Source organism: Brachypodium distachyon, chromosome 4 (genome assembly GCF_000005505.3).
Source record: "Brachypodium distachyon strain Bd21 chromosome 4, Brachypodium_distachyon_v3.0, whole genome shotgun sequence".
Classification (NCBI taxonomy): domain Eukaryota; kingdom Viridiplantae; phylum Streptophyta; class Magnoliopsida; order Poales; family Poaceae; genus Brachypodium; species Brachypodium distachyon.
Window position 1 is genome coordinate 12,397,099 of NC_016134.3, and position 70,774 is coordinate 12,467,872.

The following is a 70,774-nucleotide window of genomic DNA, read 5'->3' on the forward strand; positions in this document are numbered from 1 at the left end:
CGTGTATTTCTTATGTGATGTGATACCGGCCGTCGTGCCGATGTGGGTGGTTTTCATGTGGGTGGGGGTAATTTGTTTTGATGCATGCATTGAATTTCGTAGTGCAAAATGCTATTCTTTAACAAAGGTCATGCCGAAAATTTCCATTTTTGTCGATCAAGCTGATTCGTTTTTTTTAATTGTGTTGTAGCTCGATGGGCCATGCTTGGATGTACGAGGACATGTTACGTGTTGAGTGGATAGAGAGGCTGAAGAGTTTTGTCGATGCCGACGTGGAAGATATGCATAGGAAAGGGGGTGATAAGATGAGTCGTCCCTGTGTGAGATGTCGGAACAGCAAGCTGTACGAGCCAGAGGATGTCGAGATGCACTTGCTCATGCGGGGATTTGTGCTTGGTTATTCACGGTGGACTTCTCATGAGGAGGATGGCATTGAAGTCGATTACAGTATTGAGATGGAAAACATGGAGTCTGACGACCAGCCTGGTGAAGAAGCATACCGTGGCAAGGATCCACAGGACGTTTCAACCGGTAGGATGGTTGAAATGCTGGACGATCAGCATCTGCAGAATCAATTGGATGACCTCGAGGATGAGAGGGTGTCCCGTAAGTTCGAGAAGCTGAGGGAGGATGCCGAGACACCGTTATATGAAAATGCCGGCGTGGATAACAGTGTGCTAGAAGTAACGCTCGAGCTTTTGTGTATAACACAAAATACAACATCGTGAACTCGGGACTCACGGAGATTCTGAGTTACCTATGTACGATACTTCCTCCGGGCAACAAGTTGCCTAAGAGCACGTACGAGGCGAAGAAAGTTACATGCCCCCTCAGGTTAGAGGTTATCAGATACCATGCTTGTCCGCTGAACTGCATCATATATAAGGGCGACTACAAAGACATGCACAACTGTCCAGTATGCAAAACATCCCGATATAGGAAGAAAGACCCCAATCCTGACGGTGGCGAGGAGGAAGTGAAGCGTGGTCCGGCGGCAAAGACGGTCAGGTATCTCCCGTGTGGCACCAGGCTGGAGCATTGGTTCCAGAACGAGAAGGAGGCCAGGTGATTCCTCTACCATGACGCAACTTAAGCGGATATCGATCCCGAGGACGTGTACCGCAACGATGATGGAGTCCTCAGACACCCCGCAGATGCGGCTCAATGGAGGACTCTGGACAACAAATTCCCCGAGTTCGGCGCAGAGCCCAGGAACATCAGGTTCGGGATGAGTACGGACGGGATCAATCCGTTCGGAAACTTGAGCAGCAAACACAGCACATGGCCGGTGATCCTGTTCATATACAACCTCCCCCCGTGGCTTGTCATGAAGAGGAAGTACATCCACCTATCAATGCTCATACAAGGCCCTAAGCAGCCTGGAGCTGATCTGAACGTGTATCTGGAGCTGCTGAAGGATGAGCTCAAGGAGCTTTGGGAGAAGGGTCAAAAGGTTTGGGTCGCTCATAAGAAGGAGGAGTTCACCCTTCGAGCAGCTCTCCTGACATGTGTGCATGACTACCCGGCGAACGGGAACTCATCCTTCCAGTCAACACATGGGTACAAAGCGTGTACAAAGTGCAGGGACGAGACAGAAGGGTTGTTCCTGCCAGAATCAAAAAAGATTGTGTACATGACACCGTAAGTGGCTGGAAATGAAGGACCCGTGAAGGGATGATAAGAAAAACTTCAACGGGAGGGCATAGAGGCGGCACAAACCGAGGGAACTGACTGGACACGAAGTATACGAAATTGTCAGAGACCTCGAAGTCGTGGCCGGGAAAGCACAGCCGGCTGCTGGTCCAGATGGCGGCCTTACGTACAAGAGGACGTCCGTGTTCTGGGACCTGCCTTACTGGAGGTTCATACATGCCGTCACACCATAGACGTCATGCATGTCGAGAAAAACGTGTGCGACAGCCTATTGGGTTTGATGATGCACCACGCGGACAAGTCAAAAGATGGACCAAAGGCACGGAAGGATCTGAAGTGGATGGGGATAAGGGAGAAGGTGTGGTCGATAGAGGAAGAGGTGCCGCAGGAAAGCAAGAATGGTGAACGCATGATATATACGCGATGCAAACCTGCATGTTACAGTCTGAGCAAAGCCGAGCTGCATAGAATGTGCGAGTGTCTCCATGGCATCAAAGTTCCATCGAACTACTCATCTAGCATCAAGAAACTCGTTGACATGAAGAGCCACAAGCTGGTTGGCATGAAGTCTCATGACTGCCACGTGATTCTCACGCAGTTAGTTCCGGTTGCAATAAGAGGCTGCATGGAGCCATGGGTGAGAGAGACGGTCATGAAGCTCTGTGACTTCGTCGACACGATCAGCCAGAAGTCGATCACGGTGGACCGTTGCCTGCAACTGAGGGACGCAATGATACAGATATTGTGCGAATGTGAGATGTTCTTTCCCCCAACGTTCTTCGATATTATGGTCCATCTGATGGTCCATGTCGCTGATGAGATCTTGTTGTTAGGGCCATCGTTCCTGCACAACATGTTTGGGCCTGAACAATACAACTTGGTGCTGAAGCGATATGTTCGTAACAGAGGATGTCCCGGAAGAAGCATCATGGAAGGCTATCATGCAGAAGAGTGCGTTGAGTTCTGCACTGATTGGTTGGCGGACCGCAAACCCATAGGGGTCCCCGAATCATGATATAAGGGGAAGCTAGAAGGTGAAGGTGGGCTTGGCCAGAAGGATCTTGATGTGCATGCCCGCTAAAGAGTGGACGACTTTATAAGAGCACACAGAATGGTGCTGCAACTCACGCCAGAGGTCAAGCCATTCATCGACATGCACATCGAAGAACTTCGAAACCTCAACCCTAACAGGAATGATGATTGAATCCAGCGAAAACACAATTATACATTCGCCATGTGGCTCAAGGATCTTTGGTATCCGAGGGCTGCGGCGAATGAAGATGAGAAGATTGTCCAAAAGTTGTCACAGCTTCCCGACCGCAATGTCATGACCATCAGTCGTACGCAATGAATGGGTATACGTACTACACCAAGGCTCAAGACCATAAGAGTACGTACCAAAACAGCGGTATAGTGCTCGTTGCTGAGACGGCGACCGACAGCGAAGGCTAGACTGAAGCGTACTATGGCGGGGTCGAAGAGATGTGGGAGCTTGACTACACCTTCACCACCATCGCCATGTTTCGCATCAGATGGGCACGCGATGTCAGGCATGAAGATCATAGGTAGGTTCACAACAATGATTCTACGAAAAGAGATTCCCCGTCATCATGTGAACGTCAAAAGAATTTCGGGCACTGCTTGAACCATGGCAGTTTGCTTCCAAATGCAAACAAGTCTTCTTCATAGAAAACCCAATAGCGAAAAACCACGTAGTCGTGAGGAGAGGCAAAAGGAGCATTGTTGGGGTCGATAGAGTAACTTCACAACAAGACTATGAAGGTTTCCCCGATCCCACGACCAAACAAGAAGAAGAGGTGGCAAGACGGACGATCCAGACAAGAAAGAAGTCAAAATTACCCACACAAGACGGGGCCTATGACAGAAGCAGCCACGATGAGGTCCAAACATATAAGAGGAAAGAGAAGACAACAAAGAAAAAAGACAAAATTGTCCAATTGTAACATCCCAATTTTCAAAACCCTTCATATGGATTGCATATCATAAGCATCATGTCACTCTACATTTAACCACATTTGGAAAACCCTAAAATTTGCCCAGAAAACCCTTGTGCAAAAATACTTTTATTTGATTTTGGGCTTTGATCTTCCTTTTGAGTATTTGCATTTTAACCCATGAGGGTATTGTGGTAAGAAGGGATTTAATGCATATATAAAGCTATCCCATAGATTCGCTTTTGAAATTATTTTGAAAAATAATTTGTTGCGATAGCCTAAGGACCCTAAAAGCCATTTTATAGGCAAATGTATTTTTAAATATTTTATTTTGAGAAAATTCTTGTTCAAAGAGTTAGATCATATGAAAATATGATTTTACAAATTTTGTTGCATTTTATTTGGAGTGATTTGGAGCTTCGAATCAATTTTGAGGTTCAAAAACAGAAAATAGATAAAAGAAAAGGAAAGACCTAAGAAAACCGGTCAAACCGGACCGAACCGGTCGAACCAGACCGGCCCAGCCCGAACCGCCTGGTCCCTCTCACTGACCGGTGGGCATTGCATTCAAACTCTTTCATATGCATTGCATTCATGAGCATCATGCCACAATTACATGTTTGAATCAAAATTTGAATTACAAAAGGTTTTGAAAAGGTTTTTATTTCATATTAAAACCCTAGGTTTTCACCCTTTTGAGCTTTGGATCTTTAAAACCAATATGGTTTACTTATAAATGGGGTTTATTGCATAAATGAGCTATCTCATAATTTTTAATATTTAATATGGAGTTGAAAAACTATTTATCTCAAATAGTTATAAAGCCCTAATGACATTTATATAAGCAAAAGTATTTTTACTTATTTTATTTTGGAAGGATTCAAGTCCCAAAAGCTCACACTTTGGAGGATTTGAATTTTACAAATTTTCTGGAATTTATTTGGATCAATTTGGAGTTCAAAATCAAAAGTGATAAAGAAAAAAGGAAAAAGAAAAAAAAAGGGAGCAAACGGACCGGCCCGGCCGTTTTGGGCCGAACAGGCCCGCTTACCGCACGCGCCGCCGCCCAGCAACCGGCCCAGCACCCGCGCCCGAGCAGCTGACGAGCGGGACCCACCCGTCAGGGGGCTTCTTCCCCAACGGGTAGGCGCCCAGATCTCGCCGTGACGCCCGCGCGCCTGCCAAGTTCGCCGCCGCACCATCCCCTCCGTAAACCCCTCGCCCCGTCCTTTATTCGGAGCCCCGAGCGCGTCCTTTAAAAGCCCATGGCCCCCTCTCTCCATTCCCCCTAACCTCCCTCTCCACCACGCCCCCAGGCTGCCGGATTTCCCCGCGGAAGAACGTCGCTACCGCCGCCTTCATTTTGCTTGCCGCCGACGAACCTTGAGATTAAGGCCGCTCCCGCTTACCTCTCTCTCCTATTCTCGACTTTGCGCACTTTTTGACGCGATTGGTTTTGCGTTTAGTGCCTCGTAGCCGCCGGACGCCGCTCGCCGACCTCGCCGGAGCCCCGAACCGCGCCGCCGGAGCTCTTCGTCGTCCTAGGTGACGGCACAGACCTCGCCTCGCCGCGCCGACCGCATCACCGGACTCGTCACGCCGCGCCGCCCTCGCCACCTCCTCCCTGACGATCGGCGACCACCGGAACTCCGTCCACCGTCCCGCCCGCACCGCGCCGCCGCCGGAGCTCCACTGCCGGAACCCTAGGGTCCCCGGAGGTGAGCCCGACCCCCCGTGCCCGTTGGATCTCGGCCAACGGCCGAGATTAGATCTTGCTTTATGTTTTAAGTGAACCGGTACCGACCAATCAGAGAGCGACACGTGGATCGAAAATGTAATTTTTATTCCCGGATTGAATTAAATGGTAAATTTGCAGAAAAGCCCCTGAAACTTCAAACGTTCATATCTTTTAAGCCGTTTGGCCAAATTTGATGATCCGCACCTTTCTGGAATCCTTAGGACCTATAGAATCTTTTTGCACTGCCCAAGTTCAAATTTGAATAACTTAACCACAGTTAATTTACAGAAATGCCTTTAATGCTATTTAAATCATATCTTTTAATTTAGAAATCCTTTTTAATTGAAACCAGTGCCCAAATTTTGTTTTAGCATTCTCTGTCCATTGGGACAGAGAAATAAAATTTTTGAATCAAATTAATTGGCTGATGCAAATAAAACCTTAATTTAGGGTTTTAATCATTTGTTTTTGTATTTTGTTTTTAACCTGGTGCATTAATTTTAATTGCTAATACTTTGGACCAAGTTTACGATCTGGTTGATCATCCAAATAAAATCAACCCTATCATGTCACATGTTTTGCATTGCATCATGGCATATATTTCTTTTTGATTGTATTGTATGTTTATGTATGCATTGTTTGCTTCGTTTAGTTTTCTCGGAGATCGAATTGTGTGATTGCGAAGAGTGCCTGAATTCCAACTGCTATCACGGCGAGTTCACTTTGACCATCATCCTATTATTTTATTATGCACTAGATTTTATTAGTTGCATTGTTAGGATTATTATCGTACCTATAGCTATGATTTCTCCTAGTAGTATAGGATACCCTTGCCATGTCCTCACCACCAATTGCCATCGTAAGTAGTCCAATGCCATGCTATGATAGTATACGAGGGTGGTATTATTACAATGTGATGTTATTGAATTGAAGTATGGTTTTCCTAGTGTATGGCAAAACAAGTAATTCAATGAATCGTCCTGGGTGGGCTGCTTTGAGTATTTGAGATGTATGTGATGTCAGGTCCATTTCTATGGGTCCATTTCTATGAGTCGTCTCGCCATTTCTATGGGAGCGCCTGCGTCGCAAATGTGGGATGCCACCCGGGGTAACCAGAGAGTGGACTAGTTTCCTATTTAGTAGCTTCCAGTACAACCACATGGTAATATGGGCTCTGCCAGGATGGATGTAAGAAATATGAACCCGGATCCGAGGTGACATCGGTATGTAGCAGTGTAGGTGGGGATGCGTCCCTCAGGTGGTCTGGGGGATTATGTTCTGAAAATTCCTGTAGTCGATGCCGTTGCTACTCTACTCTGAGGACAGCAAGGGATTAACACGTCGATTTCTTGTGGGTAAAGTGTACCACCTCTCGAGAGTGTCAAACTAAGTACTTTGCTGTGTCCCCGGTTACGGACAATTATGAGCAACTAGATTTGGGAGCTGTAAGGAAAGTCTCACTCATTCCAATTTCTTAATAAAATGAATGGATTGAACTGGGTAGGAGCATTGATGTGTCTACTCAATGTGCTCTAGGTTAATAGGAGCATGGGTGTTTCTACCCCGTGTCCAATAGAAATAAAACTATTTGGTTAAAAGTGATAGGATGAACAATTATGCCTTTATGCAAATAGCCAAACCCCACATAGCCAAAATCTGCATGTACTTGGTAGGTTCTTTTATAACTCCGGTGAACTTGCCAATACATTCAATGTATTGACCACGTAGTGGCTGCAATTAACAATGCAGGTGGATCCGACGATGAGTGAGGTTCATCGTTGACTTGTGGGTCATGTGCTTACATTCCAACATGCTCTCACCTTGGAGTAGTTGTGGCCCTTTCCGCTGCAGATTTTGAAACAATGTTCTTTGGTTTTTGAAACTCTATTTGTTATGCTGACCCAAGGGGTCATGCGAGGTTGTAAGTACTATTAAATTCTGGATGATGCGATGTAATAAAGTACTTTGACCTTTGTATCTTGATATTTCATCCTGAAACTGTGTGTGCTAGTGAGTCGATCCAGGGACTAGCACAGTACGCACAGAGATCGAACCCTGTACGGGGGCGGTCGCTTCCGATGGTATCAGAGCAATGTGCTGCCTGTAGGAACATGACCCTAGCTTGGATTAGGATAAGACCAAACCTTATGATTAATCCTTATCCCTATGTGATCTATATATATACTTTATTCCTTATCTCTACTCATCTAAATCATTGCATGTACATCTTACATATGCATGACATGTTTGTCGATTCACTTTACATATACACCAAATACTATGCCTTGTACCACAGATGCATATTTTATTTCATTATACCATCCACCACTATAATCATGTTGTCATGTCATATCCATATTATCATACATCCAATTTTATTTTTGCAATTCCACCTTTAATTATAATTCTTGTCATTTTACCCACTCTTCTACCATTATCTTTTATTTTACATGCATTCGACCTTTTGATCATGTCACTGATACTTCCCTACCTTTCCTTCTTTGTTTTCTATAGATGGAGAGCCCACCACCACCCTTTGGCAACGTGCCGCCATTCACCCGCCTCTACTACCCCTCCACGGACGACGAGCAGTTGTTCAGTGCCCCTTTGGCGGCACTGTGTGCGTTCCTCGACCTGCCACCTCCCAGGTTCAGAGGCCAAGTCGAGCCCGCCGTGCCAGAAGGATGGCAGCCTCGGTGGGAGATTGAGGTGAAGATCCGCAGGCATGAGATCACGCCTGCTACTCCGGATATCACTTTCATCGCCCGCTACCCCACCTTCGAGCAAGGCCTTCAGTTCGCCATGCAGTGCGCCTTCACACAGGTGTGCCGGGACTATCGGCACGAGTTTCTCGAGGACTCCCCCTTCCTTCTCTTTGGAAGGTGGAACCATGCATGCTCGGCCGTGGCAACAACCAATGACGAGGATGCGACCCCGGTGACGACCCACTTCAAGAACATGGAGGCAAACACAGTGGACTTAGAGTCTTGCCACGAGCACGAGATGACCAGGGCCGACCTAGCCGAGGAGCAGGCCGGCAAACTATTGGGGGAGAATGCCCAGCTGCAGGAGGACAAGACTGTGTTGGAGAACACTGTCCTCAACATGGGAGGCGCCATAGAGCAGCTGCAGTATGAGAGGGACTAGGCCCGCTACTACTGTGAGCAGTTCCAGGCGTTCATCACAGCCGCCACCGCAGCCGCGACAGCTACTACACCGGCGCCAGACCAGGCCCCACCTTCGCCACAAGATCAGGAGGTAGAACCTCAGGAGGGAGTGCCGATTGAGGAGGAGGAGCCCCAGGAGGTTCACGAGATGGACACCCCTGCCTCCAACACCCGCTCCAAGAGGAAGAGAGCGAACGGGGCCGCGACATCAACCACACCGCCCTAGTCCTAATTGATGCCTGCCAGACTTTATCATTTTCTTTACGTTATTAGTTTTGTGAGTTAGTCATTGACCATACAAGATATGTGTATGGTAATGTAGATCGATTGCTTTTTCCCGTACTCTTTTCTTATGGGCAGTACCCCATCGTGAACTGGTTGTGATTTGAGTTTCCAAAATCTTTTAGGAATGTTTCATTGTGTGATTGAAATATGTTTGAGTTAATGTTTTGTGGGGGCTTAGATATCCTAAGATCTATTCTATCTATTTCCTCGTCTATGCTACCCTAAATAGATGCCTCCGAGACGCCAGAACCCCGCCAACAACGCTGAGGCCGGCAATGCCGAGGTGGACGGAAATGCTGCCACCATGCAGCAATTTCTGGCCGCAAAGACCCGGTTTCTGCAGCTGATTACTCCGCAGATGGCCAACAATAATCAGCAGAACAACAACAACAACAACAACAACCAGCAGCACCACCCATCTCAAGTGGATATGCTAACTAGATTTCTGCGGTTGCACCCACTGATCTTCTCCAGCTCCACTGAGCCCATTATGGCTGACGACTGGCTTCGTTCAGTCAACAAGAATTTGGTCACCATCAACTGCAATGATGAAGAAAAAGTGAGGTTTGCAGCTCACTTGCTTGAAGGACCCGCAGCATCCTGGCGGGAGAATTTCCAGATCACCACCCCCATCGAGAACGTCACCTGGGACATGTTCCAGGAAGCCTTCCGCACCGCCCACATCTCTGCGGGGGTGCTAAGCCTAAAAAAGAAGAAATTTCACAGGCTGCGACAGGGAGGCCGCTCTGTGTCGGAGTATATAGAAGTCTTCAACATGCTGTCCCGCTACGCGCCGGACGATGTGAACACCGATGCCAAGCGCAGGGAGAAGTTCTTGGACGGTCTGAACGACGAGCTGTCGGTTCAACTTGCTGTTGCTTACACCCCCACTTACTAATCCTTGATTGACAAGGCCATCATCCTGGAGAGCAAGCTCACCCAAATGGAGAGCTGCAAGAAGAGACTCCACCAAGAAGGCTCTCACACTGGCCCGCACCAGAAGCAGCGAACCTCCTATGATGGTAGTGGCAGTTCCTCCTTGAGCAGGGACGGGAACCATAACAGCCAGCGCAGTGGAGGTAATGGTCACCACCACCGCCAGGGAAGCCAAGGACACCACCACTAGGGTGGCAATGGGAACCGGCACCATCAGCAGCACCAGCATCAGCATCAGTCCGCTCGCCCAAGGCCCACCAATGGCAACGGCAATGGCAGGAACAACAGCAATAGCCAGAGCAACAATGGTCCCTCTGGTCAGAACCACAACGCAAACAAGGACCTGAGCAAGGTGGAGTGCTTCAAGTGTCACAAGCTGAGACACTATGCCACCAATTGCCTGGAGAACCATGATGGCACTGGGAACAAGCCCAATCTGTTCCAAAAGGGCCACATGAATCACGTGGACGTGGAAGAAATCACCGAGGAACCAGGTATCATACTTGGCACCTTCCATATTAATGCTTTTGAAGTACTAGTTCTATTTGACACTGGTGCATCGCATTCATTCATTTCAAGAGTATTGGTAGAAAGAGGCAAAGTACCCTCTAAGACCATGGCTATACCCATGAAAGTGAACTCACCGGGTGGAACAATGCTAGCAACCCGACACTGCCACCAGCTACCCCTAAGTATTGGGAGACACACTTTTCCCTCTGATCTCATAGTGATAGACTCCCGAGGACTGGACTTAATCCTAGGAATGGACTGGTTGACCCTGTATGAAGGACTAGTAGACTGTGCCCAGAGGACCGTCTCACTTACGTATCCGGATTGAGACTAAGAGTCATCCGGATCAGTGTCAAAACTAGCATCAACGTAACCCTTTACGACGAGCTCTTCGTCACCTCCATAAACGAGAAACATTTCCTTAGTCCTCTTTAGATACTTAAGGATATTCTTAACCGCTGTCCAGTGCTCCATTCCTGGATCACTTTGGTACCTGCTAGTCAAACTAACAACATGAGACATGTCCGGTCTAGTACACAGCATAGCATACATAATAGAGCCTATGGCTGAAGCATAGGGGATACTATTCATCTTTTCTCTATCTTCTGCCGTAGCTGGACACTGAGTCTTACTCAATATCTTACCTTGTAACATGGGCAAGAACCCTTTCTTTGCTTGATCCATTTTGAACTTTTTTAAAACTTTGTCAAGGTATGTACTTTGTGTAAGCCCTATCAGGCGTCTTGTTCTATCTCTATAAATCTTGCTGCCTAATATATAAGGTGCCTCACCAAGGTCTTTCATTGAAAAACTTTTATTCAAATAGCCTTTAACACTTTTAAGAAGTTCTATATCATTTCTGATCAACAATATGTCATCCACATACAGTATCAGAAATGCTACAGAGCTCCCACTCACTTTATTGTAAATACAAGATTCTCCATGAGTTTGGACAAATCCAAAACCTTTGATCACCTCATCAAAACGGAGATTCCAACTCCGAGATGCTTGCTTCAGCCCATAAATGGAACGCTGAAGTTTGCATACCTTATTAGCATCCTTAGGATCGACAAAACCTTTGGGTTGCACCATGTACAACTCTTCCTCAATGTGATCATTAAGGAACGCGGTTTTGACATCCATCTACCAGATTTCATAATCGAAAAATGCAGCCATTGCTAACCTAATCCAAACAGACTTTAGCATCGCTACGGGTGAGAAAGTCTCATGGTAGTCAACTCCTTGAATTTGCCGAAAACCTTTTGCGACAAGTCGAGCTTTCTAGACGGTAATATTACCATCAGCTCAGTTTTCTTCTTAAAAATCCATTTGTTCTCAACGGCCTTTCGGTCATTGGGTAAGTCTACCAAAGTCCATACTTGGTTTTCGTACATGGATCCCATTTCGGATTTCATGACGGCTAACCATTTTTCAGAGTCTAGGCACATCATCGCTTCCTCATAATTCGTAGGTTCATCGTTGTCTAACAACATGACATTCATGACATGATCATTGTGCCACTCAGGAGTGGTACGTGTTCTTGTCGACCTGCGAAGTTCTGTAGTAGTCTCATTCGAAGCTTCATGATCATTATCATTTGCTTCCTCTCCAGCTGGCATAGGCTGCACAGGAACAGTTTCTGGCACCGCGCTACTCTCAAATCCGAGAGAAGGTTCAAGAACCTCGTCAAGTTCTACTTTCCTCCCACTCACTTCTTTCGAAAGAAACTCCTTCTCTGGAAAGGATCCGTTCTTAGCGACAAACACTTTGCCTTCGGATCTGTGATAGAAGGTGTACCCAATTGTTTCTTTACGGTATCCTATGAAGACGCATTTTTCCGACTTGGGTTCGAGCTTATCAGGTTGTAGCCTTTTGACATAAGCGTCGCATCCCCAAACTTTAAGAAATGACAGCTTAGGTTTCTTGCCAAACCATAATTCATACAGTGTCGTTTCAACGGATTTAGATGGTGCCCTATTTAAAGTGAATGCGGCTGTCTCTAATGCATAACCACAAAACAACAGTGGCAAATCAGTAAGAGACATCATAGACCGTACCATATCTAATAAAGTACGATTACGACGTACGGACACACCATTACGTTGTGGTGTTCCAGGCGGCGTAAGTTGTGAAACAATTCCACATTGTCTTAAATGCATGCCAAACTCGTAACTCAAATATTCACCTCCACGATCCGATCATAGAAATTTCATTTTCTTGTTACGATGGTTCTCCACTTCATTTTGAAATTCCTTGAACTTTTCAAATGTTTCAGACTTGTGTTTCATTAAGTAAATATACCCATATCTACTTAAGTCATCGGTGAAGGTTAGGAAATAACGATATCCACCGCGCGTTGTAGCACTCATTGGTCCGCACACATCAGTATGTATGATTTCCAACAAGTCACTCACCCATTCCATTATGCCTGAAAACGGGGTTCTAGTCATCTTACCCATGAGGCATGGTTCACATGTATCAAATGATTCAAAATCAAGTGATTCAAGTAGTCCATCAGAATGGAGTTTCTTCATGCGTTTAATACCAATATGACCTAGACGGCAGTGCCACAAATATGTGGAACTATCATTATCCACTTTGCACCTTTTGGCATTAACATTATGAATATGTGTATCTCTACTATCGAGACTTAATAAAAATAAACCATTCACAACTGGTGCATGACCATAAAAGATATTACTCATATAAATCGAACAACCATTATTCTCTGACTTAAATGAATAACCATCTCGCATTAAACAAGATCCTGATATAATGTTCATGCTCAACGCAGGCACAAAATAACAATTATTAAGGTTTAAAACTAATCTCGAAGGTAAATGTAGAGGGAGCGTGCAAACGGCGATCACATCAACTTTTGATCCATTCCCGTCGCGCATGGTCACCTCATCTCTTGCTAGTCTTCGTTTATTCCATAGCTCCTGTTTCGAGTTACAAATGTGAGCAACTGAACCAGTATCAAATACCCAGGCGCTACTACGAGTACTAGTAAGGTACACATCAATAACATGTATATCAAATATACCTTTGACGTTGCCAGCCTTCTTATTTGCCAAGTACTTGGGGCAGTTACGCTTCTAGTGACCAGTCCCTTGCAGTAGAAGCACTCAGTGTCCGGCTTAGGTCCAGCTTTGGGCTTCTTCGCGGGAGTGGCAACAGTTTTGCCACCCTTCTTGAAGTTTCCCTTCTTTCCCTTTGCCTTCTTGAGACTGGTGGTCTTATTGACCATCAAAACCTCATGTTCCTTCTTGATTTCCACCTCCACGGTTTTTAACATCGCGAGGAGCTGAGGAAGTGTCCTATCCATCCCTTGCATATTGTAGTTCACCACAAAGCTTTTATAGCTAGGTGGTAGTGACTGAAGAACCCGGTCAATGCCTAATTCATTAGGAATCCCAATTCCCTATTGTCTCAGGCGGTCGGCGTACCCAGACATTCTGAGCACGTGCTCGCTAACGGAGCTGTTCTCCTCCATCTTGCAGTTAAAGAATTTTTCGGAGGCTTCATACCTCTCCGCACGGGTTTGGGTCTGAAACAAAGTATTCAGTTCCCCAATCATAACAAATGCCGTGTGGTGCTCAAAGCGCTTTTGGAGCTCAGGTTCCATACCAAGCAAGAGGCCGCACCTAACTGCATTGTGGTCCTCAGATTGAGTCAGCCAGACGTTCCTAACGTCAGCAGACTCAGTTGTTGCGGGTTCTGCACCAAGCGCTGCATCAAAAACATAGACCTTTTTGGCAACTTCGAGGATAATCCTCACATTACGGAACCAGTCCGTAAAGTTGCTTCCATTGGATTTCAGTTTATCTTTCTCTAGGAGAGTATTCATATTGAACGTAGTACGATCCATTGATCTATAGCACATTTGCAAAGACAATTAGAGTATGTTCATGATAATTAGTTCAAGCTAATCAAATTACTAATGAACTCCCACTAAAATCAACATCCCTCGGGTTGTTTAGTGACACATGATCCAAATCCGCTACACCAAGTCCGATCATCACGTGAGATGGAGTAGCTTTAATGGTGAACATCAGCATGTTGATCATATCATTCATATGACTCATGTTTAACCTTTCGGTTCCTTGTGTTCCGAGGCGATGTCTGTACATGCTAGGCTCGTCAAGTTAACCAAAGTATTTCTGCATGTGTAAAACTAGCTTACACCCGTTGTATGCGAACTTAGAGTTTATAACACCCGATCATCACGTGGTGTTTCAAAACGACGAACTTTTGCAACGGTGCATACTAAGGGATAACACATTATTATCTTGATATTAATAATGAGGGATCATCTTATAATGCTACCGTCGTCAACTAAGCAAAATAAGATGCATAAAAGGGATAAGCATCACATGCATAAATAATGTGACATGATATGGCTTTTTTTTCATGTGCCTTTGATCTCCATCTCCAAAGCACGGGCATGATCTCCATCATCACCAGCCTGTCGCCTACGTCCTCGGGCGTCAAGTATAGTTGCCTCCACCAACTATTGCTACTACTAGCGATAAAATAAAGCAATTATATGGCGATTAAAACATTGACACGAAGGTCATACAATAATTAATGAGACAACCATACGGCTCCTGCCGGTTGCCAAACTCATCGACATGCAAGTCGAGAAATATTACAAAACATGATCATCTCATACATCAAATATATCATATCATATCATATCTTGGCCATACCACATCACATGCCCCTGCAAAAACAAGTTACACGCTTCTACTTTGTTGTTGCATGTGTTTACGTGGCTTTACGGGCTGCACTAAAAGAACCGTTCTTACTTACGCAAAATCCACAACGGTGATATACAAATTGCTTATTAACCATATAGGCCTTCCATTGAAAATCAGATTTCAACTATAGTGGGAGAGACAGACACCCGCCAGCCGCATACGCAATACAAGTTGCATGTCAATTGCGGAACCGGTCTCTTGTGCGATGACAAGTAAGGTTGGTCCAACCCGCTTCATCCCACTATCCCACAAAATCCAAAAGTGCACAAAAGAGGTAGCAACCTGAACATCAACGCCCAGAACCAAGTTGTGTTCTACTCGTACAAAACAGAGATCCAGCTGAGGGCTTGGTGTGTCCTCTCCCCCTGCCCCTCCCCTCTATTTATATACGGGGTGATTGCCAGGGTTTGCTCCTCCTCCAAGAAGAGGCTAGGGCCGGCCAAGGGAGTCCCAGAAGGATTCCTCCTTCTGCCCGGCCTCCCCCCACGTACGTGACTTCCACGTACGGTGGAGTCCCCACGTTTCCTCTCTTTCCCCCTAATGGGCCTAGGCCCACTAGGGGATAACTAATTAGATTGCTCTAATTAATTATTATTGAGGCCCAATTAAATTCTCAGGAATATTCTGGAACATTCCAGAACCTTTTGAGAACTTCCGGAACCTTCTAGAACATTCCTGGTCCATACCGGAAAATATCCCGAACTTTTCCGAAACCCTGAAACAGCTTTCCCATATATAACTCTTTATCTCCGGACCATTCCGAAGCTCCTCGTGATGTCCTGGATCCCATCCGAGACTCCGAATCATAATTCGATATCACCATCTTTTATCTCATCAAACCCTAGCGACATTAAGCGTTAAGTGTGTGACCCTACGAGTTCGAGAACATGTGGACATGACCGAGACACCTCTTTGATCAATAACCAATAGCGGGACCTGAATGTCCATAATGGTTCCCACATATTCCACGAAGATCTCATCGACTGAACCACGATGTCGAGGATTCAATTAATCCGGTATTCAATTCTTTTTGTCTCGCGGTATATTACTTGCCCGAGATTTGATCGTCGGTATCACCATACCTAGTTCAATCTCGTTACCGGCAAGTTCTCTTTACTCGTACTGCAATATAATATCCCATGACTAAACACATTAGTCACATGCTTGCAAGCTCATTTGGATGATATATCACCGAGTGGGCCCAGAGATATCTCTCCGTCACATGGAGTGACAAATCCCAGTCTTGATCCATACAACCCAACAAGCACCTTCCGAGATACCTGAAGAATACCTTTATGATCACCCAGTTACGAGATGACGGTTGATGTCCACAAAGTATTCTTCCGGTACTAGGGAGTGGCATGATCTCATGGTCTAAGGAAATGATACTTGACATATTAAAAGCATTAGCAATTTAAACTTAAGTGACACGATCAAAAGTTATGCTTAGGTTTGGGTCCGTCCATCACATCATTCTCCTAATGACATGACCTCGTTATTAAATGACAACACATGTCCATGGTTAGGAAACCTTAACCATCTTTTAATTAACAAGCTAATCTAGTTGAGGCGTATTAGGAACACGGTATTTGTTTATTTATCCACACATGTATTTAGTTTCCTGTTAATACAATTATAGCATGGATAATAAACATTTATCAAGAACAAGGAAATATGATAATAACATATTTATTATTGCCTCTAGGGCATATTTCCAACCGTCCAGTGGCGGGTACTTTGCCTGCCACTGATGTACTCCACGCACTTTTCGGATGGTGCCGGAGGGATTTACAGTGGTGGTTTGTAGGTCTTCGGTGGCGGGTATTTTACCCGCCATTGGTGATCTCGTTCCAGCAGTGGCGGGTATTTTACCTGCCACCGATGCTAAAACCTCCAGTGACGCAGAGTTGGTGGTGGACGTGATCACCGCCACCAACCCCATTTTTTGACCGCCACTGGAGGGGTTTTCTGAAGCAGTGCACGGGCCCTATACTCCCCACCTTCGAAGATCCGGTGGCCGGCCTCGTGAAGTGCTCGGGTCAGATAATGGCCGATCGTCCGGAGAGATCATCCACGGGAGCAGCAAAGAAAGAGTTACTGCTTGATTTAGCTTTTTTATTTCACTTTGAAGCAACGAGGGAATTTCTGCCTCCAGATCTGGCTTTGATTTAGGTTGTACAATTCTTCGTTCATCAATTCTTTGTAGTTTCATTGTTTTTTGCGGACCAAATTTGACTTGGGATGTGGATTTGGAATTTTGATTTACTAGATTCCATGTTGGACTGAAAATTAAACAGATTGGAATGGATGCAATATGTGAAACCAAAATATGTGACTCCCCTTTTTTTTAGAATTGTTATAATCCAAATTCTCTGCTTTTTCTCACACTGCAAATCACCGGTTAAAACCTTTTCCCGCTAGGATCGGAAATCCTGTCTTGTTGCTTCCGGCTGCGTACACCCTGGTTTGGCTTCTGGATTCCTCGGGGCATTAAGATGACCAAGTAGAGGTAGTTTGTAGGATGCCGGTGCTAAAAACATGAGAAGGGACCCTCGAATCATGGAATCATGACCGTGCGAACTGCAAAAACAGTTGCCGTCCATCAAATTAGGAGGCTGATTAGTAAGTGATTTGAGAGCAAGAATTTTTGTTGCATGAGAGAAATGAGGCCTCAATAAATATTAGGGCTGGTGTAAGATCTACTAGTATAGTTTAATTGAAAAGCATGCGGTTACTGGATTGTGACTTGTGAGTACCAAGTTATGTTTAGGGAAAAGTAAAGATGGGGTGAGCGTGGGTGTGGGTGCTATCCTGTACCAACCCAGGATGGCCAGTGGTGGAACAGCCTGAAAAATATCCTGTGTCAGCTCAGGACGATGACAATATAACTTGGGCCAAACTAGCGCATTAAATACCAACTTGTGTCAGATCTGTCAGTGTGAATACCACGCCCTACGGAAAGGATGCCAATAGGACCAGGCCCAAGAGAGCTGTGCGATCGGAAATTGGTTGGTCCCGATACCGAGCCAAACAGCATTTTCGCAACTCCCGATGCTCGATCGAGCTTGTTATACGGCTCGGTAGTCTGATCAGTTACACTCCGCAGCTATCATTTGTAACAGTGCAAATGTGAGGTTGTACGAGATGCTCGGGCTTCTATAAAAATTGGAGCAATTTGACAGCCAGACAGTAAGAACGGTGCATGCACTTAACTCCCATAGGGACTCATGTACATACAACTCACACAACTAATTAAACACCCGAACCACCTACTCTTCGTGGGCATTATTAAGCATTATTAGCCAAGACGACAAGTTCGAACAGAGATGAGTCAGAGCCCAGGCCTTGTTTTGTTTCTGTTTAACCTGTAGTATGCATGCCGGTCTCTGATCTGCTTGGAAAATGTGTTTACGATCTTATAAATATTAGGGTTCAGAACGTAGTGGCTTTTAACTAATTGTTATACGGCTAATTTGCGATTAATTAGAGTCCTCCCTCTTGGCATTTCTCATGCTCTGGTACGTAGTGGCCTTTAACTAATTGCTGCATGCATGCGCCCACTTGCATTTATCCATTAACCTTAATTTCTTGAGGACTGGTCCTAGTGCATGCATGCCCACTTCTCCAGATCGAATCCAGCTAACTTAATACTGTATGTAGTAGGTCGGTCAGTTGGCTTGCGCGTCCAGATTTGTCTTTTGTCCAGTCGAAGAGACAGTGTCTTTCCCGCCTACACATGAATATTTGGATTGACGTGGGCAGAAAGATAACGTGCAGATTTCTTTTTTTCAAAACGGATCGATAGATGCACGTACACAGCCGGCCATGATAACGTGAAGATCTAGTTAGCGAAGAACGATAACTTGAGTTGTGGCCGTCTCGACAGAGAAAGGCTAGGGGTTTTGTGTTACAATTGGCTTTTTGTGGGTTCTTGCACTACGGAAAAACGTGATGTTGTATGCATCGATCGATACACACAACCATGATAACGTGAAGATCTAATTAGCGAAGAAAGATAACTTGAGTTGTGGCCATCTCGACAGAGAAGGGCTAGGTGTTTTGCGCTACAATTGTCTTTCTGTGGGCTCCTGTCTTGCTTGAGAGGGTTTTGAACTTGCCTGGTCTACTTGCGTGGTCTTATCTCCTTGATATATATACACGTGGGATGACGGTGATTTCCTCCTCTCTGAGTAGGGCTCCATGTATTCCTACCCGTAGAACTCGATCTTGTCCCTAGCCTTTCCAAGTATCAACACAGATGCAAGGCTTCCTTCTGAACCTGGGGCTGTATCCCACCTAGGTTTCCGTGCACGTCCCTCTTCATGTAATATATCTGGGCATTATATAACATATATATATTGTGTATTTATATGGTGCCAAAACTATGGTTCGTCATGTTTTATCAAATAGAAATAAAAACATCTTCTGGTGTAGAATTTAATATAAGCTATATTTTGCCCCCACAAATATATATTTCAGAAATATATTAAATACAGGTTTGTTATATCTAAGTCGCTTGATTTTTAGTTAGAGATATAATTGATTTGCTCAACCATTGGATCTTAATCGTGTTTTCAGATTCAGGCAAACGACGGAGAATAGGAAGTAGGGATGACAACTAATCTAACAGCTATAATAACAATTAAGATTTAAGCCTTTTTTTCCGCTTAAATATCAGAGATATAACCGCACCTATTAAATAATACATAACTGGATTAGATACTGCACTACACTTGGATACGAGATTGCCACTTGCGAGGAGTACGTAGTACGTATTTAATTAAGCTTAAAGATACAGGCAGTGGCCCACCGGGAACTATATATAGCTGTTGCATAGCAACCTGCAAAACCTTTTTATTATTTGTAAATCCATGTGTGTGTGTGTGGGTGGGTGGGGGGGTGGGGGGGCAGAGCATATGTTCTCATTATTATTATAGAGAGAGGTTAGGTTAGCGGACAGTTCAATACGAAGGAGAAACGTAAGTGTAGTTAAGCTTAGCAGCAAATATACTCCCCAGCCACTGTTGAAGGCGGTCGGACGGCGAAAACCAAGCCACACGCAGAGCTAGCTCCATGGACGTTCCAGGTACGTATTTTGCATATCTACGTAGTAAGCTAGCCAAATATATGTATATCTTCTGTCGGCCCAAGCTGCCGATCCTGTCGCCGTCGTCGTGCTCGCCTGTGCCCATGACACCGTCGAGTACTGTGCTTCGTCAGGAACCGTGTTCAACCTCGGTCTAGTGAGGACGAACACGGTTGTTGCAGTACTGCCTCCGTATAAAGTGCATTTCGATCTCACTAGATTGTCACTAATCTAGTGAGGACGAACACGTGTCATTAATCTCTGAAACCAACCAAGTAAACTGACAGGTGGTAATTCGATCGGTATAAGTTCAGCGGAAACTTTATAATCAAGTTTGTCGATCTTGGTGGGCAGATCTGCTAGTAGTGCATGTCGTGAACTAAGATTGTGGATCATTTGTTTTTCAGGGAATAGACCGGTACTGCACGATGGTGCCGATTACGGGATAACAGAGTCGTTGAGCGGATCTATAGATGATCAAGGTACGAGAAAGAGATCGAAAGACAGCAAACTCACGCCAAAACTTATATACTCTTTCCGTCCAACAAAGGATGTCTCAAATTTGACCAAATTTGAATGCATTTATAAACTAAGTCATGTCTAGATACATCTAATTTTTAATAAACTTGAGACATCTTTTATTGGACGGAGGGACTACTAATCTTCGGCTCCATGCATGTTTCGATCGGTCGCTGCAGGGGCAATTGCGCCGGCAGCACAGGAAGGGGACGAAGAAGAAGATGAATCCCTGATAACAGAGTCGTTGAGCGCATCTATAGATGATCAAGGTACGAGAAAGAGATCGAAAGACACCAAACTCACGCCAAAACTTATATACTCCCTCCGTCCAACAAAATATGTCTCAAATTTGTCAAAATTTAGATCTATCTAGACATGACTAGTGTATAAATGCATTAAAATTTAATGACATCCTTATTTATTTGTTGGACGGAGGAAGTACTAATCTTCCGTTCCATGCATGTTTCGGTCGCTGCAGGGGCAATTGCTCCGGCAGCACAGGAAAGGGACGAAGAAGATAAATCCCTGATAACAGAGATCCTAACAATTTCTCCGGCCAAGTCGCTGGACACTAGGGTGGCGTGCCTGATTGCGTGGGCCAGCGACGACATCGACCGCGTGAATTATTTCGAACCAAGCATGGTCCGCATCGGCCCATTCCACCGCCAGGATCCATCTCAACAATCAGCTGACAGGATGGAGCAGAAGAAGAAGCGGGTACTCCCGGGCTTGCTCGCCAGCAACGAACAAGACGAAGCAGGACGTCGAGAGGAGCTGAGGAGCCACCTGGAAGCCATGGAGAGCGTGGAGCGCGTTGCACGGCGGTGCTACAACAGGAGCTTCGGCTGGATGACGAGCAAGGAGTACGCTCACATGCTGCTGCTGGACGGCTGCTTCCTCTACTCACGCTTCGTCTCCGCCGCCGGCATCGGCGACGACATCGCCGTCGACCGCGACGTCATCTTCCTCCTGGAGAACCAGATACCTTTCTTCGTCCTGGAGGAAATCCACCGGCAGTTAATCAAAACCGGAAGAGTCCAGGATACCAGTCCAGGTGCAGTCCTCGATGAGGTCGCCAAGCGCGTCCGACGAGTGCTGCAGCGCAATAACTACATCGCACTCGGCAATGTTAACGTACCATCGTCGCATCCATCTCCATGCCATCTTCTCCACCTGCTCTACATGTACTTCACGCCTACTCTCGGGAGGGTCCCTGCCACTCCAGCGCCTGCAGGTCGACCAGGTTCAATTGCTTGGTTCATCAGCATCGTCGACACCAATGGCAACCGAGCAGGGCCGCCGTTGCAGGGGCAACCTACCAACAACAACAACAACAACAACACTAGTGACCCCGTACTGCCCCAGGTTCGTTGGCGCACGGCGACACAGTACTACGCCGCCGGTGTGGGGTTCGTCAAGCGGAAGCTCGGCGACCAAGGGGCGCGCTGCATCCTGGACGTGGAGCTCACTGTCGGATGGCTCACAGGAGGCACGCTCCACGTCCCTTGCCTGACCATCGACATCAACACCTTCAGGATGCTGCGCAACATGGTGGCCCTGGAGCAGAAGAGCCTGCAGCAGACGTCTCAGAGTTCCCACGTCACCGCCTACTGCCTCTTCTTGTCGCAGATCGCCGGCACCAAGGAGGACGTGGAGCTGCTCGTCTCCAAGGGCATCATCGCGCATCTGCTCAGGAGCATCGACGACGTCGCCCAAGGCCTCGCGGGGCTCTGCAGCGCCGTCGTCTTTGACGTCGACAACCCGGACCTCAACTACCTCAGTTCCAAGCACAAGGCGCTTGAGCCGCTCTACCACAGCAACTGGGGGAGGGCCATTGCGTGGCTGTGGCACGTCAAGTGCGATAACCCTTTGAAGGCGCTGGCAGTCCTGGCTGCTGTTGTCGTCAGCATAGTCACCGTGCTGCAGTTGGTTTTTGCAGGACTCAGCTACGGCAGAGGCAACTAAAGTTTCTTATTGGGACACATACTGACAAACATGACCAGAGAAACTCTTAAGCTATCTCATTTGCAATTGCACCTTGGCACACTTGAAATTGCTAAAGTAAAAGCACTGCAATTGAAATTTAAATGCAGTGCAATTCCACCCTAATGGTACTGATTAAGCACTAAAGTCCAGAAAAAGTCTTACCTTGTTCAGTAAATGGCTTGGTGGTAATTAAGTAAAAAAGGCAAATGACACAAATAATTGCATTTCAACAAAGAATAATACCAGAAAACCATGACAAATTGGCCCTATTGCTAGCCTTTTTCCGAATAGGTGAATGATCTAATTGGTGAATCTTTTGCCTCTATATGAACATCAGACCAAAAACTATTAGAATTACAGAAAGGACACGTAAACGATGAAGCATTTTAAAACAGAAAGAAAATAAGCTTCAAAGGACAGGTTATGTTGTATTGATCAGTACCATTAATCAGAATAGAGAAGTTGCATACTAACACACTTATGTTGTAGTGATCAAATCAGTTTCCGTGTGATCGCCAAATGAATACGCACCCTAAACAAAACAAACAAAGAGGCAGTGTTTAGTGGGGTAAGATGGAAGTTCATGAATTAACAACTAAGCATCCCGTTGTCTCATCTTAGTGGGGTAAGATGCAAGTATATAACATACATTTTCGTTTCTGCACTATTGGGGATTTTAGTGTTCGACAGCAAAACTACTCGTGAACCATTCAGGTTGTCAAGAGACTGTATACCATAACTCAGGAGTTCATCAATTAGATTGTTGTGGTACTCCGATCCCTTGGGATTGACAGCTCCTCGACCATCTACGTGGGTAACAATGGATTGCAAATAACCAAATCAGTTAGTTGCTGGACAACTTTCTGAAACAAATTATTAAGCATGTGTAGTGGTTCTACTGATCCTTTCAGTAAAGCCTAATTACCGGGAATAAGCCAAAGCCGGACGTTGGAAAATCAGTACGCATCAAGGCCCATCTCACTCCGAAATAAAATCCTTCTCATTAGATACAACATCGCTGTCACCCATAATTTTCTGCACACAAAACCCATGAACACAAAAATTATAATAAACATCTTAAAACAGCGAGCACATATAAAACAACTTAATCTGTGTTGTAAGCATTTCAAAGCATTTATGAAAACATAACCTATAGGCCAAAAAACTACATCGAATACGAATGAACCTATTATATTTGTACCCATATTTGTAAGCCAAATATGACACCCTGCTAACCAAAAGACACCAAATGAACACTTTGTACTAAAGGGCTGTTTGGTTTGAGCCCACAATTGCCTTGCCAAATATTTGGTTGCCAAAATATTGGTTGAGGTTTTGCTTGCCCATGATTTGGCCAACTTTGGCCAAAAAAATAAACTAGAGTTGGTAGTGAGGAATTGGCTTGCCAAAAATTGGCTTTGATCCAAACAAGGACCAAATCTTGGTCAACGACCAAAACTTTGGTAGGGCATGATTTGGCCACCATCCAAACATACCCTAAGGCCAAAAGTTAGACCCATAAATTACCAGTCAAAATCAACAGAAAATTAGACATAAAAAATAGTCAGACATTGATCATTACACATCAAGGAACTTATCGGCATCATATCAACCATATTAACACTTCCAGTACAGTCTGGATGAAAAGCATAAATGAGTCTGACCATGAAATAGGGTAAAAATGGGTAAATACCCTACTACAGCTAGCAGGCCTTCAAAAATGCTCCACCACAACTGCGAGAACACAAGCAAAAATCATCGCCAGACTACAGATTCCTGCTGTTCCTGTTCATGCTAGCTATACAAGCAAAAAATCGTCACCACGGGAGTAAGACCAGACTACAGATGGGTACATGCTGTTCCCATTCATGATACACGGGATGGACGAGCACACACACGCCAAATCAAACAGCCATCCCCGCAGCAAACCAAAATCGTGAGATTAGACCCCCAAAACACGAGCGAGCAAGCAACAACACCGATTCTGCCCCAGACAAAATAAACAAACAAATCACCGGACGGAGGCAAGCTCGGAATCATATCTCCTGTCTCCGCCTCTTTCCTAACCAGAACGAGCAAGCAACAACTACCTATCTTGTACATTTCGCCGGACCTCTAAAGGCAGAAATTCGCCGATGCATCGGAGCAGAAAGGGTGGGAGCGAGCGACTCCACGGAGCAGCACGACAGAAAGGGGGAGCAACTCACCGGAGGCGCGAGCAGACTTCGCCGGCAACGGGCAGAGTTCCAAAAATCGCTTCCCCTCTCCTCCTCGCCCAGAAATTGTCGCCGCTGAGGAGGTTCCCCGCGAGATCTTGCAGAGCGGAGAAGAGGCGCGCCCCGGCGGCCCCGGGATCGAGCCGGAGATGATCCCCGGTGCGGTCCCTTTCTCCCGTAGGCCGGCGCGCCCCGATCGTCCGCGCCGTCGCGCCGGCCGTCGAGCAGAAGCCCCAGCGCCGTCCTCTCCGCCCGACAAAATGGGGAAAAGCCAGAAGAAGCGTGCGAGCCTGCGAGGTCTTGCGAGGTGGCGGTCGTAGGAAATGAAGAAAAACTACAGCAAAAATCGACACTGATCTTGATGCGTTCCAGGGTTCACAAATCGTCTGGTTTTCAAAAAACAAAACAGCCACCTGTGCACTGGCAAATCAGCAGAGATAATGTGTGATGCGCTTTCTTTGTCGAGAACTTGAACTGCTAGGTGATGCCTGTCACAGTCACTTTGAGGCTGGTCGTAGCATAGCCGTCGACTAAGCAAATCGTAACGTCGACTAAGCAAATCGTAACGAGGGAAGAGAGGACTGTGATAACTAAACATGTTACCATAACATCACACAAATCAAAACAAGATGAGTCTACAACATAATAAATGACACAATGTATGACACCACATATATGTTACTACTCACTATGGAGGTAATAACTTAGAATAGTAACAAAGACATGTTACTATGACCAGCCTGAGAGGTGTTATGTGGGTCTCATGTCGCCCAACTCTGTCGATGGTTGGACAGGCGGCACTGCTTTCCCACCACAACGCAGTAAATGAGGTCTGTCACAGGGGCATTTCGATTGTCGTGCTTTTGTCGCGGGATGCAAGGGCATTTCGATTGTCGTGTTTTATAAGGTTTGGGGTTTGACGAATGGGGAGGTGGAAGCTTATATATCTATAATCGTTGTAAATTAATTCTCACTAAGAGTCATTTAATGTTTGCAACCTCAACATGCAAATTGTTCCACATCAAAGTTATCCCCACTAAACTTAACATGCAAAGTGTCAACATCATCAAGTTGGTTCCCGTTAATACCATAAAATTAATCCCACTAGAGATCATTTAATGTTTGGAAGGGGCACTAGGGGTATTGTCCCCTAAAGTATTTGGTGAAAAATTCCCCACCATCAAATACTCTGAAATACCCTTCCCAGAAAATATACTGCGATCTCTTTTCTCAAATGTGTTGTTTGGTAGGCAGGTAATTCATCACTTCATCACAAAATCTCAGACAACAATTCAATAAAAATCTAAATTATTACAACTTCAGCTTGGAATACTTTTTTCAAAACAATAGTCCACAAAGTACTAGCAGCACACAGACAATACTGACGGTCTAATCAGCTCTCAAAAAATGGCATTTGCGTTGCTGCCAATCCTAGGCCAAAGGTCAACACACTCCTTTGCCAACGGGTCCAGTGATAGATGATCCTGCAAAGGATGAATAACACCAAAATTACTAGCAGTTCAATGTGAAAAGTTGCCTTATGTAACAGCGACCAAGTTTGATGCCATAAAGTTTCGAAGTGCACGACAGGTAAAAATATGAAACTCTGAAGATGCACGTGGTTTTTAAAATGTACCAACAACTCAGCTTAAATTACAGATACTTGATCCTTCAAAAAAAATACAGATAATCGAGATTCATGGTCGTTGATCGACTTTCGATTGAGACTAGTATTCCAGATTGAATTTCCCAACTAGTATTCTAGATTCAGACTATAGAAACAGCATGGATCATACTTGGGGCACTAGTATTCCATATGGAATGCTTCAGATTATCTAATTCTACTACTGAGCTTCAAACCAATTTAATAGGGAATAATCTAAGAACACCAGAATCACTAGGAATGAGTAGAGTATAGTAGTCATTAGGCAACATAATTAATCACATGCCCAAAAGAAAGAACACAGTACTATCTGCAATCAATCCAAACAACGCACAATGCAATTTTAAGCTGTTACGTTTTGCATCACTACAACAAAGATTCATCGCTAGCCAGTATTTGCTCAGGTGCTAAATTTGACTGAGGCGCAGGCGGCTGTGGAAGAAGGCGGTGCTGGGGCTGGCCAGAGGCGGGGATGGGAGGAGAATCAAGATTAAGGCCTTAATCAGGAGGGCAACAGCAGAGGAAATGGTAGATCCAGACAAGGAGAAGAAGACCTCGTCTCGCTACTGCTTGCCATCCCTGACCACGACGCCGTCGAGTAGATCGACGGCTTCGTCCAGCACGAGCTACTTTGGTAGGATTTGGGGAAGAGTCAAGTTGGGAAATATAGCAAGAAGACATTACTATAACCTCGATGCCGCCCGAGGATTCGTTGACTGCCGCATAGTCGTCGCCAGCGCGGGTTTAACGGCTGGACGGAGGGGTGCCGGGGTCGGGCTTCGTCTACTCCCCTCGCCTGAGAGCTCGCAGCGCCTCCCCGGACACGTCTTCGTCGCCCAAGAATTCTTCGGCTGCCACAGAGTCGTCAGCAGGAGGAAGCACTCGCCGGGATCGGGTTTCGCCTCCGCGAGGCTCGTTGCGCCGCCGCATCTCATGGATAAAACGCGAAGCCCCCCTCGCGTCTCGAATGATAGTCCACGAGAGGTGTATCAAGGGTTTTATTCTGGGCTTACACGACTCAATACCAGGCTGCCAAACAGGCTGCACAATGTGGATCTGCGAGTACTGGGCCGGTAATTTACACGAGTTTCATCTAAAATACTCTACAGCCAAACGAGGCCTAAGGGGTATATTCTCCTCGGTGGAACCACTTCGTTCCGTTCCAAATTTGCCACCTCTAAAACCATTCCAGCTTCGTTCCACTTGATTCCTCCAACCGAACACAGCCTAGGTAACACACCTCTTTGTGCTGAGAATAGTGAAGTCTACAATATGTGTGCTTTAAGACTTAAAGATGATCTCCATTTCCGGAGTACTATCTTAAAAACAAATATGCATACATCTGTGGTTACTTATTTACTTGAACTGAATGTAGTAGCTCTGCATTTCTAATTTTTTTGACAGAAATCTGCATTTTTTTATCAAGGAGGTGTAATATTGTATAGAATCTTCCCTTTCTAGGGAATTGCATTACTTAACAATGTACATATGACAGTTAGCCACAGACAACAACAGGCTACAACAACAGGAAGCCTCACAATGTAGTGTATTAAAGACGTTCCGAATGCTAGCAAGCTCTTGTGATCAATAGGCAAAACTATGGCCGCATGTTTTGGCGTATTTGGGCTCCGGAAAAATGCCGTTTCTTCAGCTGGTTCCTTGCTCTTGGTAGAGTACATACTGATGACCTTCTTGAGCGTCGTGGTATCCCTAACGACAAGTGGTGCCCTTTTTGCCACAATGTTGAAGAAACGGCGGCTCACATTCTTCTGAATTGCCAGTTCACCAGAGCTATTTGGACGGCGGTTGCTTATCTCTTTAACTCGCCCCTGCTGCACCCTTCTTCTTGGATGGACATTTCCTCGGTCAAGGCTTGGTGGTCAGAGCGCACCTCTTATGCTAGCGCGTTGGGCAAGCCTCGTGCTAAGGCCACGACGTCTCTAATTCTCCTCACGTTGTGGGCAGTTTGGAAGGAGCGGAACCGGCGAATTTTCCAACACAAACTTCTTCGTCCATCCGGTGTGTGCGCTCTCATCAAGGAGGGAGCGACTTTGTGGATACACGCCGGTGCGGGACTTGGGGAGCTGGTCTCGGGACCAGATGATGTACCTTGATCTTTTTCCTCCTTCTTACTTAGTTGTCTGAACTCTCCCTTTCTCGTGACCCTTTTATGTATTTCACTGTGTATTTTTTTTTGGGATTGATTCTCTCGACCCATCTATTGGCAATAAATAGTTCGTCACGGCTGTTTCGAAAAAAAAAATAGGCAAAACTTTTTTTTTGATAATGATCGCTTTTTGGTTGCATTCTCTGAAGTCTGCTTGGACAGTCCTGTTTCCAGGTTTTTGTCATGATGGGAGCCACTTTGTCCTGCCAGTGTGACAATGACAGGACTGCTCCTTCTGGATGCTACCAAGTACCAGTCCAAGATGATACGACTAGTCCTGATGCACTTTGGCCCAAATTTCTCTTGTGAGGGCATAGTGAAGGATGAGATGAGCGGTGGCTTCAATCTCAAGGTGCCGACGAAGGTAGGTGTTGTTTGGTCGACTCCGAACTGCAAGATTGTCTGCGCTAGGTAACCTTTTTCTACAGAATAAAAATGTATTTGGCATTTCCGTCCTTCACAAAATAAGACGATTTCTGTCCTGAATAGCCAACATTAAAGCATGGCGTATACTTGCTGCTGAACCCCATCAATGTAACGGAATTTATAACGAGGGCACGTTCTCTCGTTGGACAGGCAGCGCGACGGGTTGTGAGCCGTCGGATGACCACCACAGCTGCCAGCTCGCGTGCTCCTTCGCGCTGTAGCCTCCCTGCGCGACGGACGTTGGGGTCTTTTGGTTTGCACCGGCTGCTTTGCAGCAACTATGAGTTGCATGCATGCACTTGTAGGTCTGGTCAAGAACAGACATGAAGGGATAAAGCGCACTGCTAAGTGCACATAAGAAAAAAAATGCAAAGTTGGTTTTAAATTTTAAATGTTTTGTAGCTCAAAACTTGTATCAAATTCAGAATCCATTTACAACGCTGAATTTGTATCGACAAGAACTTCAAAACAAGACCCCACTCAAGTAGGTTTTTGACAGACTTTTTTCGGCCTTTATTGTTACCGAACGATAATCATAATAGTTACCTTCATACTCTGAAAAATCATAATGGCAGATTCACATATTACTGGATGGTCATTTTTTGAACCATAAAGGTTGTTGACATGGTAACTTCGTATAAAATGATGGCAATTTCATGTATTATTTGGATGATAATTTTTAAGCCATAAAAAAGTTGTCAACCTGGCAACCAGGGGCAAAGCTAGGTCAAAAAAAAATTTAGTGCTGATTACACCTAATTTGTTATGGTGCACCAGGGATTAGTAGCAGCAGGACACCAATATCAGAGATTTTTGGTCGAAATTGCATATAGATTTGTGTCAATGTCAAAGTTGCGCACTTGGGTATTTTTTTTCCATAATTCCGCCCCTGCTGGCAACTTGATACAAAATAGGACGGCAACTTCACATATTATTTGCATGGTACTTTAAAATCATTAAATAAATCAAAGTGGCAACTTGATACAAAATAGGATGGCAACTACATATATTATTGGATGGTAATTCTTAGCCACGAAAAAGTTATCGGTGCGGTAACTTGATACAAAATAATATGGCAACTTCATATTTTACTTGGGTGGTAATTTTTAAGCCATAATTTTTTTTGTCCATGCGGAAACTTGATACAAAATAAGATGGCACGTACATATATTATTAGATAGTAGTTTCTAGACCATAAAAAAGTTATCAACCTGGCAACTTCATATATTATTTGCTTGGCAATTTTTAAGCTGTAAAAAAGTTTAAAGAAATATATGAATATGAGATCTAAATTTGAAATTTTTAATTTTATCAAGCACTGTCAAATTTCTGACTAAACATTGCATGAATACAACAGATATACATGTTCATGCATTCAGCAAGATGCGTACGCGTGCCTGACAGATATAAAACAAGAATGCACACAGTTAGTCTCTTAAACTGACTAAGCAAATAACAAGCGGTAACTCATATTTCAATGCATGGTAACTTTTAACGTGATAAAAAGTCATCATAACATACTCATATACTCCCTCTGTCCAAGAAATGATGTCTCAACTTTGACCAAATTTAAATGCATCTATACACTAAGTCATTTCTAGATACATCCAAATTTTGAAACTTGAGACATCTTTTATTGGACGGAGGAATATGATCTAGTTTAGAAGGTTCCGTCGAAACAAATCTAACTATGTAAACGAATCATAAATTAAATACACTGATCAAAGGATAAAACATTTTAAAAACCCAAGATCTTAAGATTCATCGATCAGTTCTATCTCGTAGACTCGTACTATATGCATGCAGCAGTGCGCTTGTTTGCGTGCCGCGAGAGCCAGGCAGCAGCGTGCTTGTTTGCGTGCCGTGCCTGCCGCGAGATCGAGTATTCGAGGCTGGCCGTCGCGCTGTATTGCCGTCCTATATGTAAGGCCTGCCTAACTACTGATGGAACTGTAAGTGCTCACTCTTTCTAATCTCCCTTATTTCAAATAGATACATACGGATGGAAGCTCACGCCAGTTACAATGTTATTTTAGTTTGTAGATCATCGACTTGGACGCCTCCTTTGATCAATGAAAAGTTGAGTCTTCTGCCACCCAAGAATGCTGCTGTTTGGTGGATCGATGCAGTTTGAATGCCAGAAACAGTTCTCGAACTGCATGGTGCTCACAGACACAGCTGGTGATTATGCTTGGTTATTAACGTATCATTGAAGTTTCTCGCTTGTTATATCCCTAATGTCTTGTTCCTCATCATTCTATTGTTCATTACATGCAGTGAAGCAAAAAATCTTTCTTCAGCTTATGCCGGTTGCTGAGAAATTGCTGTGATGAGTCCAGTCAGGTACTCAATACTTTTGACCTTCATATGGTGTGTCCTATACTGTATGATCCAGTGGTTTTGTTCGTTTGGTATCATATGAGTACTGCATTTACCCTGTCGTATCGGTGGCTTGTACTCACACTTTTTGGTTTGCCCCTTTGCCAGCACTTGTAGTATGGAAAGATTCATGTGAAACGGCCAGCTTATTCTCGACGGCAAGAAAAGTGCTCCTCGACCATCTGGCTAGACTGGATTGTTTCATGTCTTGAGCATGAATTGTATCTCATGGTCGGAACGACGCGAAGTACTTAATTTACACCTTAAGTTTTGATCCTACTGCTGCTGACGCACTGCTGTAGTGTGGTAGCTGATTGGAATGCTGTTCAAGGTTCCAATCCACTGTTCGTATTGTGTGCATGCTTGTAATTTGGCTTGTGGCTTTTGATTTTAAGACTGTTGCGTACTTCAGTATATTCGTGTGTGCTTGTTGTGAACAGCACTGTATGATATGATAATATCCCCGGAATTGCAGGCTGCGGCTGCTAAATAAATACCAGTACTCCCTCCATCCCAAAATAAATGATTTGAATTTGCATAAATTCCTATATAAATCCACGTCATTTATTTGGAACGGAGGGAGTAGAACATTTGTGGTGTTTATCACTGCATCCTATATACCTATACAGTTCGTTCCCACTATCTAATTTCCCGACATACTTGCCTGAATTTTTTTTCTTCTTCTGAGAATCCGATAATTGCCTCAAGTCTGAAGACAGCAACGAGCTCGGAGCTTCAGCAATGGTGCCCACAGAGAGCAAAAACTTTTTCTTCTTCCATGGATGCCTTATTAATTAAGCCCATGTAAATAGAGACTAGAGAGGCCTTTTGGCCCACGAAACGACTAGTCCAATCTCTCTCCAAATTTAATTTGGCCCACCACACGTCAAGCCTGCTCCCCTCTCACGCGGCCCATGGCTCCTCTTCGGCGCCGGCGGTTCGGCCACCCTTCAGCCGTTCAAGTTCCTCGACCGGCGTGCGTCGCCCTCGGCACCACCGCACCGCGATGGCGGAAGCGGATCTCGATTGGGTGCGCGCGCGCTTACTCGGCGTTCAAGGCATAATCTTCTTGGCTCGGCTGCTTCTTTCCTTGATTTGCTTCTCTTTTAGTTAGCATGCGAGCTTATACATACACGATTTATTTAGTTGCATGGATCCCTTAATTAGAGATCCATGCATTTCAGAACAAAACTACAAGGAGGGGGATTTTTTTAATCTGGAAACCGACGCTGTATTGCACCAATCGACTCTGGAATTGAAATTTGGCAAATGTGATATTAATTAGCACTCATGTTCTGTTCAAGTAATTTACTTTCAATTATACTGGTCAACATGGATTTGGATTATGTATTTTATTTATATGCCGGGGTTAGTTTTTCTTTTGCGTTTAGAAAACGTTATCGTAGTTGCATGGAGACAGGCTATGTGTGAAGTATTTCTATTGTTCTGTTGATGCTACCCGAAGAATTTGCAAACATAATGGTAATGTAAGGAGTCTGACATGTTTATGACAGGTGTTTATTCGTATTCTGTATAAGCTTTTCCTTTTCGGAGAACTGCATGTAGCCTACCTTCTGGCTCCATATCTATAAAACAGAGATTTGTGACAGAGAGCTGAACTGATTTAACCCATGAAAACCTTTTGCCTCGCTTCAGTATTTCTTCAGGGGTTTTCTAGAGAACACAAGCTCATGGTTAAAGAATCAAGAAGTCTTTAGGCTATACTTCTCTAACTAATTTGTTCTGAATTACCAACGAAGAAATTAATTAACCAACTCTATTGATTTGACCCATCAAAGAAATTAATTTTCTTTCTTGCCCTGCCTGCCTGCCACTATCTTCTGCTTGCCGCCGGCCGGCCTGCATATGGCTGATATATTGTTTTTTTTGCGAACAGATATATTGTATTGTACTATATGGTCACTTGATCCATTTGACACCAACTGTTGTCTTGTGTTCATCATGACCAATTGCACATATGTATTTGTCTTGTGAATGGGGACAAAAAGATGCTGGCCTTTTTCTTTGGTGATGCCGACCAACTGTACTGTACATGTATGGATGGCTAATTAGGTATATTTACAATACATGTTAGGATTTGATCGTTGTGTACGAGATAGAGTTAGATAATCAACAAAATTCCTGTTGGTACGTTAAATTGTAGTATACAGTAAGACAGAGCCCGGTCCATGCTCTTCATTAATCTCCCTCAATCACCACGAGCTGCTCAAGAACAGGAGCGGACTAAAAACCATCCGACCATCTTCAAGGTAATACTAATTGGCCATAATCAATATAGCTAGCTTGCCAATTTGTGTTGTTTCTCATGTGTATATAACTCGTTTCTGACCATGTGATTAGCATTCCAGTAATGATGACACTTCGATTATATTACTTTCCAGTAGTGGAGTGAATTCATGGCGATGGTCCTGGATGCTTTTGCATCCTACCCGCAAAGCATGCTGACCAAGATGGCGGCGGAAGAGGTGCACCTGCTGCTTGGAGTCTCCGTGGAGATCGACAAGATGGGCGACAAACTTAAGGACCTCAAGAACTTCCTCGCGGACGCTGACAGGAGGAACATCACCGACAAGAGCGTGCAAGAGCGGGTAGGACTTCTCAAGCGTGCCATGTATGATGCCACAAACATCCTTGACCTATGTCAGCTCAAGGCAATGGGGCGTGGAGCATCCTCTGTAGATGCTGGGTGCTTCAATCCCTTGCTATTCTGTATCCAGAATCCCTTCCATGCCCATGACATCGGCAGCCGCATTGAGAGGCTCAACAAGAGGCTTGATTCTATCAAAGATCGGAGTGCTGCCTTTGGCTTCATCAATCTTGGGTCTTATGAGGTCCGTGGCAGGAACATACATGCCCTTCGTCCTGGCAATTCTAGCCGTGAGACGTCTGGGGAGCTCAACCGGTCAGGTGTGGTTGGGGAGAAAATGGAAGAAGACACAAGAGCACTGGTGGAGATCCTGCCGACCGAAAAAGAAGGGTACAACAAAATCATGGTGGTCGCCATCGTAGGCGTCGGTGGGATCGGTAAAACCACCCTTGCCAAGAAAGTCTTCAACGATGAAGCCATAAATGTCAAGTTTGACAAGGTAACATGGTTGAGCGTCAATCAATACTTCGACAAGATTGAGCTCCTCAAGACAGCCATCACCCTTGCTGGGGGAGACCAACATAGTGAAAACGCATTAGCTGTGCTTCAGCCTGCCCTTACCACTGCATTGACAGGGAAGAAACTCTTGCTAGTCATGGATGACGTGTGGAACCACATAGCATGGGGTGATGTGTTTGAAACAACCTTGGCCTATGCTCTAGCTCAAGGTAGCCGAATTCTCGTCACTACTAGAGATGAAAGAGTTGCTCGAGTTGAAAGGTTTGCGGCCGTACCACTATGTTGACAAATTGAATGATGAAGATGCCTGGTCATTGCTCAAGAAACAGGTCTGTAATTAAAATTATGGAATGTGCTAAATGTAATCCTTCCATTCCTAAATTCTTGTCGTTGTTTTTTTATATTTGGTGGGCCCTCATTTTCGAAATCCGGAGATTAGATTAGATTTAGGGGACGTAAGTTTAGATTGTGTCGGTTTTAGTACCATCATCACCAACTCTAAATTAAGAAATAGTAAAGATTATTGCTGTATAGTTTTTACCATATATAACTCCTTTGTAACTATATGTAAATGTATGTACTATAACAACTTACCACAAAATTAAGTGGGAGAATTGTTGAATTACTATAGATGATAGATCTATAGAAAGCTAATCATCCTCGTTAATAAGGAACAAGGAAACTAAGCATCTTAGCACCTTGTTTGGGTGATGCTAGTCCCTCACTCCCTAGGTAGTCCAGTTCTCCGCCACAGCCTCAGTTGACAATCCATTCATACAAAATTTAGTTTTTATCTGTTCTGTTTTCTTGATGAGATTATAAATTGAATGAGACAAGAATTATGGAACGGAGGGAGTAGTAGTATATAGCTAGTCGCTGCATGCATTAAATTATATTGCTCTCTCTAGTCAACACCCTATACAATAACTAATACCTTGCACTGACGTGTACTCTCTTCACTTGATTATATCAAACATGGTTGGACATTCTAATAAGGCAACCATGCTGCTTATTAACATTAAAAGTTTAAACTGCTTGCAGGTAATCTCACGAGACAGAAAGACCTAAGATTAATTAATATGTTTAACAACATTGGATTATACATTGTAGCAAAATGTGGTGGTTTAAGCTGCTTATTAACTCAATCGGTTGTAACTCCTTGTAGGTAGTCTCAAGTGAAAAAGATGGACATGAGATTGACATTCTGAAGGACATTTGGTTGCAAATTGTAGCAAAATGTGGCGGCTTACCTCTTGCTGTCAAAGTAATGGGAGGACTCTTGTGTCAGAAGAACAGAGAACGGCGTGACTGGGAGATGGTTATGAATGATTCTATATGGTCAGTATCTAAAATGCCCGAAGAGCTAAACTATGCAATATATATAAGCTATGAAGAGTTGCCTCCTTCCATCAAACAATGTTTTCTATACTACTCCCTTCTACCTAAAAATGCAGTTTTCCTTAAAAGTTGCATTATTGGCATGTGGATTAGCAAAGGATTTCTTCACGAAACCTCAGATGATTGGGAACAATTGGGAAGCAAGTACTATAATGAGTTGATATTGAGGAACCTTATACAACCAGACATAGATTATGTCGATCAAATTTTTTGCACCATGCATGATGTTGTTCGTGCATTTGCTCAGTTTGTGGCGAAAGATGAGGCACTAGCAGCTCACAGTGGACAAACTGGTATCATCAGTAAACTTAGTGGACGAAAGTTTGTTCGACTGTCTCTTGAAAGCGAATTATCAGAATCACATGAGTTAGACTGGAGTTCTTTACATGCACAGAAGACGCTGAGAACATTCATATCAGTTGGCCATACAAATATGAAGCCTTGTGATTCGTTGGTGTATTTTCCATGTCTACGGACTCTCCACACAGATTCAACAAATGTTGTTTTATTGGTTAAATCTTTGGACGAACTCAAGCACCTGAGATACTTGTCGGTTGAGAGATCTGATATATCAAGTCTGCCAGATAACATTGGAAATATGAAATTCTTGCAGTATATTAGCCTTGAAGGATGCAAACAATTTGTGAAAGTTCCACATAGCATTGTAAAGTTAGGGAATCTAAGGTGTCTTATCTTTCATGAAACTTGTATAAATTGGATACCTAGGGGGTTTTGTGCTTTATCAAATTTGAGGACACTACGTGGGTTTCCTGCACTGGTGGATGGTGATTGGTGTAGTTTGGAAGAGTTGGGGCCCCTTTCCCAGCTCAGGCCTCTTGGACTGAACGTACTGGAGAATGTATCAGCAGCCGCTACATCGTCCGCTGCAAAGGCAAGACTTGGTGAGAAGGTACACCTTACCTATCTAACTCTAAGCTGCAGTAGTAGATTGGGAGATGATGGGTTGATTACAGAGGGAGAAGGCGTCTCTGAGGAAGAGCACCGACACATCGAAGAGGTGTTTGAAATCGTAGGATATTTTGGCCAACGGCTCACAAGGTGGATGTCATCAACATCAGCATCATGTCTTAAGAGCTTGAGGATTCTAATGATGCAAGACTTGGTTTGCTGCACCCAGATGCCTGATGGCTTGTCTCAACTCCCATGTTTGCAATTTATCCAGATCATCCGTGCTCCATCCATCAAGCGTGTTGGGCCTGAATTTCTGCATCCCTACCATCACCACAATTATCATCCTTCCCCAGCAGCGGTTGCGTGTCCAAGATTGCATGAGATGGTTTTAGGTGGATTGGTGGAATGGCAAGAGTGGGAGTGGGAGGAGCAAATGCAAGCCTTTCCTGTCCTGGAGGAGCTTGGACTAGGAAATTGCAAACTTAGACGTCTTCCTCCTGGCCTTGCTTCCAGTGCAAGGGCTTTGAAAAAGTTAACTGTACAATGCATCCAGCAGATCAGCGACCTTGAAAACTTTGGTTCTGTTGTCGATCTCGCAGTAGATAAAAACACCGACCTGGAGAGGATCACTAATCTTCCCAAACTGCAGAAGCTTGTCATCGTCATGTGTCCAAAGCTAAAGGTATTGGAGGGTGTACGTGCACTGCAGAGGCTTGTTTTGGAGGATTATGACATGGAAACACTTCCAGAATACATGCGAGGTATAAACCCAAGATATTTGCATCTAGATTGCAGCCTGGTGTTGCTCACTTTCCATAGCCGCGGGACAGTCTGGCCCTGAGTGGGACAAGTTCAGCCACATTGAGCATGTCAAGGCATATGCTGATGATGGAGAGAATCTAAGGAAATGGTATGTCTTGTACACAAGAGATCCCTACAATTTGGAAACAAATGTCAGCTGCTCTTTCATGTCTGGCGGTAAATTAGCATTGCTCGCTCATCTTAATTTGTTCTCTCTATTCATTTAATTTGTGTTCTCTGTTTTCTACCTTTCATATGTATGTGTGCTAGAGTCTGAATATATTCTCTACCTTCTCGTTTAATATCGCTTGAATACTCCCTTTCAGGGTAGGACAATGACAACATGGTAGTAATGTCAGAGTGCTTCGGTGCACCCCCCTAAAAAAAGTAGAAATCTTGATGCGGGTCAATTATGTACAATATAACTTAACATCTTTGGTTAAGAAGGTAATTTAGACTATTTCGAGTGATGGCTTGACTCCACAAAACCGCTGCCGGGGCATCCGCCGGGCTGTCCGCCTCGCTGGCCACATCTCCTCCTTGGTTCCCTCTAAATTGAGTATCTAATTATCAACATGGATTTTACATAGCTGTTTTGCCTCCGCCATCAGCCGCTCAACAGATGATTGATTTTTCGAGAAACGTACAGCTTCAACACTTGTGCTACTTATCACAACCAATCCAGCGGGGAGACAGTGATTTGCGACGGGGAGGATGGCGAGCTCGCGTGGTCTGCCATGACATTCTACAGTAGGACCTGCTAGTACTTTCAGACGATCACGGAATCGCCAGGAAGTCCATGCATCTATTTTTTGCATACAAGGAACACATATACTACTAATGCAACTTTATGAACGACAAATTTTTCATGAAAGCTGAACTCAGTACCTCTTGGTTCGAACTTCTAGTTTGTACAACTGTGCGCTTCTTGCTAGCTTTGAGGTGGCGAGTTTGTGCAAAACTCTATGTAGGTTGAACTCTGTTCCGTTATCTTTTATAGTGGAATCCGATCGAAGCATCGTTTGAAAAAACATATATGTCTAGCCGTGCCTCTCAGATTTGCAGTCTCAGGAGGAGTTTCAAGGAGAGCTGCACATGGAGTTCAAGCTGCAACTCTGTTTAAATTTGGGAACTAGTATGAGGTAGACGAAGAGCTGTTAGGGAGGATTAGAGGAAAAAGAAAGTACACAATAAACAAAATATATGAGTAGTCTACTTGTTGGAGAATACCACTTTCTATTTGGCTGGGCTCTGATCCTGCATGTGGCTAAATATCTGGTGTTCATTTCTTCCCCTAGGTTACATTGAGCTTATCCAATTGAGAGTGGAGCTGTTATATTTCGTTATATAAATAAAGTTGAAGAGTCTATTTGAATACTGTTACAGCCCGTCTGGCAACCATCGTGAAATCCAATTTTTGATAGGATATCATTTGGTTGAATTTGAATTCCTTGTTGAAAAATCATGTTTGTCTACCACCTGGATTTGTAGAGTGAGAGACAATTCCAGAGAAATGATGACTTTTGGAGAGGAATTGGGCTTAGTTATAGTGCAATTCCATTGAATTTGAGATTGAATTCCTGTGGCCAATTTTGTGCCAACCAACAAGTTCTTTTCTTAAATTCAAAATTAATTTCAGAATTCTATGCCCAAATGATGGGTGCCAAATGTGCTGTTATAGTATATATATTAACTTGCAAGTTATGGATTCTGTAACCACTTTTGCATTTTCTTCTCATGCAGGAACCATATCTCTTTTTGAGGACGCACAAAGATTTGAGTGTGCCCTCAAAATGACAAGAAGAACCTTCAGCTACATATGCGGCTTGGCAAAGGTGCCATCTTTGAAAGATATGGACATCTACACCTTTGAGCCATTGGAGACTGTAGCATTCTCTGTTGGTGTGAACGAGTCAACCGTCTCAATGGTTACTCAGAGTTTTGTTGATGCTATGCGTGAGCGAGCAGAGCACCACATAAACTGGCCAGGCACTGGTGAAATAGAGAAGATCAAATCCCAGTTTGGCAAGATTCACGGGTTGCCAAACTGTTGTGGTGTTGTACATACTACTCACATCACATTTGGATCACAAAGCGACGGCCATGATAAGGAAGGCGATCTACTAATTCAAGCCCTCTTTGATACAAATATGAGGTTCACAGATTTTTGGTTGGGATGGTCAGGAAGCATGAACGAGTCGAGCATTTTGCACGACTCTGAGCTCTTCAAGGAGTGTGAAAAGGGTGATTTTCTAAATGGCAGCAAGCTCAAGTTATCATCAGATAGGTCAAAAGAAGTTGGGGAATATATAATTGGTGATGCAGGATACCCTCTTTGTCCCTGGCTCCTCACACCTTACCTGCTACCACAACAGCCATTGTGTTGAGGTCGCTGACAAAGTTCAAAAACACATGGAAGTTCCTTCATAGAGCGACGTGGCGCCCAGATGATCTGTCGGGGTCCATCTATGTTTGCTGCATGTTGCATAACATAGTGATAGACATGGATCATGGAGGCGCAAGCATGCCAAGCGATCAGAAGGTGAATCACTGCAGACAACTGCGCCAGTTAGCATGTGAAGACGCCGTCAGGTCGAGGGATATACTGTCGCAACACTTCTTGACCAGTATGTCATGGCAATCTGGAGGTAATTAATTAACACAAATGCTCGTAGCTACATCTTAATTTCTTCATCCCATTGTTCTGGCGTTCACGTATAGTTGTTATATTTATTTCCTCATGTTGTTTCCATCTTTCATCTGTTTAGTGGACCCAGAGCATGCATCCGGGTCAGGGAATGAAGACCAATAACAGGAAGTAGCATGACCTGCCTCAAAAGATCAACAGGATCAGAACCATTAACCAGTATCATCCGATAACTCAGCGAATGAAGACAAGGAATAAAGAAACACAGACAAGAACAGAGGATTGGAGGCAGTGCTAGCTGGGAGATCAGATCGTCATCACCACTTGATTTGGTATTCTTCTCTCATGCCACATTATCCAGCTTTAATCTTTGTAGCACTACTACTAGCATGTGGTGTTTCTTTTAAGCATCGTGATTACCAAATTTCCTGCGTCAAGGATATTGCAGCTCCCTTCGCTGTGGTTCTCTTTCTTCTATTCATATGGCACCAGTACCAGTGATAGTATTTAATTCCTTTGTGTCTGGTATGTTAGACTACTCAAAAAGCAAGTGATCTGATAACTGTTAGCTACGGAGCATGTGCTAATGTGCTATGCAATATACATTACCAATTAACTGACTGGATGGTTGATTCTCATAAATAAGAGATAAAGTGCATGTAAAAGCAACGAAGTTGCATAGAAACTAGGTAGGTAGTTCAATACTTATGTTGTTGTTCATGTCCTTCCATTAGGGATGCAAGCGGCGCAGCGTCTGACAAGCCCACCAAACTGAGCTAGCTAGTACTCCAAAGTACACAAATTGCAACGAACCAAATTGAGACTTGATTTTCCTGGTTTAATGAATGAAGCGGGTCGCTGTTTCCTCTATGTATTGCTGATTGCTTTCTTATTCGTTCAGGTTCACTAGCATTGTTTGGATGATAATTTTTAATTCCCTGGGTGAAGTTGCATGGAGAGGTTAGATTCAGTATTCAGCTTGTGATAAAGGTTGTTCTGTGGTTCCTCTTTCGTGTTGCGAATTTGGTTCGTTTGTTTCTGAATCAAGTTTTTTTTTTGTTGACCAAAGTGTTTCTGAATCAAGTTGATTCAGTAGCGTGCATGGTTTTGGTCCTTTTGGACAATAGAAAGGGAAAAGTGTTCATATTATCATATAGTATATGTTAAACCTTGATGTGAGCAGGTACATGCGTGGAAGAAAAAAAAAAGGAGCGAAGTGATCCTCGGTGATCTTCCGCGAGCCCACGGCCGACAAAGCCCATTCGTTTGCATGGGCTGTATTGGGCTAGTGGTGAGACCACGGCCGGCCTGTCCCACTCTTTCCCCACTTCTCCCTCCCCTCCGTCTCCGGCGGCCGCGCCTCCACACCCGCCGTCTTCGCAGCTATACCGCGAGAATCCTATTTCTATTTTGTTCTAGTTTTATGGCAGCACACAACAGTGAACGGTCCCGATTAGTCAAGTTATTCCACCAATGGTACTACCTGAGGGCTTAATTAATTACTGTACCTTGTTTTTGTTTTACCCCTTTGAGTTCTTGTTGTTATGCTTGTACTTCCGGTTTTTGCGCATTCTTCTTTCATGTTTTTGAGATGCAAGGAATCTGCCAGTAGTAGTTATATCCCTAATGTCTTGTTCCTCATTCGATTCTCCATTGGATGCAGTGAACCAACAAATCTTTCTTGAGCTTATGCCGGTCGCTCAGAAATTTCTCCGTTGTGTCCAGCCAGGTACTCAATCTTTTCGACCTTCATATGGTGTGTCCTATAATCTATATGATCCAGTGTTTTGTTCGTTTGGTATCATATGAGAATTGCATTTACCCTGGCGGATCGGTGGCCTGTACTCACACTTTTTTGTTTGCCCCTTTTGCGAGCACTTGTAATTGAAAGCTTGTTCTTGACGGCAAAAAAAGTGCTCCTCGATCATCTGGCTTGCTTCAAGTCATGAGCTTGCATGAATTGTATTCTCCAAATCCTATTCCGCGTGCGACAGAGTGCAGTCTGGAGCTCCGATGTGTGCTGGCCCTGATCCTCCACCCACCGTGTGGAGCTCTCCGGGCCGCAGCTCGAGCTTGGGCTCGGCCAACTCCATGGTCGTGCTGCTGACCAAGGAAGGAAGGAGTACGAAAGTTGTGGCTTTTTCAAGAAAATATGCTTACAAGTTGTGGTAATCTGCTATAAGGTTCTGCAAGACATCAAGTGCCGGCATATTGCAAGACTGTTGCATGCTTCGATCAGTACGTGTCATTATTATGTTCGTCCAAAACGAATCGCAAAAATGCAAGACATCAATCTACCCTTCCCCTCCCTCGTGTCGTACAAGTTCGCTCAGGTGCTGCCGCCAGGGTCTCCTAGCCCCATGCGCTGCCGTGCTCATCCGCCGACGAGGGGGAAGGAGCGAGGAGCCCATGCTAGTCACGAAGGAGGAGCCGGCCATGCAGACAAGTTTTGTTCGCAGAAAAATCTTACTTTCGGTATTTTTATTATTTATAATGAATATATACAAATGTATTTCTGTATTATGTTTTTCAAAAATTGACGTACCGCAGTATCCCCGTATCGGATACGTATCGACGTATCTGTGCTTCCTAAGTGATGTGTACTCCATACTCTTCCATATCTTTTTTTTAGATCTGCTCAGAAGTGCTCCATCCATGTATAAATGCAAAAAAGGAAAGAAAGATGGTACGTACTACCTTAGTAGTTCTTGCTGAATGCAAGTTAATTAGGCTGGTCCGTTTTATGTCCCGGATATCAATGGGCTTGTCAAAGAGGATTGCTGAGAAGGTCCATCTTACCTTATTGAATTTATGTTGCACCACAAGACTGGGAGATGATGGGCTTGTCAAAGAGGAAGAAGGCATCTCAGAAGTAGAGCAACGACATATCGAGGAGGTGTTTGATGAGCTCTGCCCTCCGTCCTGCTTAGATAATCTTGACATTGAAGGATATTTTGGCCAGCGGCTCCCAAGGTGGATGATGTCATCATCAGTGGTGCCCCTCAAAAGCTTGCGGATTCTAATGATGGAAGATCTGGCTTGCTGCATCCAACTGCCTAGTGGCTTGTGTCAGCTCCCTTGTTTGCAGTTATTTCAGATCAGACGTGCTCCATCCATCAACCGTATTGGTCCTGAATTCCTGCAGCTGTACCATCAAGACAGTCATCATCCTTCTCAGGCAGCTATGGTTGCGTTTCCGAGATTACACCGGATGTACTTGCTGGAAATGGTTGAATGGAAGGAGTGGGAGTGGGAAGAAAAAGTGCAAGCCATGCTCGCCTTGGAGCAGCTTGTGATTGGAAACTGCAAATTGAGTTGTATTCCTGCTGGCCTTGCCTCACAGGCAAATGCTTTGAAGACATTATCCATACAATATGTCAAGTACCTCAAGTCGCTAGATAACTTTGCTTCTCTTGTTGAGCTTCAAGTGAGTTGCAACCCTGACCTGGAGAGTATCACTAATCTCCCCAAACTGCAGAAGCTTCTCATCTCCACATCTCCAAAGCTGCTGCTGCTGGAAGGTGTGCCTGCCCTTCAGAGGCTCGTGCTGGAGGATTACGGCATAAAAACACTCCCAGAGTACATGCGATATGTGAACCCAAGACATCTGGAGCTAGAATGCAGGCTAGCCTTGCTTAGTTCCATTGCTACAGGACAATCTGGCCCTGAGTGGGACAAGTTTAGCCATGTCAAGCATATCAAAGCATATGCACACGATGGAGACAATCGGAGGAAATGGTATGTGTTGTACACGAGAAATCCCTTCGAGTTGGAGACAAACATTAGTTGGTCTTCCATATTTACAGGTACATTTTCATACAACTTCGTCTTCATTTGTTTGGGTACTCTATTAGTTTAGTCTGTTTCCTTTGTTTCTTACCTTTGAGTCCATACACTGGCTTCTGAAAATATTTCATGCATTTTCGTTTTGCTTGAGTATGTCATTTGAATGGGTCGGCCAAAACATGGTTATAATGTCAACATAGAATATATATATGCATGCAGCTGGGAAGCAAGTTAGGCAGTTTTGCATGCTCTTTGTCCCAGCAACTCTCCATGCTGAGGCTAGCCCTTTCTTGCCTAGTTTGGTAGTGTCTGCATCATCGTACACTAGTGGTGATGCTTCCGTTTTGATATCTATTCTGATGATACCTATCTGACTATCAGGTTTAGCCAATTAGGTATGATTTGAGAGAAAATTAATGCAGGCTTCAGTCACCATGACCTTGGTACCGTTGAAGTGTATAAGTGGATTGCCTAGCACTTTCCATCAGACCGGTCTTTTGGTTGCGTTGGCTAGCGCATGAAACTTGACATGGTATCAAAGCTTAGGTCTCAAGTTTGAGTCCTGGCTTTCGCAATATTTCCTAAAAAACTATTGTTGCCCCCTCTGTCCACATATTGGCCTCTTGAGCCATACTTTTGAGTTTACATGTGTTTGACTTGTCTTCCCCGTCACACGTGAGGGGGTGTTGAAGTGTATAAGTGGATTGCCTAGCCCTTTCCATCAGATCGGTCTTTTGGTTGCGTTGGTTAGTGCATGAAGCTTGACATGGTATCAGAACCAAAGGTCTCAAGTTCAAGTCCTGACTTTCACAATTTATCTTAAAAATTGTTGTTACCCCCGTCGTCCTAGTATTGGCCTCTTGAGCCATACATCTGAGTTTACACGTTTTGACTTGTCCTCCCGTCACACGTGAGGGGGGTGTTGAACTTTATAAGTGGATTGCCTAGCATTTTCCATCAGATCGGTCTTTTGGTTGCGTTGGCTAGTGCATGAAGCTTCATAGGTACTTGGTTTGACTACTGATGTTAGCCAGTGCTTTATTTATTTATTTTCCTGTCAAAAGGATTGGCCACTGTCTTTGATCCATCCTGAGATCTAGAAATCTTTTTTAATATCAATGTCTAACAATTCACAGCAGGTGTATAACACTGCAAACTTTGTCAAACAAGAAGTTAATTTCCTTAATATATTTTTAGCCATGGACTAACAGCTTCCTAATCTGATCAGTGCATAACAGAATCAACTGTTGTAGCTAGTGTATTCTAAACATGTGATGCTACAGAAGTGATGCAGCCATAGGTTGCACCTAGATTCTGTGTATGGTTCCAATTTCTAGCTAGTGTTCGTAAGTGATGAAGAATATTTGATTTGAGTTGCATTTCCCTCTGGGAAAGTATTGTCCGGATGCGACCGAACTACTACCGATCAATTTTTGGAAACTTCTTTATAGAATTATAGAGACCTTCTATGTAGTTGTAATTCTCGGCAATCGATCTATTTTCCCCATAGCCCTAAGGCTGTGTCTCGATCTCTTAAGCGAGAAAGATAAGAAAGGGGCGTAGCATTGGTTAAGGTTTGCACAGTACAGATAGCACTTGTGTTGCTTCAGAAGTGGGTAGAGTTCTCGGAGTCTTGGTTTGGTGAATATGGCATGAATGTCTTGTTCGCAAAGGGTTGAGCTCTTTCGTGCCAACGATAAAATTGTGCGCGCATTGCTAAATAGGACATTCTGATGATATTTTTGCGAATATAGAATTTTGGATATTTTGCCAAACAAGTTCATGTAAAATTGCATAATGGCTACAGAATGATCAATACCACTTGCACAGAACTCCCGCATATTGGTCAATATATGTTGCTCCCCGAGGGCTGTATCGCTAGAGTAATGTCTTTTATTTCTAAATTATGTAGTCTATTTTATCACTGTCAGAGTGGGCGCAGAACTCTTGCTTTGCAATTAAGTTATAATTTCTGTAACAGTTTTGATTTTTCTTTTCATGCAGGAACCTTGTGGTTTTGTGAGGACGAAAAAAGATTTCAGTCCGTCTTCAAAATGACAAGAAGAACCTTCAACCACATCTGCAGCCTGTTGAAGGAGCCGTCTGTAGAAGATACAAGCAGCTACACCTTTCTTGATGGGAGGTTGTTGTGTTTAGAAGATCGAGTAGCCGCTGCTCTGATTGTGTTGAACTCTGGTGAGCCACTGGAGACCATAGGATCCTCTGTTGGCATGAACCAATTGACCGTCTCGCTTGTAACTGCGAGTTTTGTTGATGCCATGGTGAAGCGAGCAGCACACCACTCCTGCTGGCCAGGCACCGTTGAAATGGAGATGATCAAATCCATGTTTGACAAGACCCATGGTCTGCCAAATTGTTGTGGCGTTGTACATACAACTGCCATCACATTCGGATCACAAAACTGTGATCATGATAAAAATTTGCACGTGCTATTGCAAACCGTCGTTGATGCAGATATGAGGCTCAGAGACAGTTGGTTGGGATGGTCAGATAGCATGAACCAGTGGAGCATTTTGCATGACTCTCAGCTCTTCAAGAAGTGCGACAAGGGTGCTTGGCTGAATGGCAGAAAGCTGCACTTATACATAATCGGTGATGCAGGATACCTTCTTCTCCCCTGACTCCTCACACCTTACCCACAGCAAGACAAGAATGGTCTCTCAAAGTCTCAAGCAAAGTTCAACAAGAGACACTCTGCAGCCAGAACCATCGCTCTGAATGCTCTGGCGAGGTTGAAAGACACATGGAGGTTCCTTCATGGAGGAAAGTGGCTACCAGAAAATCCACATGTGTTTTCCTCGGCAATCCACGCATGTTGCATATTGCATAACATAGTGATAGACATGGAGGAGGAGGTTGAATACATACCGAGCCATGACAAGGTGAAATACAGTAGGCAAGTGCGACGGTTAGCACATGAGGATGCTGTCAAGGCAAGGGATATAGTGTCCTGGTACTTAAGAGAAAGTGCTATATGGAACCAACACGAGGAAACAAATAGAAGAAGATATGAGGACAGAGTAATATGAGGAAATGTTATTTAAGATGTAGAACTTGTGTTGGTACTTGGTAGGCAACCTGAAGAAAATGCAAGCATTAAAATAGGAAAGAGCCTCGGATGCTTTTGGGTATGTGGACAAATTTTGTATATATTCGCTTGCCCAAGCATCTATCAGTCATGTTATGCTCCATATGTTTAATGTAGGATATATTTTTGGATAAGTTGCGATGTATTCTCCTTTTCAGAGCAGCTATAGTAGTTCAGGCTTTTCATGGTATGAAAACCTAGAACATCACAAACCATGGCGAGGGACCACGAGGTGAATTACAGCGAGCGAGTGCGCGGGATAGCAGAAGAGGATGCTGTCAGGGCAAGGGATTTACTGTCGGAGCACATCAGGAGAAGGTCATACGAATCTCAAGGTAATCTAATTAACACAAATGGTCATAGCTAAATGTTACTTTGCTCGCTAGGTTGCTCTCTCTTCTTGGTTTCTCATATTAATTTCCTTCTGTTGGTTCCATCATTAATTGTTCTATATCTACTTAGGCCTCTCTCTCAGCAAATCCATCTGGGTCAGGGAATGAAATCTCAGGGGATCATCAGGAGGACTCATCAAGTAGCATCATCCGACGGCAAGATGAAGGGTGACAGTGTTGGAAAGGTGATGGTCATCAGCATGGGGAGATGTGAGGAGCTGGTCTCTCACTGATGCCTTTTGATTCAATGCTGCTGCAGGTAGACAAAGAAAAAGGGCTGGACAATTAATAATTTGATTTTACAATCACCTCTTTGGCTACTTAGTTACTGGCTGCTTAAAGCATCACTAACTACTAGCTGATGAGAAAAACGAGAATGTAATAATATTCAGACATGGTAACAATTTGTGTTTTTTTTCTGTACCATTCACTTTTCTTATTTAACAAATATTGCAGACACTAGTGTTTGCGGTTGTGTGCCAGATCAATTGGCAATTTGGTTACTCGAGCTGAAACCACGTATCGATACAGGCCGGCCGGCCCAGCCATTATTTGTACTAGCTAGGTGTACTTAGTTTCCAGGAACTCATTCTTGGTACTATTGTCTGCAAGGTGTAGGGGTTATTTGTAGACCAAGAACATGAAAATAAATTGTGATTGTGCATTGCTTGAGGACATAGATGTGTAATTTGTGCTGTGCATGTACTGTAGTGCTTGTGTTTGAGGTTTAATTCCTCCATGGATGTTTGCGGGCCACCGGACCTGGATGGACTTTGCTATGGCTATAAAACATAAAGCTCCTGACTCTCGGGTCTCCCGATATCTCCTCTATCCATCTGGCCCACGATTTGGCCCAGTACAGTTGAAATACTGGGCCATCTCAGTTAAGTTCTTGGGCCATTTGAAATAGGTTCTTGAACCATCTGAGCTAGGTTCCTCGACCATCGATTAATAAAGTCCGTGCTTAAAAAACTACCCTAGGCGACTAGGGTTTTCCTACTCCGCCGGTATCTTTGGTTCCGACGATGAGATCCCGGTGATTCAGGATCCGATACCTCTTCGTTCTCCATCGCAGACGTCTCGGGCTGACAGGGGACAGCTAGCCTGTCTGTCCGGCCTTGATTGTCTTGTGGCGGCGAACTAGGGTTTTTGATCCGATCTACTTTCTCGTGGCACGGATCTTTTCTCTGGTAGCGATTGTCCTTGGACGAAGGCGAAGTCATGGGGAAGAACGTGGTGCAGGGGAAAGGTGATGGAGATCTTGAGAAGGCGATGAAGAATCTTGCCTTCCGGGAGGGTGAGCTTGATGTTGTTGTGATAGAGCAAGCGGATGCGGAGGAGATGGAGAAGGAGTTCAGATGGCTGGCGCTCGCACGGGTGCACACGCCGCGACCTTTTAGTGTGACGGGTTTCAAGGAAACCATGAGATCGATCTGGAGTTTGGTGCATGATGCAGACTGCCGAGAGGTGGATGACAATCTCTTCTTGATCAGATTCTTCTGCCTAGACAATTGGAAGAAGGTGATGAACCAAGGTCCATGGTTATTTCGTGGCTTCATGGTGGTGATTCATGAATATGATGGTTTGTCCGACAAAGCAAGTATACCTTTCAACCACACGGCCATATGGGAGCAAATCCACTCAATCCCGGATCTGTACTGGCGGGAATCGGTCTGTGATCAGCTAGCCCGAAGGATTGGCAGGGTGCTTAGTGTTGAGATGAATCCTCCGAAGTACTATGAAGGGGATTACATCAGGGTGAGGGCCAGCATCGATGTTCGTGAGCCCTTGATTAGATGTGTTCCGCTGAAGCTCCCAAAGGAACGCTTGCTGCTGGATGTACGCTATGAGAAGGTTGGCTTCTTTTGTGATGTTTGTGGCCTTTTTGGTCACACCTCAGAGGAGTGAGGCGATGGGGTGCATGCTCCTGCCGATCTGCAATATGGGAAGTGGCTCCTCGCAAAACGCCGAACTGCGCCGACTAGCGTTACTTTCACCTCCAGAGCACCATCTGTAGGACATCGAGGGGGGCGAGGGGGATTTGGCAGGCGCGGTCAGGAAATGAGCTCACTAAAGCGTTCATCCCAAGAGGCCGATCTGACCTCTGATGAAGACCTTGCAGATACGGCGACGAGTTCAGCCAAGCAGATGCAAACATCTGGTAATGGTCTACCCATAAGCCCGTTGGTGAGCAAGAAATTGGAGATGGGAGGTGCAGATTCCATTGATCCCAAGACTGAGCCGACAGAGTCTTGACAGATTGACGAAGTCACCGCTAGCGCCTCGCTGTGGACGGGTACGTCACCTACCGCTGAAAGAATAGCGTCGGTTAAATCCTGAAATAATCCGGAGAAACGTGACACCCATGTCAAGTTTAGAACTTGAACTTAATTGGGCTAGTTCCACCACAAGGAACCAGACCACCTGAGCTTCCTGTGTTGGCCAGGTTGGATTAATTGCACATGAAATTTCTGTAGGAGAGAGAGCGTCAATCAAAGTGTGGTTGCATCGTCTCACAAATTTTTCTTGTTCCGTCCTCTTTCTCACTCGCAAAAAAGCTGATCCGGCAATGTTGATTGATATGTTCGGAGAAGATGCCGCGAATGCACACTGTGCCAATCGAGGAGGACATAAGAACATAAAATGGAAACAAAAGCAGCAGGTCGTCTAATTCTTCCAAGATCGAGTTGTCAGTTGTCACAAGACACATGTATTACTGATCGATCATGAGAGAAAGCTGTCATGTAGTCTAGTCAGAGCATCTCCAGCCACGCCCCCATTTTTGGGGAAGGGGGTGGTGGGGGGGGGGGGGGGGCGCCGGCGGAATTTTTTAAGGTTCCGCCATGATCCAGCAGCGCCCCCCCCCCCCAATACCAACTCCCCAAAAATTGAATTTGGGCAAAATTTAGCTAAATTCGGCAAAATTTAAATGAAGTACGTAAAATTTAACTAAACTCGACGAAATTTAATTAAACATAAAGTTTTTTATTACATAATTCTAAAATAAAAAAAACGGCCGCCTAGTCAAGGTCGCTGAAGTAGGCGAGGTAGGCCTCGTCGGAGTCGAGGTTGATCGGCTCCACCTTCACCTCCGGCGCTGGCCTCTTCCCCGCCTTCTTCTCGGCCTCCTCACTCGCCGCCTCCTTGACGCTCCATGCCTCGGCCTCGGCATCCGTCATGGTGAGGCCGATGCGTTTTGCCTCCTCAGCCTCGCGTTGGCTGGAGCGCTCCGCCGCCAGCTGCCCCGGGAAGTCCTCCGGGTCGCGTCGTGGCGCCATTCGAGCGCCAGGCGCTCATAATCTGGCTCCGGCGCCCACTCCGGCTCCAGCTTTGGCCGGACAAGGCGGAGATGGCCGCGAGGCAGCTCCGGCCCCCGTCAGTGGGAGGACGACCTTGGCTCGCCCTTGATGCGCAGCGCCGGCGAGGAGGCGCTGCGGGATGAGCCGGAGCCGGGGGAGTTGGTTGGCCCGACCCCGTATCGGTGCCGGCCCGCCGGTGCCGGCGGTGGTGTCTCCAGCCGGCGATGTGGGCGCGCACCGCCGCCACGAAGTGCCTGCGCCAGCCGTCGATGTTGAAGCGGCCCGACGGCGGGCGCTCGCCTTGGCCCTCGTCGCGGGCGTTGTCGATGGCGTGCCGGTCGGCAAAGAACGGCGCCTCGTTAGCCTCGGTGGCGCGATTCCATGCGGGGTCCTCGTGCTCCTCCGTCGTCAGCCTGTGCCACCAGTGGGTGTTGACGGCGGGCGTCCAGGCGGCACGGCCTGTTGGCACCGGCGGCGTCAGGATACCGCCGATGCTTAATGTCCAATGCGTCGGCAGCCGTCAGTCGGGCGGCGCCAGTACTCGTGCTCATGGAGGGCCTCAGCCTCCTCGCGCGACGCCAGGTCTCGTCGTCATGGCGGTCGGGAGGGTTTAGGGCGAGAGGGAGGAGAGGAGGCGGCGAGAGGAATGCCGACTGCCGGTGGTCGCCCCTTTTTATATTGCCAGAATGCGAACCGGCGGGGTGTGAACGCGGCGATAATGGACGGGGGCAGGGCCGCGTGGCAACCAGCGGGCTACCGCCATTAAAATCCACTCGGGAGCCGAGGACGGGCCGGTGAGAAACTGGTGAGGCGATTAATTGGTCGCTGACATCGCGGGCCCGCGTCAATAACGCGTTGCGCCGGCGCCCCGCTCGCCCCCCGTGGGCGGGTTCGGTCTGAGGGCGCCGGCTAACTTTTTGGGCCGCGCCGAATGAAAAATAAAATTGAAGAGGCCGGCTGGGTCGAAATTTTCACGCGGCGCCTCTCAAGCCCGTTTAGGAGGCCTTTAGGGGGACGGCTGGAGTTGCTCAGTATACACTGGAGCGCCTCGCCGGTGTATACACTGCGAGGTGCCTGGAGAAATACCTGTCCGGACTAGCATGTCACGTCAGCTTGGAAAGTGGGTTCCACCTGAACGGATGGGTTTCGGGATTAATTAAAAAGCTTCAATTGGGATCAATAGTGACACAAATTTTGCGAGATGTGGTGCTGTTAAAAAAACTGGAACTGGTGGTAAAAAACGGAATTCACTCGATAATATATATCAAGCTACAACTAGCTAATTAAGAGTAGTACTAAACTCAATTACTACACTTGCGCGCACCATTTTTTGGCTTGAAGTAGTCAGAGGCTTGGGAGGAAATGTACATGCACATCAACGAGCTCCCTTCTTCTTAATAGTGCTAGTCTACTAGAGGTATCATTGCACCATTGACCAGTTGCTAGTAGCTGATAAATGTGATGAGTAATAGCAATTCATTACGTGTTTGTCAGTAAAGTCCAGCTCATCTTAGTTGTCATCTCGCTTTCCATCGCATACGTGCAGCAGCCTGCTCAGCATGTCTGGCACTAATGCTTAGTTAAGATTAGATGTAGCGTACGTCGTTTAGTTTGTGGGGATTAGTTAACAGCATGTGGATTGATGGATGGGTAGACAAGCAAGACTACTGATCAAAACATATGCCAGAAATAGAACATTACTCTCTCTTATGTTTAGGGAACGAAAGGGAGTATGTACTTTGTAACTTTGGATTGTTTTTATGGGTGATAAGCTTTTATGTGTCATGAAATCGATCCTGTAGCGATATCGGATACAGACTTAACGGACCATCGCAAAATGGGGTTCCCATACGTTAATGAACACTGGCCAATCGGGTTGAGGAAATCTTGCTGACATTCAGTGGCCGACCCAGGAACAAAAACAAAGGAGGGGGCTAAGTCACGACACCTAAAATTTTGCTAGACGACAACAAAATTGTACAATATATAAGTAAAAGTATGTAGTCATCATCGGCCCAAACACTTTAATGGTCTCTAAAAAGGTAAAAAGAACCGCAGATCATGGATAGAATCTCTCGGTCTAAATTAAACACAAGGTTTTAAATCATGTGTTGAATCATTTTGCGGCAGCATCCTCCAGCCGCAATCATGTGATCACGTACAAAAATTTAGCACCGGATCTAAACTTATCTGTTATATAATGAAAAAATTAAAATTAGAGATTAACGTTAATTTCGCGGCAACTATCATGGCGTCGCGCCGAGATTTCTGTGCCGCTATAACGGTCAAATTGCGTGCTACTTATTTTTATGATTAAACTTAATAGTTAGGCTACCGATGATAGATATCAATGACCATTTGAACTTTCAAATGCAAGATTTTTTTTGAAGAAACACAAACTACAAAGCACCGCCGAATGCTCATCATGCTGCACGTTGGAATTGGAGACTGGGATTCGGGATTCGGTTGATTGGGTTGGAAGCGGCTTCTGAAGTTTCAGAATCGGACAGTGAGAGACGACGAGCCACGCGAGTTTTTTTTAGGGAACCAGCCACGCGAGTTGGATAACCGATCGATGCACCGAACGAGCGAGCGAGCGAGCGCCAGGGCTGCAACCTGGGCTTGTACAATGCTGGGCTGGGCGAAGTGAACGGGCTACACTGGGCTGGCTGGGCGAAGGAAACAATTATGTGGGCCAAAAATGTAGTATACCATGTATTGGCTGGACCGTAGGCCCGCCCCTGCGACATTGTCCTTGATGACTACGTACCTTCCACCATTCCTCAATCGGCACCAAGGCGCCATGGCATGTTCTATACACGTCTGTTTCAGCCATAGCTCTCATATCTGTTCCAAAATGAAAATAAGAAACAACAATAATGCTAGTTGCTGATAGGGCCGGTGCTCCCATTCTGAAAAGTGAAAAATTGTACTTAAAGCGTCCGAGGAACGCCACGTGCGCACGTCAGGTTATCCTTCTGACGCTTTTCACGCTATGACGCGTCAAAGAAGCATGGAGATAAAAAAAGCATTGTAATCACTGACATTTTTTCCTCTCACGACGTAAATGGTCACAATGGTTAAACTATTTAAGGTCACTGAAAATGAATTTTGGAGGGGGCCGATATTATATGTAATTTAGAGCATAACCAACGCACACAGTATTTAACTAAAATATTTTTGAAACATTAAATCCACTTAGGGTTTTGAAATAGCTAGAATTACGCCTGATATACCAAATTAAATGCTCTAAAAATTCTACATCAATTAAAGTTTGTTTAGGAACACAAATAATAATTGGTATTGGTAGACCGACAAAAATATGCAGCAACCAAATGACCCAAAGTGATCGGATTCTTGCCCGGACCCCAAGCTGGAGCTACGTGCACCTGGTTGCCCTTTTTTTAGACCACAATGGATCACAAGGTTACCGTGCGTACACAAAGTCCAATACGGATTCCACATATAACATAATGAGTTACAATACAAAGAAAACACTTGCTGCAAGAGAAAGCTGGCACATGCGGCATACTAGGTCGGTAGATCCTTGCCATCACAATTATTTATTTTTGCGTGAAATAGAGAAGCAACACTGGATCTTCTAATTAGGGACCGTGTAGATACCAATGTTAATGGGGCCGTAACCATTATTTTGTCCAAAGAAGCCCAAGGTTGTTTCGTTTCCGTCCACAACAATGCTGAAGGATGCGCCGTCTCCGTTGTCGCTACGACCATTTCCGGTAGCTTGTAATTTCCTGCCGAGGTTGGTTTCCAGGATAAGCGAATAAATAGCTCTCGTTCGCCCATGGCGGCTGTCCATGTGCGACCCGTAAGTTCCTGACACCTTTGTCACCCACTCATTTGGAAGAATCTCAAGTACGGTCTGCGGCATGAGCAAAATTAATACAAAGAGAAAGCATCAGTACTGTTCATTAGATGCAGGACGAATGAAATAATATATGGTGGACGAAACTCACTTCAGCAGTCGAACGTCCAAAACCCAAATTACCAATGAGAGAGTAGTGTTCTTGGCCATCTAATGTGTCCGTGTAAGTGAATTTAATTCCATTGACACCAAAATAATGGTAGGTTCGCACACTCTTTAGACGTGACGATCTCTTTGGGTCGAAGTTATTAGGGTTCGAACCCGGATGGCCCTTTGGTCCGTACTCTTTGGGGGCACGCACCACAGACACTGGGGGCGGCGGGCGTGTTGCAATAGGTACCGGAGCGGGAGCGGGAGACGCAACCGCCGTTGGGATTGCAGGACGAGGCGCAACCTGCGTGTGCGTGCAAAAGAGCCAATTAAAGACATTGTCCACCTTGAAATACATGTTGTTTTAGCAAATGCATATATATTATCTTGAGAGATGGAAAATGTCCTCGCCTTGGTGGTGCGGCAGTATACTTCCAGAGAAAGCTCTAATATTTCTCCTCCAGATACCATCTGGCGTCCTTTTCTCTTGATGAGGCCGCGCGCCATTGCAAACTCACCGGTCCCTCCAACAATAGCCCATTCGCCTTTCTCCTCAATACTTGTTTCACTTGCTTTCTCCATGGTTGCTCCCATTACCGCAAGCGTGGATCCTTTGAACCTGTTTGAATTGGCGCACCCAACAAGATGTCATATATATGCTTCACAGATATATATATGTATATAAGAAAATTAAGCAAACAAGTGCTACTAACCCGTCAAGCTCGAAGACTATGACGAATAAATTGCACCAGCTGTGATCAGCATTCATACGCATGCCTTTCGCACGGGCGACCAGATTCGCATTGTCGTCGGCGCCGTCGTAGATTCCACAGTCGACGATGGACGTCTGGCCCAAATCGGTACTACCAAACCCGTCTATCACTACATGCTGGTTCTTCTTGTCGCCGGAATCCAGCCGCCTCAGATACAAGCTTGGGAAATCGATCTGGCCGTTCTCCCAGGATGGGCCGCTGTAAGATTTCATCTGGAAATTGGCCATGACTACTCTTTCAATTGCCTTGTGTGTGTGGAGAAAGAGATTGGGCGAGAGGGGTATTTATAGCACTCTTCACGGCACCGCGACTGCAACAGCTCATGTCGTGGTACTGCACGAACCACCACCACCAGCTCGAGGTGAGTATGTTTAATCACTACCACCCCAGCCACCGATAAATAAATAAGCCCAACCATCTGTCATGTTTCTGTCTTCATCATCGATCCATCTTCCAGCTGACGACAGGGTTGATGACGTCCGGCATGCAGACTTTCTTTTCTTTAAACATAAACAGCTGAATCTCACATGCAATCACTTTATTAAATAAGCTACCATGTGAAGTTATTGGATCGCATCAAGATGCTAACAACGACCTAGACCTTGTCATTTCCTACTTTATAGCATGACCCTATTAGGTCTCTTCAATATTAGGGGAATAACTGGACCTCACATGCAATCAATTTGTTAAATAAGCTGGACCAGGGGAAGCAATTTCGCATCTAAATCACTCTCTTTCCATCAGGTCTGACTTTGCTCGCCATGTGAAGGAATGGATCGCATCTAGATGCTAAGAACGACCTAGACTTACTGAGTTCCTAGTTTATGGCATGACCCTGATAGAGCTTTTTTTTAAGGGAAACCATGATAGGTCTTGAATACGACGGGAATACTATGCTTGCATGATAAGTCTTGAACTCTTGAATATGATCGCATCTTGAATATAAAAGAAATGGCTACTGTCAGGCCGGCATCACATGCATCGATCCACGCCTAGTTTATCAGTCTCCTGAGGCCTTGACGACCTTCAACACGTCATAACAACGAAAGTGTTCGATGGCGCGCAAGTACAAACAAGTTTTTGGATCGGCATATTTTACCGGTGGCTGCTGGTGGTGAATGATCCCTCCAGCCTATAGATCTAAGGCATCCCGCAACTATAGGCGTTAATTTGCAAACAGGATAGTGTTGGTGTGAGATCGAGATAGCCAATCAGAGTGGGGGTGAATAATTGCGCGGAAGCAAATTAAATTTTTTCCCGAAAGTTCAAACCCTAAATCACTTTTCTGTCCGTGATAGTAAAACAGCCGTAACTTTTGATTGGATGAACCAAAAAATACGTATAAGTTCAAACCCTAAATCCAACACGAACTCCTCTGTCCCTGTTGGTATTCTGCCTGTGGTGCCCGCATACAACCTCGGATTGAGATGACTCCAAAAGTAAAGTTGTTCACCTCGTCGACGCGCACAACTTTCATGTGGACCGCTTTTCCATCAGACGTCATCTTGATGATGCTACTATTTAATCTTTAAACAGCTCTCATCCAACCACGGCTGGATCTACATGTCTTCACGTAGATGTCACTCCATGCCATCAACTCTTTTTGTGATGTCTTCAAAACTCGACCATCACGTGTCAAATATCTCTAATACTGTACATTTTCGGTATAAACAACATACAACAAACCGGTGCCCTCCCGGATCATCGTAATTTTTACTTTCATTGTTCCTTCGCACGAACGTCCCGCATGACCTTGATCCCTCGACCTCAGCTTCTCCCAAACTTCGTCCCTCGATCCCGTCATCGACCACGTTCCTCTAGCTCCGGCAACACCTGAAAGCGAACACACAAATAACCAGTACGAGCACAAGTCCACGACTTGACTCAAGGTAAGTTTTACACAACTCACGCAATGTTTTCATATAAAAAACTAATGGATCAACAAACCACTAACAAAGAACTAAGTCCAAACAAGATTCATGTCATCACATAAGTATCCATATTACCAAAGTATCAACATCAATATTTTATTTCAAACACTTGCCAATATTACACATCACCTATGATTTCACAGTTGGGTGTTTGGCTGAGGCTCTTTCCACTGCAAATATATATATGGTGGGATGTATGTATTTAAAGCAAGTAAAATCTAGCAAAATAACAGGAAGAAAAAATATACAAGCTCCAAGAAAATAACAAATGAACCCTGACAAATCAAAAAAGTAACCTCATAGATATTTAATATTATATCGAAATCAAAGCCTAATATATGTTTTAAACTATCATATTGGGTGGGGTTGCTGGCTAGATTTGCCAAAGGCTTTTCAGTAGTTAATTTGTGGATGTTTGTTGGGTGCATTTCGGTTGGTATATACACTTAATTGGTAGGACAGAGTAATTAGAGCATGCATGTAACAAAATGAATAGCTGCAGTCGATGTGAGCATCTTATGACGCATATGCATGGACGGAAAAACATTGACCAGCGGATTAATTAGTCGTCTCTGCACGCCCCTGCCCCATCCATCCAGGCCGGACTGCAGCATTGTATATTTATATGTAAGCAAGCCGCTAACCAAAACCAGCGTTCTAGTTAGCTAGTTCTCTCTCTGGATCAAGGAGCGTATATCGCACGATGGTGTTCGACGACGATGACACCAACCTCGGTGATTCGGGTACAGGTATCAATTCATGCAGCTGTTTAATTGACACTGAGCTGCAGGAGTCAGTTATACCTGGATGAATGGATATAAGATGATGCATATATGCGTGAATGCAGGGAGCACCAAGGGGTTAGTACGGATCCAGGTGCCGGAGTACAGCCGGGATGACGTGGCGCTGGCGGAGGACAAGCTGACGGTGATGATCGAGCTGCGGGCGGCACCGAGCGCCGTGGTGAGGGAGGGGCTGGACCTGGTGGCCGTGCTGGACGTGAGCGGCAGCATGGCGGATCCCAAGAACCTCGGCAGCATGAAGCAGGCCATGAGGTTCGTCATCATGAAGCTCAACCCCGTGGACCGCCTCTGCGTCGTCACCTTCAACAACCGCGGCACCAGGCAGTGCGTGCTGCGCTCCGTGACCGGCGCTGGCCAGAAGGAGCTCCTGGCCATCGTGGACCGCCTGGACGCCCACGGCGGGAGCAACATCGAGAGCGGCCTCGTCAAGGCCAAGGAGGTTCTGGCCGGCCGCCGGAGAACGGAAGCCCGCACCGCCAACGTCATCCTCATCTCCGACGGTGGGCAGACCGCCAACGATGCCATTGATGTGGACCTCGAGGACGCCGGAGTCTACACTTTCGGCGTCGGCAAGCACTCAGCCGACGAGGTAATTAAGCTAGCTAGGTGTACAACTTTGTACTAAATCACCGACACTTATTAAGGTTCACGATGACGATAATCTAATTAATTGGTCGCTTTCGTGTGCTATAGCTGCTGAACGCCATCGCGACAAAGTCCCCGGGCGGGACGTTCAGCACGGTCCGGGAGGGGTCGGACCTGACGACGCCCTTCGCGCAGGTGCTGGGTGGGCTGCTCACTGTGGTCGCCCAGGACGTGGAGCTCACCCTGACACCCGAGTCAGGCTCCCTGCAACGCATGGAGGTGCGCGCCGACACTGACTACACCATGGTGCCCGACAAGCGCCCCAGCGGCCTGGAACCCGTGACCGTGAAGCTCGGCAACCTCTTCAGCGGGGAGGCGCGCAAGGTGATCGTGGACATGGAGCTCCCGGCCAGCAAATCCCGCGAGTGGTACCACGCCATCCTGGCCCGCGCGCAGCACAAGTACACTGCCCAGGCCGTGCCGCAGGGGCTCCAGATCAAGGAGATCATCAAGATCAAGCGCACCCCGAACCCGTCCCCAGTGTCCAGCTCCATTACCACGCGCTGGGTCGAGGCCGAGCTCGCGCGGCGCCGGCATGCCGATGCCATCAGGGAGGCCATGGCCATGGCGGACGCGGGCGACATGGACGGGGCGCGGTACAGGCTCGTGGACGCGCAGAACACGGTCGAGGACGAGCTCATGATGGACGGCTGCGAGAAGATGCTGGACTCCATGCGCGCCGAGCTCGCGCAGCTCGTCCACCTGATGCAGACGCCGGAGCTGTACAAGCAGCAAGGCCGCGCCTACGCGCTCGCGGCCGGCACCTCGCATGGCCGGCAGCGGTTCGCCGACAGGGGCGACCGCACGGACCCCGTCACCGTCTTCTCGACTCCGCGCATGGACACGTACCGGGAGCAGGCCAAGAAGTTCGTGGCCGACCCTAGCAAGCCGCCACCGTCCGCCGCCGACGACGTCAAGGACGAGATCCTCGCCAACCCCATGGCCGCCTTCTCCTCCGAGCTCGCCCTTCACCTCCAGACAGCGATACAGGCGCTGCAGGCCATCCAGAAGATTGTCACCACCACCAACTAGATTTCTCCGGCCGCCCTACTATATCTAATATCCATCGATCTGTTTCCGTTAATTAGCCCGGCCACTTGAATAATTTCCGTACCGATCGCGGTTTTTATTTCATGTTTCACCTCTGAAGGCGCCCATCTTATGATCATCTTTTTCAATCTCACGCAATTCTAATTCAGATTACTCATTATTAACGCTAGTTCAATCTAGGTCAACATTTCTACTAAAAACCTTGTGGTTTACGGCATAATTTGTACCAAAAGAGAAATCTTTGCTTTAGATTGGGCCACAGCTTGTTCGTTATGCCCATCTTCTGGTCCTGCGTTGCAATCTCACACAATTTGACTATTGCGGCGGTAAAGTATGTAGTGCATCTATCAAATAAGATTACTCATCATTAATCCTAAAACCACGGTAAAAAATTGATCGCATTACTACAAATCTTCACTGCTCCGGAAAAGGTGGCGGTCCGAATTACACACCGGTGACGGTAACCCGGATCGTCACTAAGCCTGCGCCACTGGTGCTAACGAGCACCGGTGACGGTGATGATACCCGCCACCGGTGCTAGCCAGAACCAGTGGCGGTTTGCACAACCGCCGCTGGTAATCCGTAGGAGAGCTCCGGAAAGTGCACCGGTGGCCGTGGAAAGCACCGCCACTGTAATGTCCGCCACTGGTACATTACAGTGACGGTGCTTACCCACCGCCATTGGTGGTATACCAGTGCTGTTATGCCTCACCGCCACTGGTATGCTTTCGTAGCACCAATGGCGGTTCTCTGTCACCGCCACTGGTACTGCACCAGTGGCGGTGGGACACAGCCGCCATTGTACTCTACCAGTGGCGGTGAACATGAACCGCCACTGTTCTTTTTCCGGTTTAAAAAAAATATTTTTTTATATTAGAACATTTCTGTAACAGCAATAGATCACAGCACAGCAATAGATAACCGCAATATATATGAGAAAATCGCGCATCCATGAAGATAACATCATCCGTTCACAAAACTTATTACAAAAATAAGACAAAAACTTATTACATCCATGATAGATATTCAATATTTAACATTGTACATCAAAGTTTCAATACATCGGCACAACCCCGCCTTCATAAAAATCACCGTTTTCCTTCAGAACCTCTTTGTTGAGAATGGTGGCTATCTCCCTCTGAATATCGAACACAAGAACAGCTGAGTTGTGTCCATATTCTGATTCCGTCTTAAAGTAATCCGCCATCTGTTGGTAGGTCGTCTTCGTCTTGGGCTTGAAACAGGTGACCCAATTGTGGACGCAGTAGTATCCACAGAAGACCGTCCCTTGCGGCTGTTGTATGCACGCGAAGTTTCTGTGATAGGTCATTTTCTTCCTACCGTAGCTTGGCACCTCATAGTCAGTCACCGCTTTTATCCACGCCTCTTCGAAGAGTGTTCCGACGGCTTTGAAGTCGCGCGGCTCATAGCCTTTCTTCCGTCGGAGTGGATCAAGATACGTCACCGACGCTTCTTCGAAAGAGAAGGCCACCACCACCCAATGTTCACTGTTTACAAAAAGAACACACATTTATAACCGGAAACAGAACAACTTAGTGGAACGAGAAAGAAAGCAATGGTCGTGAGAACAACTTACTCTAAATGGTAGAGTGTAAGAACATAACGGCGTTGCTTATGCATTGCGAAGAACTTAGCCAGGTATGAAATTGCCTTCTCTCTCGAACCCCGTTTCCATTCTTCTAGACCGATGGTTGCTTTGCTGAACAAAGAGGATCGGCAATGTCAACGTGTGGTTCTTTCAGGCGGAAGGACTCCCTTGTGAAGTATACACACCAGAGTCTTAACATGTTGTTGTCTAAGCACTTCTGGTTGAAGACGTGAAACAAGTCAAGGAAGTCCATGCCGAAGGTAAATTCCTTTGTCTGCAAGTCCCCCGTTTCAGCATCATAGAAGCCATAATACTCTAGCACCTTCACATTCATCTGTTGGCCATGTTATGCAGAATTAGCTGATGCTGCCATGTCGTAGCCATGTAGCTCTTGCATCTCTCGCGGCAGGCTCCTTAGGTCCTTAAGGCTGACCATCGGTTGTCCAGGGTAGAACATCAGCACTTTATCGAATTCCCTGGCCACGAGGTAGGCTCCGCCGACTAAATCACCAACTAGAGGGGGGGGGGGGGCTTCATATTCAAAATATCTGGCCGGTTTTCCCAATTCCCTTCGATTATTGGCAGATTGCTGGGTTGCTTGCCCGTTGAGTCCAACTCTTTACTCTTCGAGTCACCGGATCTCTTGCTGATTTTGGACCCCCTCTTATTGGTGGGCCGGCGTTTCAAAAACTCGGCCTCCTCTTGATCCTTGAAGGTCTGGGAGACCTGCTTGCCAGACGCGTACTCCAGCGCGTCCGCTACAGATTTCCGTGTCACGGGTGCAGGTCGTGGTGGTTGTGAGGGTTGGCTGTCTTTACGGTAGGGCGGTGACGGATTAGGCGGCGGCACATGAGCCGATGCAGCGTCATCATCGCTGCAGTGTTGCGCTGGTTCGAAATCGAAGCCTCCTTGCCCCGACGTTGGTGAATCCGGACGTGCCGGCTTATTGGGGGATGGGCCAAGGGGTGATGGAGAGGGAAGTCGTCGAGCGGAAGCCGGTGGAAACGCTCCGGGACACGACGGAGAGGGAGAAGGTTGGGTAGCGAGGGCAACCAACCTCCTAGGCCACTGGATGTACGTGCCCCGGCATTGCCCTAGAGTCATTGATTCCTCCTCTGGAGGATAAGGGACCGGCGTCTTGTCAAATTCTGGGAGCACGGAGTCCACCTGCACCCTGACATGATCCGGGGCCATGGGCATGTTGTGCACGACCAGTATTCTTGGCATCAGCAGACCACGCGTGCCTAACGGATTCCCGGTGGATGGCATCAATATCCGGCACTTAATACTCTTCTGTGCGTGACAAACAAATTAACATACGTACGTAAGTGTTATGGTGTGAAGAATGACGTAATTGAGTATATATATACACTATGGTACCAGTAAGGAGCTTATCGGGATGTCATCAGATGCGCCATCAGGGTCACTCGGGAGTTCGGTGCCGGAGCCAGCACTGCTCTTATACGGTGGCGGCGAAGGATTCGGAGTCGACTGATGATCATGCGGAGTGGGTGGCCTCGGTGTCGCGCCCCGGTTGCCATCATATGTAGCAACGAACTCCTCCATAGTCTGGCCGGAGTCCCTTGCTTTTTTCAAGCAAGCGAAAACCTCCTCCCTCGCCGCCCTTTTCCACCTCTATTATTTCTTCGTGCTTCTCGGCCTTTCTTTTACGGCTCCGGGCTTCTTTCTCTTGAGTAAAGACTTTGCGGCGAAGGGCCCCGGTTCCTAAGGCTCGAATATGGCCCCCGTGCTCATTTCTTCCTAGAGCATAGCTTAGTGGTGAATCCCACTGTGCACAGAGCTCGTCGTGGGAGCCTTCCGACTTGAACTCGGTGACCTTGTCCTGAAATAAGACAAAGTCGGTGCCAATTTATAAGTGCGTGTGTTAGAAGCTAAACTGAAAAAGAAGTGGCGGTTGAGGCCTTACGATTAAAACTTTCTGGTCATTGCGGATAGGCTTCAGGCCCGTCCACTGTTCTTTTGTCATGGTACTCCGCACAAAGGTGGTGGAACGATCATGACGGAGCATTGTTGGGACAGGAGGGACTATCCCTCTTGCTGCAAGCTCGGCGTCCTCCTTCTCCCACACCGGCTTCTTTCCCTCGATACCTCGACTGCCAAGGCGGTGGTTAAATTTCCTCTTGGCACGTAGCGCCGCGTACCACTCTTGGGTTGCTTTGAAATTTGGATCCTTTTCCTTCTCCTTGAACTCCCCATTCCTCCTCTGTGATCCTCGACAATTTCTTATGAATCACCGTCTCCCAATCTTCGTTCAAAAATTTTCTGGCCTTGGTACCCCAATTGCTTTGGCCTCTACGAATTGTGGTCTTCATTGCTCCGAATACTTCTTCACGGAGCGTGGGATCAGGCACCTCGAACCTCTCCCATGCCTTGGCGTAACAATCTTCCTTTACGCTCTGCGGCACCTCGGTCCATCTTTGGTTGATGTTCGTGAACTCGCGAACGATTGCATTGCAAGTGTTGGCGAAACACGACGAGGCCCTCTTTGGTGATTTGGGTTTCCCCACGTCACCAGTTGGCGGGGCAGGGCACCTTGGTTCTTCGGACCACCACGAGTGCTCCTGAGAGCCTATAGTACTGGAGTGAGCACGAGTGGCAGTCTATTTGCAAAACCGGCCACTGGTGCTGCATCGGTGCTCCTGGATCCAGCACCAGTGGCCGGTTTATGCCACCAACCGCCACCCATGCTCCTCAGTGCCTATAGCACTGGAGCGAGCACCTTGGTTCTTCATTTTTTTCACATTGCATTTTCATTTTGAAACCATGTAGGTAGATCTCTTAAAAACCATCCAACCCCATGAACCAAATGTGACATGTTTTTTTTGTTTGAACTTGAATTTTTTTTATGGGTGTTCTGTAGCAATCTGGAAGTGTCCACACCAAATTTGACAATGTTCTGAGAAAAATTGAATTTTATAGAATTTTTATAGCACAGAAGCCACACATAATGACACTTAATCATAGAAATTAGGGTATATAACATTTGAATTTATGGTTCAGAAGTTTATTGTTAATAAACAATCTTATTATACACATAAAAGAACAGGTGGTGTATTTATTTAAAACCGAGAGAATATATTATGAATTTAATAGCTTATTGGAAATTCGTCACCAGCGGCGGTTTTTGTCGTGAGAACCGCCCCTGATATAAGGTACACAAACTTAAGGTCTCCAATGCTCCTGCGTATCATATCAGTGGATGGTTTTTTTGCCAGCACCACCACTAGTGCTCGATGCTAGTGGCGATTCCCTGCGTATCCACCGCCACTAGTGCTCCTCCGCACAAGGGGAATTTTTGCGCCAGCACTAGTGGCGGTTTGCTGCGTTTTCACCGCCACAAGTGCTTCATGCTAGTGGCGGTTCTTGCGTTTTCATCGTTACTAGTGCTCCTCGGAGCGAGCTTTCGCGCAGTGCGTTGGGAGTTTTAGTCCCACCTCGCTAGTTTACAGAGAATCTGACCACATAAATAGCCTTCTCCACCTGCACTATCATTTCCGAATCACATCTCTTCCTGGCCAGTGGGCCCGGTTTCCTCTCTTCCTGGCCTGTGGGCCTGGTTGTCGTTCTGAAACTTGGTGGGCTCGTTCAAAGCCCTGTGGGCCCGATCAAACCTGCCCTAGTAGGTAGTAGGCAGCTCCCTGGTTCGCCAGGCTGGGCCCGAACCCGAACAGCTGTGTTGACTGGGTGGGCTAATTTTTTTTCCATGAAATTCAGAACATATCTAAGACATTTGATTTGAGATTTGAACAAGTTATTTAATACAATTGATTTCAAATTTGATCAAGTTCAATCAAATTCACAACATATTTAAGTCATTTTATTTGAAATTTGAACAAGTTATTTAAGAAATTTTGATTTCAAATTTGAACAAGTTATTTCAAATTCAGAACATATTTTTGATTTCAAATTTGAACAAGTAGTTATTTGATACAGTTGATTTGAAATTTGAACAAGTTATTTAATACAATTGATTTCAAATTTGATCAAGTTACTTCAAATTCAGAACATATTTAAAACATTTTATTTGAAATTTGAACAAGTTATTTAAGACAATTTGATCAAGTTATTTCAAATTCAGAACATATTTTTGATTTCAAATTTGAACAAGTTATTTCAAATTCAGATCATATTTAAGACTTTTGATTTCAAATTTGACATGATACAAGTTACAATTTTCCATTCAAAAGCATCGTTAAACATCAACTACGAAAAGATACACAAATATCAACTATTCCACAATCTTGTCCTTCTTCTTCTTTCTGGTCTTCTCCTTCCTCTTATATTTTAGGGTCTCGTTGTGGCAGCTTCTAGCGTATGCCTCCTCTCTTGCCTCAGGTCTTGACTTCTTCCTTGTCTGGATTGTCCGTGATGCTTCTTCTTCTTCTTGCTTTGACGTTGGATCAGGAAAACCTTCATAGTCTTGTTGTGAAGTAACTCCGTCGACGCCAACTATGCTTCTTTCCCCTCTCCTGACGACAACACGGTTCTTGCTTGTCGGGTCGTCGATGAAGAAAACTTGTTTGCATTTTGTAGCAAACTGTCATGGTTCCCATCTTGCTGGGATTTTCTTCACGTCCACTTTATGACGAGAAACCTCACGAGGCAGGGTCATTGTTGTGAATCTATGATCTTCTTGTCTGACATCACGTGCCCATCTGACACGGAACATGGGGATGGTGGTGAAGGTGTAGTCAAGCTCCCAAATCTCTTCGATCACGCCATACTACGCTTCTGTAGTGCCTTGGTTATCAGAACTAGTCTCAGCAACCAACACTATACCACTATTTTGGTAACTGCTCTTACAATCTTGATCCTTGGTGTAGTACGTATACCCGTTCATTGCGTACGACTGGTAAGTCACTATGCCAGCCGTCGGGTAGCCGCGAAAAATTTTGAGCGGTCCTTTCTTCTTCATTTGCCGCCACCCTGGCATACCAAAAACTCTTGAGCCACATGGCGAATGTTGCATTGTGGGTCTTGTGTATCCAATTAGCACTCCTGTTAGGGTACTGGTTTTCAAGTTCTTCCATATGCATGTCGATGAAAGGATGGACCTCGTACATATGTTGCAGCACCATTGTATGTGCTCTCATATAATCGTCCTCTCTCCCCGATGAATACACATCCAGAACCTTCTGGCCAAGCCCGCCTTCACCTTCTAGTTTGCCCTTATGTCGTGATTCGGGTACTCATATGGGTTTGCGATCCGCCAACCAATCAGTGGCGTACTCCACACACTCTTCTGCATGGTAGCCTTGCATGATGCTACCTTCTGGATGCCCTCTGTTACGAACATACCGCTTCAGCACCCCGTTGTATCGTCCGGGCCCATACATGTTGTGCAGAAAGGAGGGCCCTAGTAGGATTATCTCGTCGGTGATATGGACCATCAGATGTACCATGATATCAAAGAATGTTGGAGGGAAGAACATCTCACATTCACACAAAATTTGTATCATTGAATCCTTCAGCTGGAGGCAGCGTTTCACCGTGATGGATTTTTGCCCGATTGTGTCAAAGAAGTCACAAAGCTTCATCACCGTCTCTCTGACCCATGGCTCCACGGCACCTCTTATTGCAACTGGAATTAACTGCGTGATAATCACGTGACAGTCATGAGACTTCATGCCAACAAGCTTGTGACTTTTCATGTCAACGAGTCTCTTGATGCTGGACGAGTAGTTGGATGGAACTTTTATGCTGTGGAGACACTGGCACATTCTATGTAACTCGGCTTTGCTCAAGGTGTTAAACACAGGTTTACATCGTGTCGTTACCGTGACTTCACCATTGTGGTCTTCCGGTGACTCTTCCTCTACCGCCCACAGCTTCTTCCTTATGCCCAAGAACTCCAGGTCCTTCCATGCCTTTGGCCCATCTTTTGTCTTATCTGCATTGTTCATTAGCAAGCCCAACAAGCTGTCGCACACGTTCTTCTCGACGTGCATGACATCTATGGTGTGATGGCTTTGTAAAAATTTCCAGTAAGGCAGGTCCCAAAACACCGACCTCCTTTTCCACACAGGTCCATCGCCATCCTTTTCTTTCGCTTGCGGATTTGCTTTCTCGGCAACAACTTCCAAGTTCCTAACAAGTTCCTAACTAATTCATAAAAAATCAGAAAAATGTGATTATTTTTGCTGAAGTCTTAATTTTTATTGCTTAACATAGTAATACAATAATATCAGATGGTAAAATTTTAAAAATGACATATGTAATACAAATTTGTTATTTCCCATAGTTGAACTGTAGTTTTTAAGCCAAATAATCAAAGTTTTGTCCATTCATATGCCATAGTTCATGATAATGTATCCATTTTTGGCACAAAGGTGCATCTTGTCATGTCAAGCAATATTGCAAAAGAGGTTACGAATTTTTGGTTATAAAAAATGATTTTCCATTTTAAATTGCAAAAAACAAAGTATTTTGTGAAGCAAGTACACTAAATATGGATTCAAATGGCAAATATCAAATTTTCCCACAAAGTAGAACTTGTTTCATTGCTAATGTCCAAAGATTTTTAATTTTCTAGATTTCTAGATACTTTTCCCCATTTAAATGCATTTCTCGCGCTTTCACAAAAGTAATTCAAATTTGAACTACAAGTGTGTAATAGTTTTTTCCTACAAAATTCCAAAAATCATTTTAAGGTACCCAAGCAAGGGCGGATCCAGGACCGGTGCTACCGGTGCTGTAGCACCGGCCTAGCTAGGATGTTTAGAAGGAGAAGCTATTGACTAATCTGGCTTATAAGTATGAAAATCTACGGATATAGCACCATTAGGCCTATCTTAGCACCATCCTTCTTCGATTTCTGGCTCCGCCACTGTACCCAAGTAAGTAATATATAAGATTCATAAAGGGTGTTGAAATATTCAACACCTTCCTATGATAAGATGTGTCGACAACTTTTACCCCATCTTCAGAAAAGTCAAACAATATTAAGAAAATATAAAAACAAGTACATTATTTGGCATGGAGCCCTCTTACGTGTAATATTTGCCATGAAAAATGATAAACTTGTAATTTAACTTCGACAACTGTGCAAAAAAAACTCTTAACAAAATGGGTTGTTAGGCCAAATGACCAAAGTTCCGCGCATTTACATGGCATAGTTCATGATAATGTATCCATTTTTTGCACAAAGGTGCATCTTCTAGTGACAAACAACATTGCCAAAGATCTTTGCAAATGTTGGTTTAAAAAATGATTTCTAATTTTCCAAATGCAAAATGTGAGATATTTTGTGAAGCAACTACAATTAATATGATTCAAAATGAAACCTAAATTCAAAAACTTAGTAATACTCGATCGAAGTTGTTCATCCTAATAAACTAGACACGCTGCAGGGCGCTGAGATCCCTGATGAAGGCGACGAGCCGGTCTCTCTCGGATGACGACGAACCCCCCGGAGCAACGTCCAGCCCCAACTGGTGCGCCATCGCCTGCGCCCTGGCCCGGATCTCGGCGGACTCCATGGCCTCCCTGACCTCGCGCTCCACGATGGCCCTGTCGCAAACGTCCTTGATGTCCAAGCCGGTCCTCCACACTGCGCCCATGAAGCGGCTGTTGATCTGCTGGTCGGCGAAAAAGGGCCAGCACACCATGGGCACGCCCTCGGCCACGGCTTCCAGCGTGGAGTTCCACCCCCCGTGCATCAGGAAGCACCCCACGGCCCGGTGCCGCAGCACGGCCCTCTGCGGCGCCCACTCCACGACATGCGCCTTGTCTCCTGCAGCTGCCATGACGGCGTCGGTAACGGAGATAGAGCTGGTTGTTGTTGCCTGGAGTACCATGTCCGGGCGGAGCACCCAGAGGAAGGCATGCCCGGCGCCCACGAGTCCGCAGAGGAACTCGGTGAACTGCTCGTGCGTGATCACCGCCAGGCTCCCCATGCTCACGTACACCACAGACCGCTCTCGCCACGCGTCCAGCCACGCCATGCACCCGTGGTGCTCCTCGCTCCCTCTGCCATTGCCATTGATTTTGGTGTTGGCACTGGCATTGCCATTGCCACTGGCCTCGGCATTGGCATTGGCGACGCCATTGGTGGCGTGGAGAGGGCCAACGGCGAAAAGGTCGCGCATGTGCGGCGCGATCCGGCCGAGCGCGGCGCCCTCCATGGATGCGGCCGTGTTCAGAATGAGCGCCCGCGCCTTGCCGGCGCGCGCGATGCCGTCGGCGATTGTGAGCAGCATGGGGTCGAACTCCACGCCGTCGCCCTTGGGGATGCCGACTCCGCGAGGAAGGTCTCGGCGCCGCAGGAAGCGCTCCATGCCGGGCACGCCGCGCACGGGCTCGTCCGAAGGGAAAGGAGCCTCTTGGAGCTCCAGGAGCCTGGGCACGGACAGGTACGCCAGGTAGCTGCAGGCGCTGGCCGTGCGGAATGCCAGCGCCGGGACGCCAAGCTCCTCGGCCACGTCGACCGCGAACGGCATGATGCCATCGGCGATAACGCATGTCACAGGGGAACCGGCAGCTGCTGAAGAAAGGGACAGGAGCAGGGCGCGGTAGGCGGCTTGGCCCGTGGTGAGCATGGACTCGGAGATCTCCTTGAGGTGGCGCACGGAGCGTGGGTGGTCTTCGGGGAGGCCGTCAGGGATGGAGAGAAGACGGAGGCCCTGTTGTGGTGCCAGGGTCGTCGTCGATCCTTTGGGAAGGCGGCTGAGGTTGTGGTCGGTGTGAAGGAAGGTGACGCGGACGCCGGCGTCGAGGAGGACGGCGGCGAGGTCGAGCATGCAGTTGATGTGGCCCTGCAGCGGCCACGGGAACACCAGCACATGCGCCGACGACTCCATTGATTCCTCGATCGCCGGCCCAACCCCAAACTAGCTGTAGCAGTATTTCTTTAGCTTCTTTTCTTCGACTATGATGGAGTAAGTGGGCGATCCAGGGAGCGCTTTTAATTAGGACATGGCCGGCCGGCCGGCCGGCCGGCATCGATCAGGCGTCAATACTTGGAATTTTTGTACCGGCTCTGTTTAGATCTTTAGGATATTCATTTTTATTTTTACTAATAGGTGGTGTTTCCTCAAACAAAAATTGC

The 70,774-nt window shown here is 45.8% G+C and overlaps 6 protein-coding genes, 1 long non-coding RNA gene and 1 pseudogene across 9 annotated transcripts; 5 read left to right on the forward strand and 3 right to left on the reverse strand.

The window, feature by feature from the left end:
• The first annotated feature begins 19,955 nt into the window (after positions 1-19,955).
• LOC104584923 lies at positions 19,956-22,700 on the forward strand. 2 transcript variants are annotated; one of them, XM_024462868.1, is made up of 4 exons: positions 19,956-20,093; positions 20,501-20,575; positions 20,792-20,881; positions 21,091-22,700. In XM_024462868.1, the coding sequence occupies exons 1-4, from the start codon at positions 20,081-20,083 to the stop codon at positions 22,575-22,577; spliced, it is 1,665 nt and encodes a 554-aa protein (XP_024318636.1). In that variant the 5' UTR covers positions 19,956-20,080; the 3' UTR covers positions 22,578-22,700. The 2 variants fall into 2 exon arrangements, with proteins under 2 accessions (XP_024318636.1, XP_010239049.3); XM_010240747.3 differs by lacking the exon at positions 20,792-20,881.
• Positions 22,400-25,247, reverse strand: LOC104584471. Of its 2 annotated transcripts, XR_002966009.1 has the most exons (5): positions 24,806-25,247; positions 23,524-23,633; positions 23,333-23,404; positions 23,041-23,130; positions 22,400-22,532 (listed from the first exon to the last, which is right to left on the reverse strand). It is a non-coding gene; the product is annotated as an uncharacterized LOC104584471 (long non-coding RNA). The 2 variants fall into 2 exon arrangements; XR_732178.3 differs by lacking the exon at positions 22,400-22,532 and having other exon boundaries at positions 22,852-23,130; positions 24,806-25,243.
• Positions 25,248-33,646: 8,399 nt separating this feature from the next.
• LOC100845419 lies at positions 33,647-42,754 on the forward strand (annotated as a pseudogene).
• Positions 42,755-43,092: 338 nt separating this feature from the next.
• LOC112268564 lies at positions 43,093-46,762 on the forward strand. Its single transcript, XM_024454539.1, has 4 exons — positions 43,093-44,072; positions 44,502-44,515; positions 46,125-46,484; positions 46,596-46,762. Exons 1-4 carry the CDS (start codon positions 43,093-43,095, stop codon positions 46,760-46,762), a joined length of 1,521 nt encoding a protein of 506 aa, XP_024310307.1.
• Positions 46,763-48,842: 2,080 nt separating this feature from the next.
• LOC104584924 (uncharacterized protein At4g02000) lies at positions 48,843-49,529 on the forward strand. The gene has a single exon (XM_010240748.1). The coding sequence runs from the start codon at positions 48,843-48,845 to the stop codon at positions 49,527-49,529; it is 687 nt and encodes a 228-aa protein (XP_010239050.1).
• Positions 49,530-54,319: 4,790 nt separating this feature from the next.
• On the reverse strand, positions 54,320-55,945 carry LOC100845719. The gene is made up of 4 exons (XM_014902603.2): positions 55,610-55,945; positions 55,308-55,515; positions 54,898-55,200; positions 54,320-54,803 (listed from the first exon to the last, which is right to left on the reverse strand). The coding sequence occupies exons 1-4, from the start codon at positions 55,894-55,896 to the stop codon at positions 54,522-54,524; spliced, it is 1,080 nt and encodes a 359-aa protein (XP_014758089.1). The 5' UTR covers positions 55,897-55,945; the 3' UTR covers positions 54,320-54,521.
• A 2,312-nt stretch (positions 55,946-58,257) lies between these two features.
• Positions 58,258-60,258, forward strand: LOC112272381. Its single transcript, XM_024463022.1, has 3 exons — positions 58,258-58,349; positions 58,448-58,992; positions 59,097-60,258. Exons 1-3 carry the CDS (start codon positions 58,304-58,306, stop codon positions 60,078-60,080), a joined length of 1,575 nt encoding a protein of 524 aa, XP_024318790.1. The 5' UTR covers positions 58,258-58,303; the 3' UTR covers positions 60,081-60,258.
• An 8,583-nt stretch (positions 60,259-68,841) lies between these two features.
• Positions 68,842-70,595, reverse strand: LOC100846636 (7-deoxyloganetic acid glucosyltransferase). The gene has a single exon (XM_024454926.1). It carries the CDS (start codon positions 70,524-70,526, stop codon positions 69,063-69,065), a length of 1,464 nt encoding a protein of 487 aa, XP_024310694.1. The 5' UTR covers positions 70,527-70,595; the 3' UTR covers positions 68,842-69,062.
• Positions 70,596-70,774: the final 179 nt, after the last annotated feature.

Coding starts and splice junctions, on each gene's coding strand:
- LOC112268564 (XM_024454539.1), top strand. CDS start 43,093: ATGGGCTTGTCAAAGAGGATTGCTGAGAAGGTCCATCTTACCTTATTG. Junction 46,485..46,595: donor CATGTTTGACAAGACCCATG/GTCTGCCAAATT, acceptor TCGTTGATGCAG/ATATGAGGCTCAGAGACAGT.
- LOC100845719 (XM_014902603.2), bottom strand. CDS start 55,896: ATGGCCAATTTCCAGATGAAATCTTACAGCGGCCCATCCTGGGAGAAC. Junction 55,516..55,609: donor ATAGTCTTCGAGCTTGACGG/GTTAGTAGCACT, acceptor CAATTCAAACAG/GTTCAAAGGATCCACGCTTG. Junction 55,201..55,307: donor TATACTGCCGCACCACCAAG/GCGAGGACATTT, acceptor ACGCACACGCAG/GTTGCGCCTCGTCCTGCAAT.
- LOC104584924 (XM_010240748.1), top strand. CDS start 48,843: ATGGGGAAGAACGTGGTGCAGGGGAAAGGTGATGGAGATCTTGAGAAG.
- LOC100846636 (XM_024454926.1), bottom strand. CDS start 70,526: ATGGAGTCGTCGGCGCATGTGCTGGTGTTCCCGTGGCCGCTGCAGGGC.
- LOC112272381 (XM_024463022.1), top strand. CDS start 58,304: ATGGTGTTCGACGACGATGACACCAACCTCGGTGATTCGGGTACAG. Junction 58,350..58,447: donor CCTCGGTGATTCGGGTACAG/GTATCAATTCAT, acceptor GCGTGAATGCAG/GGAGCACCAAGGGGTTAGTA. Junction 58,993..59,096: donor GCAAGCACTCAGCCGACGAG/GTAATTAAGCTA, acceptor CGTGTGCTATAG/CTGCTGAACGCCATCGCGAC.
- LOC104584923 (XM_024462868.1), top strand. Junction 20,576..20,791: donor CGGATCTATAGATGATCAAG/GTACGAGAAAGA, acceptor CGGTCGCTGCAG/GGGCAATTGCGCCGGCAGCA. Junction 20,882..21,090: donor CGCATCTATAGATGATCAAG/GTACGAGAAAGA, acceptor CGGTCGCTGCAG/GGGCAATTGCTCCGGCAGCA.